At 49.1% G+C, this 71,228-nt stretch overlaps 1 protein-coding gene across 1 annotated transcript; it reads left to right on the top strand.

Annotated features, from left to right (window-relative positions):
• The first annotated feature begins 11,760 nt into the window (after positions 1-11,760).
• Positions 11,761-69,609, top strand: NECTIN1 (nectin cell adhesion molecule 1). Its single transcript, XM_029573443.1, has 6 exons — positions 11,761-12,526; positions 58,027-58,377; positions 60,849-61,151; positions 63,386-63,503; positions 65,043-65,194; positions 66,505-69,609. Exons 1-6 carry the CDS (start codon positions 12,424-12,426, stop codon positions 67,017-67,019), a joined length of 1,542 nt encoding a protein of 513 aa, XP_029429303.1. The 5' UTR covers positions 11,761-12,423; the 3' UTR covers positions 67,020-69,609.
• The last annotated feature ends 1,619 nt before the right edge of the window (positions 69,610-71,228 follow it).

Here is a 71,228-nt window from a genome sequence, read left to right as displayed (position 1 = left end):
GATAGGCAAATTCAGTCCTGGAGTGCCACAAAGAGATCTGGTGTTCAGGACATTCACTTGAGGTACACTTGCATGCATTGCCTCCATTGTATGTAAATACAGTAAATTCTTATGCATATTCATTGTGGATGTCCTAAAATTCAAACCTGTTTGTGGAACTCCAGGACAAGAATTACGCACCCCCTGTTGTAGGTGAAGCAGCTTATGTGCTGCAGAGCAGCTCTCCTTCCTGCACACCTTGAATATCATTTTGGCATGTCTTTTTAAACACAACAAATATTCCTTTTATGGCAGTTGCTATTCAACAATAACTAGAGAGATGGGCCCGCCAGAGCTCAAAATCAGGGATGGTAATATGAGGCCTCTTTGATTTTCTTTGACCTATCTTTCAGAAAGAAGATTTTCTGTATCATTTAAGCTTTAAAGGAGGCTCAGTTTATTCTAATTAAAAGTTATTACCAATTTAAGTTAGAGTACTGCCTAAATCATTGGAAATATGCAAATGACATATTTAACAAGTAATAGATGGCATACAGAAGGCCTGTGCTCTGGAGATTTCTTTGTAGTGCTTCTCCTTAAATGGAGACTGTCTTGCTCAGATTATGTCTTGAGCATCTGAGGGAATATTAATACATTTTATGATGCTAATGGTCCCTGAAGGCAGACAGATTGGGTCTGAAAATCAACTCTCCTAATCCTCTGAGTAAACAGAGCAACTTTGGAATTATAAGTGCAGCTGACCCATGGAAAATACTGTTGATAGAAAGTGTGAAGGGGAGGGAATCCCTAGGGTCTCAGGAGAATCAGGAAATATTCCTTATTCTGTTCTGGCTTTCTCTTCTGCAGCTGTGAATGACTGGGGTATATGCAATAGAATAAGAACATTTCCCTTTCTGTCAGAGCTGCATTTAAGAATGTGGTGCCCCTAGGCAGGGTCGGAGGGTGAGAACAGAGGGAACTCCCCCCTCCCTTTACCCTCCCTCCACCAGAGCTTGGAGAGCGGGGAATTCATCCCCAGAAACAGGAAAATGGGGAAGGGGCTGTTGGGCCAGAGTGCTATGGTGGTACCTCTTTGAAATGGCAACAGTGCATGACCCTAAAATGAGAAGGATCCTCTTTGGCCTGGGAATTTTGCACCCTAGGGTAATTGCCTGTGTTGCCTATGCCTGAATCCGGGCCTGCTTTCCATAACAGGCTGTCCTCAGATCCTCTTCCCCTCCTCTCCCCTGCCGCTTTACTTTTTGTTTTATGCTGTGTAAAACTTGTTGATTAAAGGAAATTGATAACAGTTTAAGAAAATTCTTAACAGCCCTGCAGCCATTCATCCCCCAGTAGACCAGGCAGAGTGTCCATCAATGCTCACCTAACTGCTGAGTTAACAAATAGTCACCTCTTTCCTGGTGCCTATTCCCTGGCAACCCTGTTGACAGCTCACTCTTTCATATTGCTGGTAGTTAGGAAACAATGCTCATGTAATGAAGCTCTTATGAGCTGTGTTATGTGTCTGCTACCAAGTGAAAGGATATAAAGAAGTCCATCATCTGCCACAGACCTTGAAGATTTCATGTAGACAGATATTTCAGGCTTTTCCACAGCCCAGCTGGCCAGGAGCCCCTTTAATATCCTACATTTCAAAGTCATTTGAAGAGTATCTATTATCTGTACATGCCTATGGTCCCTTGTACAGCTTCTTCTCATGCCTTTGCTCTATTTGCCTCCCTCAGTCTCACCCAATGTTAGTCTAAAAGGGGCTCCAGGGTGATCTGGGAAACTATAGACTGGTGAGTCTGATGACAGTGCCATGAAAAATCATGTGAACTATTCTAAAGAACAAAATCACAGACCATATAGTGTTAAGAGGGAAGGTTATGATGCCAGGATGGTGGGTGAAAGGGAAGGTAATGGGGGGGGGGGGGGAGAGGGAGAGAAGGATGGAGGGAGAGAGAAGATGATGTAAATGGGTGGTTAGGTGAGGTGAAGGGAGAGGTGGAGGGAGAGGAAAGGTGAGGATGATGCCAGGGGGTGAGGGAGAGGGAAGATGATGATGATGCTAGGGGGTGGAGAAAAAGAGAAGGAAAGAGATGGTGATGGTGCCAAGGAATGGGGAAAAGGGAAGGTGATGATGATGCCAGCAGGGTGGGAGGAGCGGAAAGAAGAGAAAGTGATGATGGGGAAGCTGGTGGTGTGCCACAGTGAAGTGAACCTTGTGCCAGATGTGCCACGAAACAAAACAGGTTGGGAATCACTGGTCTAGCGCTAGGGTACCAACAGTGGCCAGAAGGTGTCTGTCTTATGTAGTTATCAGACTGCAATACCAGTGGTTCCCACTAGATGGCAGTAGAATTATCATTTTTCGTCACTTTTACTCTCTGCCTGATTTCTGAACAGTGAGAGGCAGAGTGGCCAACTGTCCTGTACTGAGAGGAACAAGTCTTCATTGTGTTTTAAAAAAATAACACAAACTGCTTGTGTTCTTTCCTGCAAAAACATGCCCAATTCAAAGCATTTCAGTGAGTGGGTTAAGACATGTCCCTCCTCCTTCAGGTGTACTCCATCGGGGTTGAATGCTGGCCATCTCCATGACACGATATTCTCTTTCAGAAAATAAAATTTGCTTTTCAGCCATTGCTGCCTGTCCCCACCTCGCTCCCTCCCCCCACCCCCCTTTCTCCTTCCCCTTTCCCACTAGCTTCCCACTCCCTGTAAGGGTAGAGAGTAAGGTATGCCAGGCTGCTGTGTACAATGCTTGCAGACTGCTTCCTGCCAAAAACATTCTGAACATGAGCCACTACACTGTGCTCCCGGAGCATTTCCACTGTTCTTCCCCAGGTCTGGCCCCCTCCAGAGTGTTCCCTGACACTCCTGTGCTGAAAGGCGACTCGACCTAATATGATGTGACACCTTTCTCCGGTGTTGCACTATAAATATCTTGTGCCACAGTAAGTGCAGATGACAACACTGCTTCAAGGCGTTTGCTCTCACTTCCTGTACAGGAGACAGCAAAACTGGCTCAGACTTTGAGGGGGGAGGGACAAGCAATCACGAAAGAGAAGGTGAGGCAAGGGAGAGTCATCAGCCGCCTCAAGAAGCCCTGAATTCACCCTTTACATCTGAGGTTGAAGCCTTGACCTTCTGGACTATTGCTGGCATGTTTCCGACTGCTGCTAATTTAACCATTTTTCTCAGTTTCCCCTTCTATATCTTTAATTTTATTGTAACTAAACTGCAATAAAACTTCTGTGGGATATTACAGGAGGCAACAAATCCTTTTTAGTTTCCTTTTTTCCGTAATGTAGCGGAGGGACAAGATTTTAGAAATGCGGGGCATTTCTTAGAAAAAAAGATTACTTCTGTGCCAGGAGAGGTGGCTTCCTTTTTCTTTGGCCAGGAGAGAGGAGCCCAACCTCACAGTGCTGGCATGTATTATTATTATTAATTTATCTTCACTTGACTCATGCCCCTAGTGCAGGGGGCCCCAACCTATGGCCTTAGGGCTGGCTGCGGCCCTCGACTGAATTTTATTCAGCTTCCTGCAGCAATGGCAGAAGGAGCTTGATCCGACCCCCCAGCAGTGATGGCAGAAGGAGCTTGATCCGACCCCCCAGCAGTGATGGCAGAAGGAGCTTGATCCGACCCCCAGCAGTGATGGCAGAAGGAGCTTGATCTGGCCTGTAGTGGTGGCGGTGGGAGTGCATTCTGCTGCTGCCGCCAGCTCAGACGTTTAAGGTCAGAAGTGCAAGGCCATCCCTGATTGGCTGGTGTTAGTGCTGCTTGTGCAGGGGGAGCCACTCGGGTTGAAGACAGGGAGAGAGGCTGCAGCACAGCCATAAGGAGTTTTCAGCTGCTGTGAAGGGCAGTGTAGGCCATGGGGAGGAAGGCACTGATGGTACTGAGCTGTGAGTTCTGTGCGGCAGCCAGGGAAAGCCAGGTAAGGAGCGTGGTCCTTGGAGGTCCCACCTGCATTGCCATCTCTTTGGACCTGTGGGGAAGGGAGCATGGATATCATCCCCTAAGGATGTAGGCTTTGGAGGAGCAATCCTCATGATTATAACCCAGATTAAGCCCGAGTTTCTCTCCTGGATTAGGGTCTCCAGAACAGAAGGGCTTGTTTTCATTCATACCATGAGTCTGGCATATTGCAAGAGAGGGGAGTGAGAGAGGGAGAAAAGGGGAAGGGGGGGAGGGGAAGAAAGTAGAGGGGGAGCAAGAGTTCATGGGGGGTGTGAGTGAGAGAGTGCACCCCATCCCACCCCACCCCACCCCACCATTCATCCTCCCTGCCCCACTTCCCTACGTGGGCAGATATTGGGGAAGGATAGAGGCAGGGGGTGTGCAGGTTCACCAATTTTGGGAAAAATCTAGGGTTCATCTCTGGGAACCTTGCCCTCTGCCTCTCCCCTTCCCCAGCATCTGAAATCACCAAAAGGGCCAGATATGCACCCTCCCCCCCCCCAAAAAAAACCAAACCTTTCTCAGCAAACAACTCCAAGAGGCTCTCTCTTTCCCTCCTCCCCCTCCACCCAAACCCCCCAACCCACTCTGAAGAGGACCTCCTTCCCTACCTCTGGTTCTCTCAATAAAAGAAATGTCCTATGAGGCCCTTCTCGTGAAAAGTTTGGGGTCCTGCCCTCATGCTTTCTTTGCCCTTTACATTGAGACTCAAGTCCTGTAAGAACCTGGCCAGATTTATGTGTACCCTAGGGGGACCTACTAAAAGGTAAATACCATCGGCACAGGGAGAGGTTAGGCATGTTCCTTTCTTAAGTTCTCCCATGTGGGCTGCTGCATTTGAGTTCTGTTTTTATAAAAAAATAGAGACACCATCTTAGGGTGTGAATTTGTAGTTACACTTTTCAGGAGGCAGGAAAGTTTTGTTCCTGCTTTCTTTCCTTTCATTTATTTTTATTTTTTTTGGGGGGGGGGGGGAAAGAAGAACCCTTATCCTTATGGTTTAAGACGTGGGCTCAGAAAGGAAGACAAAGGTGTTCTTCTTCTCGAATATGATTTTCTTTTTGTAAAATTCCTTTGGGTGAAGTTTTTATCCGCATCTCCTCCTTTTGGATTGTTGGAGACTGGTCTTATTTTTGTTATCACCGAAATTCCCCCTTGCTAGAGGAATTTAGACCCCCATCAACTGCACGAGGTTCAATGAGTCTGGGACATCCAGCCATGTCCTTGAAGAGGAAGGGAAAGGGAAGGAGACCAGTGACAGCCATCTGGTGTTAACCACTTTAAATCTCATCAAGATATTCTGGAGAGGAGTTGAGAGATGTCACCCAGGTACCATCAAGGGAGTTGAGGAGGTAGGAGAAACAGTAAGAAATCGCCTCAAGACATCTTGATTAAGGTATGAGAAATGGGATATTGAATTGTGTCATCTAGCCCATCCCAAGTATCAAATCCACCATTTTGCGAGGAAGCTCCAAATCTGCCTCTGAAATTGAGAAGGGATATGGAAGGAAAAATCAGATATTATCAACTTTAGGGTCACAAATTTCTTGGGAATGTATTATGTAATCGACTGCATTGGACAAGGACTTGCAATTTGTCATTCACTTCACTTTATATCAACTTCAATAAAGTTATGTTGGAACTATCTCCTGAGTCCAGCATGCTTACGCCAGGTCACATCAGAGACTGATAGAGTAATCTCCCCCCGATTTACGGGAGGTGAAGGTATCTTAAGCCCCTGAAAATTAACATAGCCCTTGGACTTCACAGTGAGGACCGCAGACCGGGGGTTAGACACGTCTCCTCCTCCACACTGAGGAAAGCTTTCCCATGGCTCACCTTTCTCAGCCAAAATAGAGAAGAGAGGTACTGGGGACAAACAGGCAAGGGATATTGGGTAAGAAGTACAATTACTTCCTGCTTCCAGAGTTTTGTGTTTTGTTTTACCCTGCTTTCATGGGAGTTGATGTTTGGAGTAAGTGAATGTGACCTTAAAGTTTGGACTTTCAGACAAACACAGAAAAAGAGAAAAAAAAACTTGCAATGACGCTAGGGGTGGTGGAAGAGCATCAATATTACTTTTAGCTCTTTCAGGCAACTCCCTTATTCCCAGAATCAGACATCTTGTCTCTTTATCAGTCCATGCAAGCAAATAAAGCCAGAAGTGAACACTGCAACAATTTCTCCTAACTTGGGTCACAAACACAAGAGAGAGGTTGGATTATGGCATATTGAATAAAGCTCAGACTCATAACCCTTAAATGGTTGAAATTAACTAACCTCAGTGACCAACATGTCCTCCAGGCAATCTCAACCTCCTCCGGGACCCTTCAGATAACTTCAACCACTCTGGGAGCCAGCTTCTATCTTCAGTCACCTATTGTGTCCACCACATAACCAAAACACCTCAGGCGAACTCATGCAACCTTAAACACGCTTCAAATAACCTGTACCTAAGGTGCTTTGCTAGACAGCCTCAGCCACCTAATGTATCCTCCAGCTAATCTCAGCTATTTTAGGAGCTCTTCAGGAAATCTGAGTGACCTCAGGTGCCCTTTGGGGAAGAATGTTCCTTTGGATCTTTAGTGTCTAGGGTGCAGGCCACAAAACCTCAGTGACCTCCAAGTAACTTCAGCAATCTTAGGCATCTTTATTCGAATCAAGACTTTGGACAGCTCACCGGAGAAGTTTTGCTTCACCCCACATGCTTGAGGCCTGGCAATGTCATCCTGTTAAAAGGATTCATAATTTTGTGGAATTCTAAGTGCATTCAGCTCACCCCAAAGAATTCAAAATCCTGCTGAAATATTTAGCACTCCAGGAGTAAAACAGGCAGAAGCTGTATTCAGTAATAAAATCAATCCTGACTTTGAAATAAACACACCTTTGCTACTGAAGAAAGGTTAATAATCTGCAATGATGTAAAGGACTCTCTTTCTATTAATGTACAGAGAAGGAGTTTATGGGAACAGGAGAAAATGATAAATCAGATTGCTTTGGAAGAAGACAGGCTGCTGGGCAACCCAGGAGCTTTAATTGCGGAGCTTAATCTATTTCCTTCATCCTGGCTGCTTCCTCAGGACCAGTCACTCGTGAAAGAAGGGATGTGTGTTCTCCAAAACTCCTATTACAAAATATATCTGCATATCGCAACTTCCAGGGTACACTATCTGACTTTCTCCTGTCCTATGCCTACTTTTTAAAAAAAACAACTTCATTGAATAAGACACTATAGGGCCGATGATTGGACGCGCGTCTATAACCACCCATGCAAAACATGGGTGCTTAGCGCGTCCTGTGGAGTGTAGGTAATAGCGCTCATCAAACGCAAATGAATGTTGATGAAGCTATTATCGATTCTCCCTCTCAAAAATTAACGCCAATGCTGGAGCTGGCGTTTAAGTCTTGAGGAGGCCTAAAAGTGTACAGAAAAACAGAAAATTTTTTAATGTGTACTGGCGGTCAGGTTAGGGAAAAGGACGCTCAATTAAGGAGCGTCCATTTTCCTAAGTGGCTGATATACCCACCTCTCCTGGGCGCCTGCTGCCAAGGAGGCACTAGGGGCGCTCAATTGCCCCTTGCACCTCCTTTTTACTGCTGCAGCCCATTTGCATGTAGCATTGGGCACCTCGGAGAGGTGAATCGGCAAGCGTTACGGGAACGGGCGCTCAATCATGAGCGCCCCTTTAATGTGCGCCTATATTACATCGGCCTTTAAGACAGGTTTCAGTTTTCTCCAAGTCTGATATGGAAGAAGCTGTGGCCTGATGATTAGAGCAATGGGCTGAGCACCAGAGATGGCACCTACAGGCAGAGGGCCAGGGTCAGGGGGCTTTGACCCTGGAAATCAGAGCAGCAGGAGAAATGAAAAGTTTTAGGCACCTGAGGAATTTGGCGCCCTAGGCGTGTGCTTATGTTGCCTATGCTCAGTTCATTCATTTATTGAAACTTAATATCCAGCTTGATAAAATGTTATCCAACTGGTGATACAATAGAATAATAAAAACACAATCATAGTTTAAGTTTTGTAATCAAAATTACAAACAATATAAAAACATAATAATACAAAAGATTTCACATAACTTAAAAATAATAAAACAATTACTTATCACAATTCCTTCCTTAATCAGGGTCTTATTTATATAACTTTAAAAGTTTTCAATTGGTGGTGGAACATCAGGTACTGGCTAATGTTTCTCGGGGAAGGTGGGAAGGAACTGCAGAAGGTTCTGGCTCTTTTCTTCTGGCAGATAGTCTTGAGAGGCAGTGTAGTTAGATGTTTTATTTTTGTGGGGTGAGCGTAGGTTTTCGGTGGGAGTGATCTTCTCTATCCTCTCACCTTCTCCATGAAGAAGAAAGAGCTGATGCCTTCCTTTTGCTTTGAGTGTCCGTGATAGGATTTTGAATCCGATGTGTTGAGAAATTGGGCGCCAGTGAAGTGTGAACAGAAGGGGAGAGGCAGTTCCCATTTTCTTCTACTTCTGACGGATCTGGCAGTGGTGTCTCGTATTGCCTGGAGCATAGTAATGGTCTTTTGCGGTCAGGCAAGGAAGATAGCATTGCGGTAGTCTACCACTGCTTGCATGATGGTTTGACATCAGTTAATTGTAAGGAGCAGCACACTTGCTTGTGTCTGAATACCAGCAATGCTGTGAGCAGCCTTGAGTGTAATTTGGAAAAAAAATCCAAATTCAGAGCTGCCGGAACTGCACTTTGTGAAAAATAAGCAAGAAAAAACAGGCAGGAAAAGAAAACTTAAAAGAAAATTGTAAAACTCATTAAGGCTAAACTGGTTATAAAAAATTGAAAAGTGTAATATTTTAGCATGATCATAAGGAGAAGTATAATTGTACACATTAAACTTCAAATTAAAAGAGAATCATACTTTAAAAATAATTCAAAGTTTAAATCTGATTTCATAGGCCAGTCTTACCTACAACCAAAGGGATAGGTGAGGGGGCAAAAGAGCCCTCACCCACACATACCCACATAGGCACAAAACAAGCAAAGGCACACTAATTACATATGTAATTAATGCAGGGAGAATTTGAAATATGCAGAAAGATTAAGCATAGAAGGCGCTGTCCTCGGCAAGAATACAGGCAGCTAGGGCCTGGTACTCTAAACTTCTAGCGCCCTCCCTAAACCTTCCCTAAATTAGGCCCTTAGTAATGCAATCTGTTGTCTTTGCTGCTCCAGAGTGTTTTCAAGGCTCTTAGGAGCACGTGGTGTTCATTTGTCCTAATCGCATATGTAAGTGTGCTCATTCTCCTGTAAGCATCCAAGACGGGGCATATTTTTCAGGAACAAGGACATATTTTTTGTGGGCGCAATATGATTTTATTTACTATAAATATTAACTGGGCACGAAGAGAGATCACGTGAAGAAAAGCACTTGGGCAGACACCAGCATTTAGAACATTCTCCAGACGGCTTAGAGAATTGTTTATTGCGCAAAACACGTGCGCGCCCCTACCCCCCTTCCCTTCTTTAAAGCTCGCTTTCTGGAACGTTCAGCAGGTCAGAAGGTTGGCTGGCCCTCTCGTGACAACGTAGCAGCCTCGTGCTGCCGCCGCCGCCTGTGGCGCAAGCACCGTCCCGGCAGTGGGTGCTACAGGGCTCGGGCGCAGCGCTCCTGCTAGGCGCTAGATGGCGCTAAGTAAATGTGCCACTGTGGTGTTTACCAGCTCGCCCTCGCCGTGCACAAGGCTGCCAGCGCGGCTGGAGCCTGCCAACAGGTTTCGCTGTTGATTTCTGCACTGCCCGAGCACCCGGGGCCTCTGCTTTGAAATAAGGAGCGGACTCCATCTAAAGGGGGTGGGCCCAAAAAAAAGAGAGAGAGAAGGGATGAGGCAGTTTGGGGAGGGAAGCGAGAAATATAGTAATAGCGAAATGCGACCGTGCTCTTCGCTTTTCCAAATGCAAAGCGACGTGAACCCTGAAGCTTTTCCTCCTGGCAGTGATAAACGTCTCCTCTCATCCAGCCCTCCCTCCTCCCTTTCTCGTCACGGGTATCTTTCTGCAGCGCAACAGTTAGATTAAATCCTCATGTTCCAGATGTGCTTTCCTCCTCCTCCTTGGCTTGACCTTGGTTTGTGGCTCGGATGACCGGGTTGGCTCTTTAATTCTCGTTGCTGCCCGCCGTCGCGGCCCACAAGTTATAGACAATTTCGGGAGATCCCCTTACTGTCAGCTTTCTTTGCTCAGCGCCTAATCAAATTAAAAATTGCAATCACTCCATATTGTTTCGTCACAGGCATTTAATTTCCTCAGTCAGTAGGATAAATGAGGAGGAAAAGTATTTAAAAACCTGCATTTATCAAAGAAAGGAGGATCGAATCGACTTGTCTGAAGCTGCCACAAGGATAGGGGAAGGTTAAAAACAAAACGGTTGCTTTGCTTTACAAATGAGAATTTACATACCGAAATAAGGAGGCTTTCATTAAAAGACCTGTTGAATGGAGAGCGCTGCAGCTGCCCCTGGGCAACTTCTCAGAGATCCTGTAGCCTCTGAACCTCAAGACCTCTGTGCATCACTTTGGAGGGATTGACCTTTAATCTTTCCCCAGAAGTCAGACATAGGAGGAAGAGAAGGAGGCAAAGGGCTAGAGCTAGGGGTAGGATGAGGGGAGGTCCCTGGTGAGCTGGGTGGTATCATACAGTGCCCAGGTTGGAGCAGGGTGTGGGGGTAACTCAGGTGGCCTTACTGCAGGAGAAAGCCACTTCAGGTCCTTTACAATATACTCAGCAATACGGGAAGGCAGTGCCCACCCACTGCCCATCCAGACTCACAGGTGGGCTGAGTGACACAGAAAGTATTTCATCACTGACCCAGCCAGCACCCAGCCTGCCTCTGGTAAAGGCCAGGGCAGTGGAGGAGAAGGCAAGTATAGAAAATGCAATCGATCCTGCAGGAGTCCAGCAGCCGGTTGGAGGGTTTCTGGCCTTCAGAGACCTGCTGGACTTACCCCCTGAGGGCTGGATCAAGGATGAGACCTTCTAAATAGAGAAGTGGGGCACAGATGGGAAAGCCCATCCCTTTCTCAGCTCACTGGGGGGAGGAGAAGGTAGGTAAGCGGGGGGGGGGGGGGGGGGTCGGTGGTGGGGTGGACGTCCAGCAGAGTGCAGGGCTGGCAGGATTTGGGTGCAGTAGGGTGAGGTGCCAGCCTTTATCACAGAGCTCTGGGCTGGCATGATCTGGGTACAGCAGCGTGCGGTGCCAGCCTTTCTCCCAGAGTGCTGGACTGGCAGGACCTGGGTACTACTGGGTGAGATACCAGCCTTTCTTACAGAATCTGGGCTGGTAGCATTTGGATACAGCAAGGTGAGGTTGCCAGCCTTTCTCACAGGACTCTTGGCCGACAGGATCTGGGTACAGCAAGGTAAGGTGCCAACTTTTCTTACTGAGCTGGCAACAACTGGGCACATCAAGGTGAGATACCAGGCTTGCTGGCAGGACCTGGGCACAGCAGGGTGAGGTGCCAGCTTTTCTCACTCAGAGCCATGGTACTGCAATACTTTGTGCTTCCTGGGTGCAGGAGGGGGGGGGGGGGGTAGAGCTTAAGGCTGCAGTGGCAGTGTGGTCCGTTGCTGTTCCCTTCCGTGCTGGTTAATGCCTTTAATCTTTTCCAGTAAAGTGCTGGCACTGCAGTGCACGCCGCCCCGCCAGTTCCTGCTGCTCAGCTCCAACTTGTAATGGAGAACAAATGCAGAGCCTTCAGGTTTCCTTTCTAGCAGCAGCGTTCCCGCTTCCAGGCTCCTGTGCAATCATCATGTGACGAGGAGCCGTGGAAAGAAAGGGGTGAGCTCATGCAACCGCAGCTGGGAGCCCGGCCAGAGTCAACCTGCCTGAGAGAGCAGCCGGTGTGTGCGCGCGGCGCTGGGGCGGGGGAGAGAAAGGGTTAAGGCTGAGAGCCCTCCCCCTCCCTCCGCTGACCTCACAGCGCGGCGGCTGAGAGCTGAGCTCCTCCGGCAGAGCCAGCGCAGGAGAAGAGGGGCCGCGAGTCGCCCGCAGGAGCCCGGCCTCTGAGCAGCATCCGGCGCCGGCCGCTGGGCGTCTCCGTTCCCCTCACCCCCAGCCCCGGGGCTGCGTACGGAGCCCGCATCCCGCGCCTGCAGCACCGCCCTCCCTGAGCCGGACCCAGCCGGGCTGCAGGGCCGGATCACTTTAAGGAGATCTAATTCCCCCCACCCCATGGAGAGGACTTGAGATTCTCCCCGGGGGAGAGGAGCTGCGAGCGCCAGGATCCCCGGGGAGAGGAGCCGGGCTTTCTCGGAAGACTTCCCTGGAGGAGAGGAGCGGGATCCCCCCCGTGCCCTGGATCGCTGGGTTTGGCCGCTCACCCTGCCGGATCTTGCTCCCGCTTTGGCTTTTGCCGGGCTAGCGCTGCGGGCTTTGGGAGTTGTTTCTTGTCTGTTTTGGGAGCCCCCCCCCCCCCCCCCTGGGCGGATAATCCGGTGCCCCCTGGATCGATGGCTCCGGGACTGAGGGCGCCCTGTCCGGGAGGGGCCGGCGTGAGCAGCGGCCGCACGTGGTGGACTCTGGCCCTCTGCCTTATGGCGGCTTCTTTACCTGGTGAGTACTGAGGGGGCTCTGGGGGGTGGTGTTGCCGCCGCAGAGGAGCTGAGCCGGAGGCAGCTCTGCAGTGCATCTCCGTGATGCGGCTGCACCAGATGTGCAGATTTCAAAATCCATGCATGCTTTTCTGCTGTCAGAGCGCACCTCTGCATGCTTGCAACACCCTCCTGTACCTGCTGCGCACCCCACCTACAGTGTGTGACTTGGGAAATGGGAAGAGCCCGCCGCTTTTAGTTCGCTTAAGTCGGTCCCCGACTCGTATCTGGAGCCTTGGAGCTGGGGCCGGTCACAATTCATGCAAAATGTACGGGGACGCTCTAACGCGGGCAGATTGCCTTTCAGCCCTGTCGATTCATCGAATCGCATGTGGTTTCTTCCTGGATCCCTTCTTGTGAGTCTGTTACAGTGAGCCCGAGTGTAAGATTATCATATAATGAGACTTGGTTAGCTGGAAACTTGGCACAATGCCCACATATCAAAGAGGAGCTTATGGGAAAGTGAGTGACAGTAGCTGTGTGTACAAACATTGAAATCTTACATTTCTAACACGACTTTTTACTTGTCTAATTGATCCGAGTACAGTGAAGTCTTGTGGTGGGCAGAAAACAGGAAGGCGGTCAGATTCCTTCCTAGGGGTCCAAGGTACACTATTCATTTTCTAGCTCTACCTCCGAGAGGAGATGAACCCATAGATGGGACGAGTTACCTCCCCCACAGATCGCATCTGAAGATGGTCCTGAGTGATCCTGATGGTCCTTGCCCTACAGCATCTTTTCTTGCCGACCCAATCGCAAACTGTAAAAGCCCCAGGAGAGACGGGGGCGGGGGAAGGATTTTATATTTACCTTGAGGTTCTAGTTTTACACTTTGGGATTTGATTACCTCGTCTCTTCTGCCTAGCAGCCATGAAAGGACCGGGTTTCTTGCAGCTCCTCCCCGGCGCACGGAGGGTTAATGCAGATCCGGGTGCTGTCAATTTAACATTGGAATAGGGGAGAGAGAGAGAGAGAGTGCAGTCATTGTGGTGGTGCTGCTGAATGAACTGACCGGGAGGGACGCCTGGGCACTGGGCTTAACTCTCTGTGACCTGACCTCTTCTCTCCCCTAGCCTCCGTCTGAGATAGCCCCCTGCAGACCTGTTGCAGGTGGAAGAGCCTCTCTTCCCAGGGGAATAAGGCCAGAGACGGAGGAACATTTATTTTCGTTGAAGGGTATTGGTTAAGGAGACGAGGGGCTGAACATAATGGGACCAAGCCAGTAAAGTTTTTGTGCATTGATCTCGGACATCCAGGCATATATGGAGAGGAAGACACAGGAGTGAGGTGCAGGGGAGTGGGCTAGAAGAGGTGACCATGGCTGGATCTGCTGTTTCCACCTCAGGGGCTCATTTGCAGGGTGGAGGAAACCAGGTAAACTCCTCTCCAAGTCACTGGACCAGCTGAAGCTGCAGAGAGTGGGAACCACAAACTGGCTCCTTTTACCCAGTGTTGGACTGTGAGCTACAGAAGCGTAAAATCAAGGCATAAGGAACCAGTCCCATCGCACGGAACAAGCCCCAGGCAGAAGGCACTAAATCCATTTCCATTCTCCTAGCCTAAGCTGCCTGCTGTAATCCAGGGAGCCCAAGCTGTGGAAGTAGCCCGTGGGCAAGGGGTGCCTGTGGATGGGGCAGCAGGGGGATCTCTCTTATCTGAGGTGTTGAGCTGAGGGCCAAGGTCACATGACTATATTTTCCCCTTACACTCTTTTTTCATCCTGATCTCCCTATGCCAAGGGGATTAAAGAAATCCGTTCTCTGCTAGAGATTCCCAGCAGCAAACAGGTTCTCCCCCCCATACCCTTTCCTTAAAAAAGTGTTTCCCCATTCCCACCCCCTCCATCCAGCTTCCTGCAACAGCTGTCAATTGTCAACACAGACCAGGGACAAGTGATTCATTCCTCATTCTCTGCTCTGCCTAAGTAAACCTGTGCTTAACTGGCTGGAGCCTTGGCCTGGTGGCCTCCTTTGTGACTGGGACCACTCCTCCTCTTGTCTGATGCCAGCTGCTGGTCCTGGGCTGGCAGCACTGTTTCTGTGTGTATGTATCACTGCTTGGAAACAGGATCTAATGGCGTTAATATGTCTATTCTTTGTGTCTCTCAGTGCCAGCTTTAGGCTAGGGCGAGCAGGGCAGTCGCCCAGGGCGCCGTGCAACAAGGGGTGCTGCCAGCTGGAGGCCTCCACCCCCTACTGAGCTGCCTATAGGCAGCCAGATCCCCCTCCCAGCTTTCCATGTGGCGTGCCACAGCCAGGGCAGTCACCACTCAGCCCATGCACCAGAAGGTGGGTCTGGACACTGAGAGCAAGAGAGAGCCCCAGAGAAAGCTGATCCCTACAGCCCCCACCCCCAAGTAGGATCCCACTTGCCGGTGATCCTCCCTGGAGAGGATATGAGGTGTGCCAGAGTGTAGATGATCGCTACCCCCCCCTTCAGAGGAGCTGTGCAGACAGGCCTGGCAGCTCTGAGCTGAGTCTTGTTCCACTGGCCCTCCATCAGGAAGGGAGCGGTGGAGGAGAGATGAGCGGAAGGAAAGGGGCAGGGAGAGAGAGTTCACGCCCCGTGCCCTTTGCCAGTCAAGTGGGAGAGAGGTACCATACACGGAGGGGGAGGTGCTCTCAGATTCTCCCTCCAGAGCAGGCTCTGGTGCCTGTTGTATCTCTGTGTTTATATGTGTTTATCTACTTGTTTGCATGTTGGTCTGCTTGTCCCTCCCTCTTTCTCTCTCAGCTTCACAGTATTTATCAGAGAAATTTTGATTTCATTAGGACAAATGGAGAGCCGACAGTTGTTTTGATAAAGAGTTAAGGAAGAGCCTGTGGCTGAAGTTTGACAGGGGGTATCGATCATGGTTTGGGTCTACATGGCCACAAGACATTCCTAGGGGAACAGAGCATGCAGAAGTCGTTGCTGTGCTATTGATCCTGGTGGGAATAGTGCGACCACAGGACCGACACCAAACAGAAGTCCATGTCTCCTGAGGCTAAATCAGGCGCCCTTTTCAACTTGGGGGTCCAATCTTAGGAGGTTTCATTATCCCAGGGGGGGGGGGGGGTCAGGAGGTCGCTGATTCCCAGACCAGAGTCATTCGAAACCCACGGCACTCCCAAGGCTTGCCTGCAGCTGCAGGCCAACCAGGACCGGCCTTGCAGACGCAACCCGGAACTGAATCTGTAAAATGGGACAAGAGCCTGCACCGCAGTGAACGGGCAGGGCAGCTTCTCATTTAAACCAGCCAAAGGTGGCACGGAGGAGGGGTTCTTAGAGGTTTCCCCCCACAGGCAGAGGCTGGAGGGGTGGGCTCTGGAATAACCTCGGGAAGTATTTCTTTACAGAAGGGGGGGGGACTGGTTGCATGGAGCAGCCTGGGACAAGCACAGCAGCATCCCCAGTGGTGGGGAAATGAGAACAAGAGCTGGGGATCAGGTAGGGTCTGGGCAGATGGGAAGGACTTTGTGGTCATTGTCTGATATCATAATCTAGGTTTTTGTGTTGCAAGAGAAAACATTTGATGAATCAGGCTCTAGGATCTGTCGCAGCCTGGTGTGTTCCCCAGACTTCAACTTCTTTCATTTTTAGTTAGTGCAGAGATGATCTGAATGGACTGCGGGACCTCTGCTGCTAATTTATTTGGGTAATGCAAATACGCTCCCAGGAGCTTTAGGACAAAGGGTGCCGGGAGGAGCCAAAGCTGTGGCTGCTGAGTATGTTGCCAGGTTTGTCGCTGTGACCCCTCCTCGCTAGCACCAGGCCAAGGGAGGGTTGAGCTCCTGCTGGTTCCGGGCTGGAATCTCCTGGTTTCGACTTCTTCTCGCAAAAGCCTTACAACCAGGCATTGGCCAAGATTAGAAATGGGCTGTTGTATAAGCGAGGAGGATGCCACAGGAAGTGGCTGGAGCAGGTGGACTTTGACTGAGAACTGTTAGAACAGTTGGGACACACCTGACAGATGGTGCTCTCGTGTGTGACGCACTGACCACATGACTGTCACGGGTCTAAATGTAAACATACACTCTGCATCCACAGGAATCCCCCCTAGCATAACTAGGACATTTCCCCGTGCAGCTCACCATACGAAAAAGATATCCTGATTCTGGTGTCATCTCGGTAACAGCAACACAAACTTCCTCTCGAACCAGGCACTTTGTAAAATGATACAAAACCTAAAAAAAAAAAAAAAAGGTATATATGTGTAGCAAACGTGCCATAGCATAACAGCCAGCATTAAACACCAATAACCCTACCTATGAAAAGGCAGCAGGGCACCACCAATGCATGTCCTATTGAGAACATACAACAAATAAGACTGATGCAATGCCTACAAGCTAGTGCAATGCCCCACCTTGATCCCGCACACACACAACACAGACAAACCGAATAAAAGAGCACACGTTACAAATGTGGAGACTGGGAACTGGAATGGAAACCCCCTGCCTCTGCGTGCACCTCTCTTCCTCGTGCTCCTGCTCTCTTATCACTTTCGGACCCCGCGGGGTGAAGGGAGCATGAGCAGCATCGCTGCCAGGCTTGGCGGAGGGCGGGCCCAGAAGCCCAGGAGTTTGGCCCTGTCTCCTTCTTCTGATCTGGGTAAAGGAGGCAGGAACAGCGCGCCCCCCCCCCCCCCCCCCTCCAGCGGGCCAGGAAGAGAAGGAAGTGAGAGAAGCCGGGCCAGCTCCTGCCCGGGCTGATGAGGGGAGAGCAGCCTCCAGCGACCGCTTGAAACGGCTGATAGCTCGTGATCTTCAGTTTTGGGGGGTTATCTGAGGCACACGGAGCTTCTCGGACTGGGAGACCCGGCTCCTCATGCGGGCTCCTGTTGGAGATGCATAGAACAAGGGTCTCCTCCCAGGGCTTTGGTGGAATGGAAGAGCCCAAAATATGTAATTGCACCTCGGGGTTAGCACAGCTGCAGTGGCAGGGCTTGTGCAAGGCGAGCCTTCGGCCCTGCAACCCCCTCCCCCAGCTTACCTCCAGCACGGCCCTCTGGCTCCAGCACCGGCGGTATCGGCTCTGGCCCAGCAGCCCTCTGGGCCTCACACTGGTGGGATTTTGTCCCGCCCCCCCCCCCCCCCCCAGCATTTGGCGCTCTAGGCCCCAACCCAGTTTGCGTAATAGAAGCACCAGCCCTGAGAATGGGTTGCTGAACCCTGCAGGGATGTATTTCTGGTTTCTTGCAGAGGGCAGTACCTGTTATTGCCCCAGCAGAAGAAAGTGTCCACAGAGGATGAGGTGCACAAGCCTCGGATGCTGCACAGGTCCCCGCTTCAGACGATGCGGTCGTGTCCGGGGATCGCAGCCGGCAGGGCCCGCCTGGATCCCGGAGGTTTTTGGTGCAGTTTCTGTCGGGATTTCTCCGGCATTTGTGTTTCAGGTGTCTGGCAGCTGTTTCCTCACAGCTCTGAGGGGGGGGGGGGGGGCTCTCGGGGGTCCCGTAGACAGATCACAAAGCAAAATATGATCGCAGGAGAAAAAAAAAAAGCTCAAATGGAAAACCATGAAAAAGAGAAGTGCAGGAACTGAAACTTAATTTTATGGGGGCGGGAAGGAGATGATAGGCACAAGGGTCTAGACACTGACGGAGGGCATTTTGGGGGGAGAGAAACAGCACAAATGTTTGTGTGGCATGGGCGTGGCCTAATCCAGAAGTGAATGCTGATTGGCTGACATCATCCATCTTACCTGTCAGTTTGGGAAGAAGAGTTTTACTGGGGGGGAGACTGAGGGCTCTTTATTTTAGGGTAGCAGCACACTGAATGGAGGATAGGAAAGGGGGGGGGGCGGATAACCAGTGTGGGTAATAATGTAGGGATGGGGGACTGGGCCTAGGGTACTGGGGGGGTCCTGGCCCTAGAGTAGAAAGGGAGAAAATCAACCCAGGATAAGCCTGGAATAATGGGGAAGCTAGACCAGTATAATGGGGGCTCCCGAACCAGGATAATAACGGGGGGGGGGGGGGGGGAGGACAGCCTGAAAGAATGAGGGACAAGGACAATGATGGGGAAAATATTGTAGGATAATAAGGGGGGGGCAGCCTGGGATAACAGAGGACCAGGCTCGATATAATGGGGGGGATTCCAAAGCAGGATAATGATGGGGGGAAACGTGACCGAGGAAAATAATGGGGGGAAAATAAGAGGAGGGAGAACCTGGCTCAGGATAACGAGGGAAGGAAAAGCACTGAATAATGAGAGAGTGACCTGTCTAGACAGAAAGGGGGGCGGATGGGAATAATAAAGCTAAAAGGTGACCCAATCCAGGATGACAAGGCAGGGGAGATGTAATCAACTGGGATGTAATCAAAAGGGGAGGATCCAACCTAGGATAATAAGGGAGAGTGACCTGGATTAATAGAGGACCCGTCCTGGCTGACCTGAGGCAAAAGGTAGCATTACCCCTGAATCCAGCTGTGATAGGACTCTTAGCTGCATTATGGGTCCACTATCCAGGACTGTGGTTCCTGTGATCTCGGTGATGTCTGCACTGTGACAGGAAAGTGCCTGCGGTTCCTGTGATCTCGGTGATTGCTGCGCTGTGACAGGAAAGTGCCTGCGGTTCCTGTGATCTCGGTGATTGCTGCGCTGTGACAGGAAAGGGCCTGCGGTTCCTGTGATCTGGGTGACGGCTGCGCTGTGACCGGAAATTGCCTGCGGTTCCTGTGATCTGGGTGACGGCTGCGCTGTGACAGGAAAGGGCCTGCGGTTCCTGTGATCTGGGTGACGGCTGCGCGGTGACAGGAAATTGCCTGCGGTTCCTGTGATCTGGGTGACGGCTGCACTGTGACAGGAAAGGGCCTGAGGTTCCTGTGTTTTTGGTGACAGCTGCGCTATGACAGGAAAGGGCCTGTGGTTCCTGTGATCTGGGTGACGGCTGCACTGTGACAGGAAATTGCCTGCGGTTCCTGTGATTTTGGTGACAGCTGCGCTGTGACAGGAAAGGGCCTGCGGTTCCTGTGATTTTGGTGACTGCTGCGCTGTGACAGGAAAGGGCCTGAGGTTCCTGTGATCTGGGTGATGGCTGCGCTGTGACAGGAAAGGGCCTGAGGTTCCTGTGATCTGGGTGACGGCTGCGCTGTAGCAGGAAAGGGCCTGAGGTTCCTGTGATCTGGGTGATGGCTGCGCTGTAGCAGGAAAGGGCCTGCGGTTCCTGTGGCCCATATTGCTGTTGCTGCTCTTCGCCTTGTCCTACCCCTGCCTCCCAGCTTTCACTTTTGCTTCCCAGCCTCGTGGCTCCTGGTCCCTGTTTCTCTTTAAGTGGATTTTGGCTGGTTGCAGCCCATCTGTTTCACTTTGTGCTGTTGCCATGGTGAGGAAATGGCTTGAGACTGAGGTTCAGCGGGAAGGGACTCGGGGATGATGGAGAGAGAGAGGTCCTCCCCTGAAAACAAAGCAGGTTCATCTTCCTGGGGGGAGAGAGAAAAGGATTGTTCCACCCCTCCCCCTGTCTGTCTGTCTGTCTCCCCTTCGCCCCTTGTGTCTCCAGAAACCTCCCATCTTCTTCTTCTCCTCTCCTTTCTTCCTCCCCGCTCTGTCTGTTTTTCTCTCTCCCCTCTTTCTTTTCTTGCATGAGAAATTTTGTCTCTTCTGTGACACTCGGACATTAATCCCTGCTGTGAATCTTTAAGCACCGTGCAAAGCCTGCCTTTTGTTTGCTGTGCTCTTTTGCAATTAGGTTAATAAACCTTGTGAAGGTCTCTCTCTCTCTTTTCCCTGGTGATAGCGTCTGAATGCATTTCTGAGGGAGAGGTGCGTACCTGTGCGCGGCGCTCTCTCACGGCTGCAGGGCACAGGACAAGCTTCTGTGCGGTTAATACCAGCATCCTTAGTCCTGGGAGAAGTTTTATTCAGTCAAGGCTCGTTTTACACTGTAACCACTCCCTTATTTATTCTAACAGCGCACTGACACTTGTGATTAGATGCTTTCTGTCAGAAGGCGCTTTGTAAAACTTTTTATTTACAAGAACATTAAACAGACATAGGAGCTATACTCACAGGCGGCTCAAGGCAATCTGCTGCCTGAGGTGAAGGATGAGATGGCGCACCCCAGCCCCTCCCCCCCCCCCTCTGGCACACACATGAAAGCACCTTCATGCATGCTCTCTCCCCCCCTCCCCAGCACCCTCACACATGCTCTCTCTCACACACACACACACACACACACACACTCCCCCAAGCACACATGCTCGCTCACATTCTCTCTCTCACTCACACACATACACGCACATAAGGTGCTGCCTCACACATGCACACACATACCCAACCTGTCTCTCAAACTCACATACACACACACAGGCTGCCTCTCAAACTCACACACACACACACAAGCAAACTGCCTCATACAAGCACACATACACACAGGCTGCCTCTCAAACTCACACACACACAAGCAAACTGCCTCATACAAGCACACATACACACAAGCTGCCTCTCAAATTCACACACACACACAAGCTGTTTCTCACTCAAGCATGTGCGCGTGCACAAACACAAGCAAGCTGCCTCACACAAGCGCACACTCACAAGCAAGCTGCCTCTCTCTCAAGTGGGGCCTCTCTCTCTCTGTTCTTCAGCCGCCGCCGGCCTGAGCTGAGGCAGCCGCAGCAGGGGCAAGCAGGGTGAGGTGGATGCCAGGGGCATTCTGCTGCCTGAAGCGGCCGCCTCACCCTGCCTCCTTATAGAACCGCCCCTGTTTATACTGAAAGATCTTAAGTCAGACCCACAGATGCAGAGACCTACATAAACTGGTCATAATGTCACATTTAGCGTACAATGTTTAATCTGCATCATGGGGCAATTCTGTAACATCAGGCAGGAGGGCCCACCAAACATGCGCACGATTTGCACCAATTCACTTAAGTGCAGACCTTTTTCCCGAAAATTAACTTTTGTGTACTTTTGGAACTCTTAAAGAAAGTGCGGAAGTCCAACCCCCATGTCCCTCGCCCACTCAGCCTGGGCAATCTTACATGATGTACGCGCTTAAGTTTACCCACATATCAGCCAGGCGATTCTGCACATTGAACACTGAAGGTGTTCAGAAGCTCCTTAATTCAAACATTTTTAGGAGGCGGGGACTTTTGCTCTTTATTTTTTTTGTCTACTTCTGGGTTTGTCTCGTGACTGGATTTTTATTTTTTTTTTCTTCCCCCAACCTCTCCTGCCTCCTAGCTTTTCGCCCTCTCTCCTTCCTGAAATCTTTTGGTCCCCGGTGGTGGATCTCTTTCCCTCCATCCCAGGCCCTGCCAGCTGCCACAACGCACTCGCCTGGCTGCCGCAGCTCCCTCTCGCTGGTCTGGGTCCCCACCAGCATCTCTTCTGTCAGGTGCCAGGCCCCAAATTGTAGGTGCCTGGGTGAACTGACACTCGGCATTTTTCCAGCCCTGGCCTTACGAGCTAGGCACTTGCTATAAAGGGACACTTCTCCCTATATATAGAAGCTGGAAGCCCTTTTAGACATTTATAATTGTGTAGGCGGGCGATGCGTACAATAAGAATTTCTGAAATCAACTGGATCTGTTTTGGTTTAAAAGACTGGTGCTGAAGAGATAAGTGCAGGGCTGCCGTGGGACCAGGAGCCTGCCACCCTAGAGACAGCTGCATGTTTAGGCAGAGTCTCTTCAATACAAAGGACTCTTTGAAGGTATGATGACAATTAATTACAGTATTCCACATTCTGCAAGACACAGCATTGCTTATTTTTAAATTACAAGTTCTCCTGAACTCGGGCACTGGATGCCCCTTCCTTGGCTGCATATTCCCACAGCACCTTTCAGCTAGGACAGCCAGGTGCACTCCAGTTTGTGTGCGGCAATAGATTCTAGCCTTACACACGAGCCTGGATTTGTTGAGGGGCACACTAGGCATGTGCCTAGGGCGGCAAAAATGTGGGGGCGGCAGGCTGGCTGAAGAACCAATTCAGCAGGGAACGGCTCTCTGCTGCCTTATCCATCCGCAGGGGACAGGAGGGGAGGAGGGGAGCAGACAGCAAAGGGGGTTAGCCTGAGGAGAGGGGCAGGGGGAAGGGGGCAATGTTTGTATGTGTGAGAGAAGGGACTGGTGTCACACGTATGTGTTTGCATACCAGATTGGGTGGTAGGTTGGAGAGGGGGAACAGGATCTTCCCCTCCTTTCCTTCCTACCTCACCCTTCTTGTGGATCCTGGAATCCTCTACCTCCAACCCCAATCCCAAATCTTTCGTCGTCTGATCCCACTCCTGCCGCTTTCACCCTCCTTCTGCTCTGTTCCCAGTCCTCTCTCTCCCATCCCTCCTCACTTTCCTCTCCCCAATTCCCAGCCCTCTCTCTCTCTCTCTCTTCCCCATCGCTTGTCCTCTCACCATCTCCTCTTCCTATCTCTGAGATCTCCTCCCTGTGCTAATACTTGAAATCCTGTTTCCTCATGCAAGAAAAGCAAATTCTAAAGACCTAAGCCGTGTTGGGAAAATCTTTTAATATGAAAGATGGAAATATTTGCCAATGTACTTAAGAGTTTTCTAATTTCTGCCTCAGGAAACTGGGGGGGCAGAGCCATAGATCTTATACTCCCTGGGAGGTGTGGGGGGTGAGAGTGACAGCTCCAATGGTGCCTGGGGGGGAGGAGACAAAAACCTAAATCCAGCACTGCTTGAACCCCCCTGATGGAGCACGTCTAGCGCCCGGATTTTCTGAGCGCTGTCTCTTATCTCTCCACAGTTTCCTTCTGTTTAGGATCCTCTCAGTTGCCATGGCCCCAGCACTTTGCTGTGACCTGCTCTTCGGCGCATCTAGGTACACACGGAGACAATGATGAGCCCAGGGGCTGAGCTGGCCAGCCACCCAATTTGAATTGGCTTTAAATTTCCATTTTCTGCCTCTTTGATCCAAGATTCAGAAATTCTGCCGCCTGAAATCTGGTGCTCTTGAGATATGATGCTGTCATTTATTTCAGCGTGTGTCAGTGAAATAAGGACCTAATTAGTGCTATGCTGGGTCAGACCAGTAAGTCCATTGAGCCCAGCAGCCTATCTCCGATAATGGCAGATCCACTATCGGAGAAATGTTCCCTGTTACTCACTCCTAGAAGGAAGAGGAGGCAATCCCCAGGTCTCTCTAAATCAGGAAAGAACCCCTGAAAAGACAGGAGCACTGAAGGACTGGGGCGAGGAGTCCTGTCCCGTGTGTGAGCCCCACTGTAGACCTGCTAGCATGGAAAGGGAAAGGCGTGAGGATAGGTGAGCCAGGTTGTGAGGGAGAATGGATGTGAGCAGCTGCCCTCCAGGCTTAACCCTCTTAGCTGCCGCTGCTGCTCGAAGAGATCCCATCCTCAGGCTAAGCAGAAGATGCAAACCAAGAGACTGTAAAACTAAGGGGGAAAAATGGCCCCTTTAAATCTTGTTCTACAAATGGTTGTTGCCGTCTGTTTAAGAGGATGCCCTGTGGTATGAATTCCTTCTCACATAAGAAAGTAAGTTGGACAAAGATACCTGCTTGTTACTATTCACAAATATAGAGATAGAGTTGTTGGCGAGTCCTTTTTCATTGGACTAACTCAAGTTTGTCTACGACCAGCTTTTGAGAGCTGTGATCCCCCAACGGGGCACTTGCACCAGGTTTAAATAGTACAGATATGAAGTGGGCTTAATTTGTGGGGGACCGGCCTGGAACGCAATTCTGGCACCTCTTCTGGGGCTTAAGAGGCAGAGGTGTCCTGCTCCTGCTCCTCCCTTCCAGGCGGCCTGCAGGGCAGAGGGGAGAGGAGAGGAGGGGGTGTGAGCGCTGGTTAACCCGTGGATGGATGCACGCCCAGAACACCCCCCCCCCCAAGCTATAAGGGGATTAGCACATCCAAAACGCGCGTCCAGCCCCTGCCCCCCTGTGAAGCTAATGGCGCTTATCACGTGCAAATGCATGCTGATGGGGCTATTAACTATTCTCCCCCAATGGTAAAAAAAAAAAAAGTGTGACCGATGCGCACATTTACATCCTCAGAAATGAACGCCTGCCCGGAGCAGGCGTTCATTTCTGAGCAGCCCAAAAAGTGTACAGGAAAGCTGAAAAGACTGCTTTTCTGTACTTCCTCCAACTTAATATCGTGGCGATATTAAGTTGGAGGAACAAAAAGGAGGAGAAATTTAAAAAAAAAAAAAAAGGGATTCCTGACCAGGTCAGAAAAACTGACCCTCGTAAAATTGAGCGTCCGTTTTCCTAACCCGCTGACAGCCACCTCTCCCGCTGCCGAGGAGGCGCTAGGGGCGCGCAATTTCTCTTAGTGCCTCCTTTTTTTACCGCGGCAGCCGATTTAAATATTAAATCGGGCGCCCCGGCGAGGTCGATCGGCGCGCCTTAGGAGAGCGGGTGTTCAGTCATGAGCGCCCATTTTCCCCGCGCCGACATTGCACCGGCCTGACGGAGAAGAGAACGGCCACTCTGCTCCCTAATCCCGCCCCTCCCCCGCATTGCAGGGAACAGAAGGGGGGAGGGGGGGTACTGAAGCAGACACAGCAGAGCGAGGAACAGACTCCAACATTAGCACAAGTTTGAAACCAGTGAGCCTTAGTGCCCATTGTCAAGGCTTCAACCCTGGCCTTGATGAATGGCGCTTGTGCTCATTTAACCCCTTTTTGTATCCATTACCGAGGGCTTAATTTCTGGCAGAACAACCCAGAACTGCATTCTGCCACTTTTTTCAGTGACCCAAGAAAGTGGAGCAGAGCCAGCAGTGTGCACCAGTTCTGGCTCCCCTGAGGAGATAGAACAGAGCCCGTAGTTGCATGGATTATTTATAGCCCCCTAGCCCTTGGAGGAAGCAGAGAAGAACAGAGAGTGTTGGAGCTGCTTCCCGTGTCTGTGTGTGTGTGTGTGTGTGTGTCTGTGTGTGTGTGTGTGAGAGAGCGAGCGTTCACACTAGGCCTTGCTCCTGCCCATCTCACTCCACTTCCACAGTTCCACTTCCTTTATTGTCTACAAATTAAGCTCTGGATATAAACCTTTTTATGTTGGGGCATAAAAGATGTGTAGTGCTTGTATCCCATGGCAAGAGGGGAGCTCAGCACACTCGTAAAGACACACCAACACGCTCTCAACCACATTCTCATGTGCATTCACGTAGGTATTCAAATGCACATGCACACACACTTTCTAGCATCCAGAAGGCAAATAACATTCTTAAATGAACAGATACCTCTGCTCTCCTGCGTTTGTGAAGCTGTGACTTTAGGGGAGAAAAGTGCTTTCCTCAGGCCTGATGTGATAACCCTGGCCTGATCTTTGGTTACGAGATGAATAAACCTCCCTTGCCTAGGGAGGTTTTAGTTTTAGTTATGAAAACAGACATTTTTTTTTCCTGCTCTGCAAATAGTTCATCCAGTTCAAAGTATTTCATCAAGGCGTGATGGTGGGACCCACACATCTCACATATAGGCCGATACAGTATCCGCGATTGGATGCGCGTTTTCGACGCGCTAGCGTTATTCAGTAAGGGGTCGAAAACGCGCATCCAACCCCCCTCCCCAAACCTAATGGCTCCCGCAACATGCAAATGCATGTTGATGGCCCTATTACGTATTCCCGCGCGATTCAGAAAGGAAAATGTGTAGCCAAGCCGCACATTTTACTTTCAGAAATTAGCGCCTACCCAAAGGTAGGCGCTAATTTCTCCGGGCACCGGGAAAGTGCACAGAAAAGCAGTAAAAACTGCTTTTCTGTGCACCCTCCAATTTAATATCATGGCGATATTAAGTCGGAGGTCCCGAAAGTTACAAAAAGTAAAAATAGTAAAAACAAAAAAAAATTTGAAGTCGGCCCGCGGCTCGTGGGTTGAAAACCGGACGCTCAATTTTGCCGGCGTCCAGTTTCCGAACCCGTGGCTGTCAGCGGGTTTGAGAACCGACGCCAGCAAAATTGAGCATCGGCTGTCAAACCCGCTGACAGCCGCCGCTCCTGTCCAAAAAGAGGCACTAGGGACGCGCTAGTGTCCCTAATGCCTCTTTTTACCGCTGACCCTAATTTGAATACTGAATCGCGCGCACGGGAGAGTGGGCAAACGCCCGCTCTCCCGCGGACTTTACTGTATTGGCCCGAAAGTTTTTGAAGTTTGCTCAGGCTAGCTTTGTCTTTTTACTGGGATCCAGGCTGAGGACTTCAGTAAGCAAATGAGTAGCAAGGACTTTTTTGTGGGCCTAGATCTTCCAGGAGTATAATCCTCACCAAGCCTGGGGCAATGTGTGTGTTCTGCATCTGTATAGGTACCACCCATGTGCCAGCCCCACTGCCCACCCTCTCCCAGGAAAAAGGAGGAAGAAAAATAGAATGAGACAGAAAAGCAGACAACCGAATGTCCCCTCAGAACAGAACTGGAGAGCCACATCAAGGCCTTAACTGCCGGCATGTTTCAAAGGGCAGCTAACTGCCCACATATCTCCAGCTCTGTCTGTAGCTGGGTGGAGTGGTGTCTTTATATGGAGGAAGATGTCAGAAGGAGAAGGGGGTTGGGAGGCCTTTTATATGGGGATGCACGAGCCAGAATAGAGCAATGGCAGTAGATGTCCTGGGTTTTGAATAAATTTGCTGCCGCTGGTGAGACAATGAACTGAATCAAGTTATTTACCACTCCCCAAAGGTGATGATCCTCACAAGTGGTTCCAAATCTGAAGAGAGAGTCAGGTGCCAGGGCTTCTGCCTTTCCCCTCCTTGGCCATTAAACTGGAAAAACGTACTCTCATTTCAGGGCCTGCAGGCAGGCTTGAGGGAGCTCAGGACTGCATTATCTGCAGATGACATCCCGCTGTTTATCAGTAATCCCCAGGAAGATTGTTGCGCGCATAGGACTGTCTGATAAGTTTTCAGGGCTGGAAATCAATTTTGAGAAATCTGAAGCATGACCTGTTTGCCAAAACCTTCGGGCAGATTGGGTTGGACCTTTTCTATTGAAGTGGGCTGCAGGTCATGTCAAATATTTGGGGTTAGTCCTACAAGATCTGATGAGCTTTAAGTGACAGGAGTTATACCAGCAGCTGAGTAACATCTGGGGAGGTAGGGGGTACTCACCTTGTTGCTGTATGTTGGGGTGCATGGTTCAAAACTGTTTTACCGCTTGCTTTAAGAATTGTAAAGAAAATGTCTTCTTTCTTAAATAGCTAGCAATAAGATTTGTCTTGGGTTTGGTAGGCTAACTTTGGCTAGAGAGAAAGGGGCATGGTCTTCCCAGGTCTTCATTGCATGCCAGATGAGATGTGGTGGCTCTAATTGGCCTCCTTGGGCTAGTGACGGCCTTCTCCCTCAAAAGTATTGTGTATTCCTTTTGGCAGAAAGAATAAGACATGTAAAGAGTAATAAGCCAGTTAGGCCTGGAAAAGGATACAAAGGTGGTTGGGGCTGAATCTTCCTCCGGCCCCTAATGGAGACTGTACAGTTGGGTTAGAGAGGTCCCGGAACGGGGGAGGGGAATGTGTGACATTAATTCAATTGCAGACGGCCTTGATCAGTGACGTGCAGCTGTTCTGTCTTTCACACAGCCTTAACGTAAAAATCATTTGCCCCTGAAGCCAGGGTTTCTCACAACAAATTGGTAGCCTCCGAGGGCAGCCAACAGCTCCAGCTGTTGACCACATCCACAATTTTTCCTTCCCTCCCCCCCCCCCTCCCACTCCAGCTGTTCCCCTGCTCTTTCTCTGGGTCTCTTCCTCCTCTTCCATATCTTCTCCCCAATGTGGGTTCTCCCTCTAATTCTTCCCTTCCCTCAATCCTATGCCCCTTCTCCCTCACTCCATTTGCCCTTCCCCTTCTCTCTTTCCTTTTGCCTTTCCCTTCCCTCCCTCCTGTACCTTGTACTGAAGTCTCCTGCTAGCCTGCAGTGTGGGAGCAGTCCTGCTACCTGCACTGGCGGCAGATTTCTAGCGAGCTCTTTATGTGGACAAGTCCTTGTTGCCCATCTAAAAGTTACAAAAATTACCCTTCCCAAGGCCAAAGCTTTCAAAGCTGTGTATGCAGGTAAGCTGGTCTGTCTGAAAAGGGCCTTCCTCTTTCTGGCAGAAAGCAGTCAGGGGCTTCCAGCGCCTGCACACAAAAGACAATTCTGGAGGCGTCGCGCAGAAGAAATTTTCAGGTGTGCACGCGCTCTTTTGCCATCCCCTCCCCCGTGCAAAGTGCAGGTGGAAAGGATTGCGGGTACAGGAGGGGATGTGCTTTCTGGCAGAAGGGGCATTTGCCTTTGAAAAGTGGATGCAGTGCACTCGGGCTAAAAGCGCTCGGGATACATCGCAAACAACGCAGTCCATTCAAAACTGCCCCTTTGAAATGTGCACAAAAAAAAAAAAAGGCTTGAATTAGCACAAGTTTGAAACTTACAAGCAGTAGCCCCAGTCATCAGAAATGGCTGTGAATTCTTAAGGCGTTTCCTTGGGAAATTTAAATATCAATAGGGGAACAGGTTTGTGGAGTTTGCAGAATGCTCAGCCATGCATTCTGCAATGTAAGATAGGAAAAAAGTTTAATATTTAAAAGTCTGATGTCCAATTATGTGTGTCTACAGGATCATTCTGGGATGGGTGGAAGTGGGGTTGACACGACTGTTGTGTTTAATTATCAGAATATCAGGGGGGGCACCTAAGGTCCTGAAAGTTAATGATGTGGGGATGGGGATACAAGGCTGAAAATACATCTAGGGCAGCTAATACCCAGGGCCAATGCAAGGGTATTAGGTGCCCTAGGCAAACCTTTCAGCTGAGCGCCGCCTTATGCTCTCACGCACCCAGTGCTCACACTCGTGTTCTGCTCTCTCCTCCCCGCCCCCCCAGACTTCCAACACACAAGTAAAACATATGTATTTATAGTCAGTTTTACATGAAAAAGGACCTTCTGAGGTAAAAATGATCACTTAAAATATGAATATAATATTTACATGCACTACCGTGTGGCTAACTAGAAAACCCCGCAAAAAAGATGCTTGGAACCCCTATGGTATTAGGCCTACTGTATGGGCTTGGCCCTCAGAAAGATCTGAGTAAACTGAATTACAATTACAATATTATAAACCTCCATTACCAAAACAGCACCAACTGCAAGCACTCAAACAGTAATACACCTCCTATTAGGAAAGCAGAACAAGCCAGGCTGGTATAGATCTCTACACAGAAATATATGCTAGTAAAATATCTCACCTTTGTCACACATGCAGAACACAGATAGACCCTCAAGTACAAAATAAAAAGACCATAAAAGTATAAATAGAACCGCGCGGACAAAAACTGAACTGGAAACCACAACAAGCCAGACTCTGTATTCATTGAAATAATGGAAAAACAGAATCGGCATCATTCCTCACAAAACATTAGATAACATCAAGAAACGTAAAACAATCATAACAGTAAGAAAGCTAACAAATAGAAAAAGAGGGGAAGGCAGGACAAATAAAATATTCCGAAACAGAGCAACACCTATAATTAAGATTAATAAGGATTAAAAAAATCCCCCACTCTGTGTACCTGAGAACGTTTGATTTCCACTCGCTCATTAGTGAGGGACGGGGAACGTGAGACTAAACTTTTCCCTCTCTCACACACATGCACACTCATACTCGTGCTCTTATGCACACACACGCTCACGCTGCCTACCACTCATTTATGCTCTCACTCGCACACACAGACCTCGCACTCTTGCTCTCTCACCACACACAGACTTTGCTCGCATGCTAACGCTCTGTCACACACTCATGCTCCCAACACAGGTGCGCACGTTCTCATGCTCTATTCTCTCTCTCTCTCCCCTCCCCGCCCCCCCACAATGTGTAAGCCACAGCCATAACAGCCACGTCATTGGGCAGGCCCCACAGTCCCGATACCTCCTCTCGCTTTCTCCTGTTTGCAGCTTCGCAGGCTCAGCTGAGGCTGCTACAGCTCAGTGCTCCTCTCTTTCTGATGCGGCAAGGCCCAGCCCACGCTGCTCCTACTTCTGCTCAGCGCTTCTTTTGTGCCAGTGCTGTCCCTAGCGCACTTAACACGGGCGCACTTGTCCCCGGCTCACTTGTCCCGGGTGCTTCTCTTCCACCCATGCTTTCTTCGGCCGTGCAGGCCCGGCTGATGCTGCTCCGTCTCCAGAGTCCTTTCTTCAAGCCCATGGGGCCAATGCTATTCCTGCTCTTTAGGGCTGCTATGATTGAGCCTTTTTCTTTCTCCTGCCCCCGAGGCCCGAGCAACGTGACTTCCTCTTCTGGGGGCAGGAAGAAGGAGGCCGAATCGCCACACTCCTGCCGCCAGCCAAGGGTCCCTAGGGGACACATGAGAAGGGCTGGTAGAAGCACTAGATGGCCACCCCCAAACCTGTGGCCACTTTGTTGCCCTGCTAATACCATTGCAGCAGCCCTGGAACTTGTGCTAGTTCACCGTCTTTTATGTCTTTGTTATTAAGTTTCCAATATATGCGCATGTATTTTTCCCCTAAATGTGGTAAGGATCCTGGCTCTCGGCTGCGCATTTTCCTAGAGTGTCTTACATTTCAGGGAATGGGGGGAGAGGGGTTGTACAGACTTATTTTCCTAGTTGTACATGATGCTCGATATGGACATTTCTCGGAATAACCCTTTGTTATTACTGGAGGAAAGCTGGGGAACCCTTACTATATTATATGTTCTAGCTTTTATATTTTGCAAGAAAATGCGTTAGGATTCCCCAACCCCATGGTCTTTTGGAGATGGACAAATGGCCCACAGGACTGGTGCAAGGGTATTACGCACCCTATGTGAACCTTCAGTCTTGCACCCCTTACACACCTCTCCACAGTGCCCAGCAGCCCCTGACCAGCAGTTCTCCTCTCCTCTTCTCCCTAGAGCCAGGTAGCCAAGTGAAAAACTACACCACACATGACACCACAAGACGGGAGACTGTTACATGTTTGTACAGCAATGCTCATGGCCGGTGCAAGGGTATTTGGCACCCTAGGAAAACCTTACAGCCTTGCACCCCCCACCCCATCACACACAATTAAAAATTGTCCATTTATAATAACAGATTTTACATGAAAAAGGACATTCGAAGCACAATCTCCTAAGGTAAAAATATCTCTTACAATATGTATATTATATTTACGTGCACTGCTGAGGTGTCAACCAGAAAACCCTGCAAAAAACCAAGAGATACTTGGAACCTGTATGGTATTAGGCCTACTGTAAGGGGTCTTGGACATGGCATGACCTTCAGAGACCCACGAGAAAACAGAATTACAATGCAATAAACTTTCTATATCAAAACAACACTAACTACTAGCACTCAAACAGCAACAACTCTACCTATCGGGCCGATACAGTAAAAATCGCGGGAGAGCGGGCGAGCACCCGCTCTCCCAGCACGCGCACAGGACACTCTCCTGTGCGCGTGATACAGTCATTTAATTTATTTAAATTAGGGCCGGCGGTAAAAAGAGGCGCTAGGGACACTAGCGCGTCCCTAGCGCCTCTTTTCGGACAGGAGCGGCGGCTGTCAGCGAGTTTGACAGCTGACGCTCAATTTTGTCTGCATCGGTTCTCGAGCCCTCTGACGGCCACGGGTTCGGAAACCGGATGCCGGCAAAATTGAGCGTCCGGTTTTCGAGCCGCGAACCTATTTCAATTTTTTTTTTTTACTTTTTTTAACTTTCGGGACCTCTGACTTATCACTTCCCCGGCGCCGGCAGAAATTAACGCCTACCTTTGGGTAGGCGCTAATTTCTTAAAGTAAAATGAGCGGCTTGGCTGCACATTTTACTTACTGAATCGCACAGGAATATCTAATAGGGCCATCAACATACATTTGCATGTTGCGGGTACTATTAGGTTCGGGGGGGGTTGGATGCGCGTTTTCGACTCGCTATTACCCCTTACCGAATAAGGGGTAAAGCTAGCGCGTCAAAAGCACGTCCGATCGCGGGTTAACAGTGCACTCCGCCGGAGCGCACTGTACTGTATCGGCCTGTAAGAAAGTTAACACTGCAAATATTACACCAGGCCTACAACCGTAATATACCCCTATTAGGAAAACAGAACAAGCCAAGCTGCTATGATCTCTACAAAGAAACTACACCCTATTGGAATACCTCACTTCAGTCACACATGCAAAACACAGATAGACCCTCAAATATAGAATAAAAAGACCATAAAGTATACATAGAAATGTACAGACACAAACTGAACTGGAAACTGCAACAAGTCAAATTCTTTATGCATCGCAACAATGGAAAAACAAAAGCATTACAGCTCCTCATAAAATAAAATTAGTAAAACCATACCAATCAAAAGAATAATTCAAAACTGAGAAGAATAACATTAAATCATTAAAACTCATCTAAAATTTTTCCAAACACCAATAAAATATTTCAAAACAGACACATCAAATAATTCCCAACAATGAAAACTAATAAAGATTTTTTAAAATCCCTCCCTTATTCATACCTGGGAACTTTTGATTTCCAGATGACCTGAAATTGTCAAGGATTAGCAGGCAGAGAGGAAGTGGGGTTATTGTAAACACACATGCTCGCTCTGTCACACAAACACATGCTCTTTCTCACTCTCACATATACATATGCATTCTCTCCCACACATATACACACATTCTCTCCCACACACATACCCACATGCTCTCTTCCCCCCCCCCAACACATGCTGTATCTCACATACACATATGTGCTCGCTCACACTCACATGCTTTCTCTTGTTTTCTCTCTCCCACACATCCACATTCTCTCTCTCTCCCTCACACACAAAAAACATGTTCTTTCTCATTCTCACATACAATACACAAATGCCTTCTCTCCCTCTCACATACACACATGCCCTCTCTTTCACTTTCCCACACCCAAACACACATTCTCTCTCTCTCCCACACCTACATACATGCTCTTTCTATCTCACTCTCTCTCCCGCACACATGCGCGCTCTCTCTCATACCTGTCTCCTCCTTCAGCTCCCGCAGCCGAGGGAGTAACTTCCGGCCACGGGGGCTGACCCAGCTCTGGCCTTGGACTCCTTCTGGCAGGGCACTTCTCCTCCAAAGCATTGCAGCCCTGCCAAAATTGACAGGGTGGTTGGCGAGACCATAATAAATGGAAAAACAATGCGGCCCCTCCAGAATCGGCAGTGTGCTTGGCGGGGCCTTAGTAAGTGGAAAAGCAGCACTTACTTGCCAAAATCAGCAGTGTAACCAACGGGTCCGTGCTGCTTTTCCACTTACTAAGGCCCCAGCGACTATGCTGTGGATTTTGTTGGGGCTGTGCTGCTTTTTTTTTTTTTCTTACTAAGGCCCTGCCGTCCGCATTGCTCTTGCTGGCACACGGTGGCACTATTTATTTATTTATTTAACATTTTTTATATACCGACAGCCGTTTGCACATCGTATCGGTGTACATTTAACTCACTATGACGCTCGTCAGCAGCAGGGCCTGTAGCCTTGGCCATAGGCGTGCGATGGTTCTGCTCCTTTCTCTCCATCACTCCCTACTCAGCCACATCAGCATCACCCTAATCTTTGTCCCCTTTCTTTCTCTCTCCACTCTCACCTACCCAGTCCCTCCTCTCTGCACCCTGTCTGACTCCACACCCCCATAGCTTCCCAGCATCTCTTACCCTTTCTCTTATGTCCTTGTGCCTTAAAAGCGCGCAGGTGGCACTTGGAGGTTTTTGCCTCCCCACTCCCTAACCTTTTGGCATGCTAGGTAATCACCTAGCTCTGGCAGCCCCCCTGGGAGGGAAAGATGAAGAGGTAAATAGTTTTATAACATGGGGGGGAATTCATTGAACAGTTATGTACAGAGGGGGTTTTATGGGCTCCACTTGCCGTGACATTGGGTGACTCATAGGAAGTGGAGGCGAGGGCTGGTCCATGCCGTGGGCTGTCACTTTTCATAGGTTTGTTATTTGATTGCAAAGTACAAGGCAATAGCCACTATGCTTGGAAGTGGGTGCTTGTCATTAACTGCTCTGTAGTAAGTTGTTTTCTCCTTTCTTTGCCAATAGAAAAGAAAAAAAATCAATATCTAATGGTTCTCAAATAGTACAAGAAATGGATTAAAAATGTAACGAGAGTAACATAGTACCAAGGACCAGTTGGCCCATTCACTCTGCCCGGCACTTTCCTCTCTGGTTCTCTAGTAGATGAGCAGATAAATTCCCCATAAACCAGCACCAGCTCCCCTCCTATGTATTTTACCCCACCCCTCAACCCTTCTTTCACCACTGCTCTCTGTATCTGGCCTAAGCAGCCTCCGCCATCTTGCAGGCAGGACCACTGCGGGCATCCGCTGTCCTCCCTACCCTACCAAAAAAAATACTTCCTCACTCCCCCCCGAGCCTGTCATATAGCAGATGAAGATGATGACAGATCAGGACCAACTGGCCCGTCCAGTGGGCCTGGCTGTCCTAGTCCCACCGTACTGAGAACATATCACAACTGTCGGGGACAGCCTTAGAAATCTGACTCTCTGCAGAATATCGCCCTCTATGCAAATCGGTTTTTGCTGTCATCCTCTTTTTTTTTTTTTGCTCTTACAAGCCTAGTCCCCTTCTCATCTGCCTGCACCGATGATCGGGTTGATACGGGGCTCTTCAATCTGATACAACCCAGAGCAGCTCCTAAATTCATTCAGATCAGGGTGGTGGCGGTGAACGCTCTTCAAGGCCCTTAGGATTGGGACAGGGTAGCAGTCTCAAATCACCACTCTTACATAGTGAATGGTATTTCAACAAAGAGAGAAATTTTACTGAAAACAAACTTCTTCAGTAGAGATAATTGGACTCATTGCGCCCTTTGTGGGCGATAGAACTGTTTGAGTAGATGAATCCCATTTTTCTGGTGACGCTGTAGCAGTCACCTTAAACACTCGTAAAGTCCCTTCCAGGATTAAGATGGAATGACTTCTCAGAGTAAATGGTCCTCGGAATCCTCTGCTCTCTGGGAGAGTCCCTGGTACCTGTACTCCAAAGCTGATGATCTGCTTTCTCCTTGTTCTGCCTCCCTTGGTGTGCCGCCTTCTTCGTTAAGGGCATCTATTTAATCATCTTGACTTGAGTACCTGAAGGGTGCCATCTCTTCCAATCTCCTAAAGTTGAATTCAGACACCTGGATGTGCGATAAGAAGGGTAAGAAAGGAACTAAGACAGAACAGAACCTCAAAAATAAGGTATCGAGGAATAAATGGTGATCAGAGGTGTTGAAAGCAGTACACAAGATCAAGAAGGCTAAGGATGAGGGAAAGGCCCTTGGCCTTGGCCATAGAGAAGTTACGGGAAACTTTGTGAAAGGCCATCTCTGTGGCGCGTAGATTAAAGTGGATCGAGAGTAGATTGCAATGCGAAGAAAGCAATGCAACGGTGGGAAACTGCACGTTCGGGTATTTTGGATGTGAAGAGGAGGAAGGTGATGAGATGATGATTAGCATGGCAACCAGGGTCCAGTGAAGGGTTTTTCTCTATTTCTTCTACTTGAGAAAGAGGTAAGAATGGGGGTGTTGATAAATAAATCAATAGGACCCTAGCTCCATCTCCATCAAAGAGCATAAAAAAAGAGCGAGGAAAAGCATCTAACCAAAAAAAGGCTCCTTAGAAGATGATCCTGGTCTGTAGAAACCCGAAGGAGGAACTTTATTGAGGTCCATATTCAAAAGCATTTAGCCTGCTAACTCAGAAGTTAGCAGACTAAATTAATATTTGGGCAAATTGTAGCCAGCTAATAAGATAGCTGACTGACTTAGGGGCATTCCAGGGGCATAATTGGGAGGAGTTGAATTAGCCTGCTATGTTAACCGGCTAGCTCCGATATTCAGCGTTAGCTGGTTAACATAACCGGCTAAGTCTGGTGGATCCAAAGAGCTGTCCTAAGGTTAGGTGGTTAAATATTAGCCAGGTATATCCATAGTGCGGCTGCACTTTGGAGTTTGCCTCTAAACTTTGCTATCCAGACTGTGGCTGAGTATGGGCCTCATGGTGTCCTAGAGCTGGCAGGCAGGGAATGTCCTGATCTGGGGATCCTGGAGAAGGAGGAACCTCATCAGTGACCCAGTGGGTGTTTACCGGCAGGGAACGTCCTGGTCTGAGGCTCATTTAGAAGGAAGTTGGGCTTCTGGTCTGAGCTTTTGCTGGTGTGAGTTTCTCCCTCTCATGCTCGAATCATCTGACACGATTAATGTAGCACACCGGAGTTTATTTTTCCATAAGCAGCTTGCCGAGAAGGGTGTTTAAACTGACAGCCCAGCCTCGCCGAGAGTTTTGCCAGCATAGTCGCTGCTTTAATCCCAGGCAGAGAAACCTGTAATTGGGACGTCTCCTGACAGCCGTGCGTCTCATGAAGCCGTGGGGGGAGGGGAGCTCGCCGGCTGTCCATCCCCCCCCCCCCCCCCAACAGGCAGGTCTCTAGGAGGGGGGGGTGCCGTCTTCATTAATTTGTTTTGATTAGCTTCTCGCGGCGGCCTTCCGCAGTGACCCCTTTACAGAGAGATTGATGGCAGGCTCACACGAGAGGAAAGGCGCTAGGCTCGAAGCATCTGTCTTGTGGCCCGTAATAAGTGACTTGCTGTTCCAGTCCTGGTCCTGGAGGACCGGAGAACGCATGGCAGTTATTATTACTTGGAGCAGCTTCAATAGAGATGCCAAGGCTTGACAGGCTGCAGAGACGGATCGGCCCTCGCTCGCCGTAGAGATCGTCCCTCCAGAGGAGGCCCCGAGGCACCTGAAAAGGGTGTGTGTGGGAAACTTGCACCACTGCTGCCCGTGGTGTGTGTGTGTGAAGCTTGCACGGCTGCCTGTACTGTACCTGTTCTATGCTGGGTTAATGCGTCTGTGTGTGTGTCTGTCTGTCTGTGTAGCTTGCACTGCTGCCTGTACTGTACCTGTTCTGTGCTGGGTTAATGTGTGTGTGTGTCTGACTGTGTAGCTTGCACTGCTGCCTGTACTGTACCTGTTCTATGCTGGGTTAATGCGTCTGTGTGTCTGTCTGTGTAGCTTGCACTGCTGCCTGTACTGTACCTGTTCTATGCTGGGTTAATGCGTCTGTGTGTGTGTCTGTCTGTGTAGCTTGCACTGCTGCCTGTACTGTACCTGTTCTGTGCTGGGTTAATGTGTGTGTGTGTCTGTCTGTCTGTGTAGCTTGCACTGCTGCCTGTACTGTACCTGTTCTATGCTGGGTTAATGCGTCTGTGTGTCTGTCTGTGTAGCTTGCACTGCTGCCTGTACTGTACCTGTTCTATGCTGGGTTAATGCGTCTGTGTGTGTGTCTGTCTGTGTAGCTTGCACTGCTGCCTGTACTGTACCTGTTCTGTGCTGGGTTAATGTGTGTGTGTGTCTGTCTGTCTGTGTAGCTTGCACTGCTGCCTGTACTGTACCTGTTCTATGCTGGGTTAATGCGTCTGTGTGTGTGTCTGTCTGTCTGTGTAGCTTGCACTGCTGCCTGTACTGTACCTGTTCTGTGCTGGGTTAATGTGTGTGTGTGTCTGTCTGTCTGTGTAGCTTGCACTGCTGCCTGTACTGTACCTGTTCTATGCTGGGTTAATGCGTCTGTGTGTGTGTCTGTCTGTCTGTGTAGCTTGCACTGCCTCCTGTACTGTACCTGTTCTATGCTGGGTTAATGCGTCTGTGTGTGTGTCTGTCTGTGTAGCTTGCACTGCTGCCTGTACTGTACCTGTTCTGTGCTGGGTTAATGTGTGTGTCTGTCTGTCTGTGTAGCTTGCACTGCTGCCTGTACTGTACCTGTTCTATGCTGGGTTAATGCGTCTGTGTGTGTGTCTGTCTGTCTGTGTAGCTTGCACTGCTGCCTGTACTGTACCTGTTCTGTGCTGGGTTAATGTGTGTGTGTGTCTGTCTGTCTGTGTAGCTTGCACTGCTGCCTGTACTGTACCTGTTCTATGCTGGGTTAATGCGTCTGTGTGTGTGTCTGTCTGTCTGTGTAGCTTGCACTGCCTCCTGTACTGTACCTGTTCTGTGCTGGGTTAATGCGTGTGTGTGTGTGTGTGTGTGAGAGAGAGTGAGGCTTTCGACACAGTTCCGCCTAAGAGACCTAAGTAAATTGAGCACCCTTGCTATGGATCCTAGAGTGACTGACTGGCTGAATGGGAGGTGACTAAGGGTAGTGTTAAATGGCATTTTCTCAGAGGAGGGGGTGTTACTAGCAGTGTGCCTCAGGGATCAGTCCTTGGACCGGTTCTTTTCGACATTTTCGTGAGCTATATAGAAGGATTGTTGGGAAAGGTTTGCCTTTCTGCCGACAATACCAAAATCTGCAACAGGGTGCCAGCCAGGCAGATGTGAATAATATGAGCAGGATCTAGAAAAGCTCATGGAATTGTCTAGGATCTGGCAGCTAAGAGTAATGCATTTTTAAGCCGTAAAAACCCAAGGGAGAGATACAGTATGGGAGGTGAAATTCTTCTAAGCACGAAAAAAGAGCAGGATCTGGGGGTAATTGTTTCTGATGATCTTAAGGTGGCCAGACAGGTGCATAAAGCGATGGTGAAAGCCAGAAAGACACTTGGCTGCATAGGGAGAGGAATGGTCAGCAGAAAAAGGGAGGTGATACTGCCCCTGTATAGGTCCCTTCTGAGACCTCACGTGGAATCCTGGAGTCCTCACCTTCAGAAGGATATAAACAGGATGGAGTCGGTCCAGAGGGGGCTACTAAAATGGTCAGCGGTCTTTGTTCTATAGCATATGGGGATAGACTTAAAGATCTAAACATGTGCACCCTAGAGGAAAGGGGAGATAGGTGGGCCATGGTGTGTGTGGGTCGCTTTCACCGCTGCTGCCTGTGCTGTCCCTGTTCTTCCATTTCCCCTTTTCATCATCCCTTTCCAGCCTTCTCTCACACCCTCTTCCCTCCCTGTCTCTCCCCCCCACACACACACACACCTTTCCCTTGCCATCCCCATGGCTTTCCAGTCCTCCAGATCTCCTCTGTCTGGCTCCTCCCAGCAGACTCTGGGGATGGTGACTGAGTCCACTCTCTGTCCCCAGCAACCTCCTCCCTTCTAGTAGCAGTGCCTTTCCAGGGTTAGAGCTGAGGGGGGGGGGGGGGGCCGTTTAAGTGCCACAGAGGAAGCACAAGGTGGAAGCAGAGCAGCAGCAGAAATCTCTGACCCCTCTTGTTCTCCTCAAGGGAAGGGGCGGTCAAGGGGGGCACGGAGCAGAACTTGCTCCTCTCAGCTTCTGCCCCTGTACCGCAGCCTTCGTTCTGAAGCCAGGAGACCTGGCAAAGGATCCAGGAGGCAAGAGGGAAAGCCTGAGAGCCTTTCTGGAGGCTCAGGCTGCTTGGGAGAGAGAATGCCTCCTTCACAGCGCATGTACAAATTGTCCTGCCAAAAAAGTTTCTTGAATCTGAGCGAGACGTTCCCATACAAATAACGAGGGAGATCCGTAACCCATACCAAGCGAGGCAGAGACAGGACTAGCCTGGAGAAAGTGAAATGTCCGGCAGTCTCCTGCCCGAAGCCAGGGGCTGGGATCTGATTGGCCTGTCCGGCACGTGTGACGTCACAGCCAATAAGGGCCAATCACCCAGTGAGGTATTTTGTAATTTATGCTGTTGTGGGACTGGGGCAGATGTTTAAAAGTCTCTAGAATAATAACAATAAAATATTTAATTACTGCAGGCTGTGTGTTACTGCATTTCGATTACTAATGGATACTGCACAGCCCACAAAGGGCTCAGCTTTCTTGTCACAAACACACGAAGCCTACACTGCATCTCGGAGTCAAAAGGAACACAAACAGCGGCAGCGAGAGAAATTGGTTCCAGGGCCCACAATCTGACAAACCCAAATGCCTGTAGGACTCCTGAGAATCTGTGGCTGAGTTTGAAGTCTGTGAAAGACCCTGGCAGGGTTGGAAGTCTGTGGTGTTTTGGGGTTTGTGGAACTCCTGGGATGTCTGTGGTAGCGTTGGGGATGTGGAGTACTCCTGGTAGGGCTGGAGGTGTGTGGTATTCCAGGGCTGATGGAGAAATTACAGCGTTATGCTTTCCAAGTATCATTACTGCCGAGGTAAAGTGAGCAGCTGCTACAGACTGAGGGAATGGTGTCTTGCTACGCTTTGTAAATGTGTAATCTTTTCCAGCTTGTTCAGGAATTGGAAAGGGGAGGAGGGGAACTGGGAGGGGGGGGGGGGGAGGGAGCATGGGGAAGGGCTGTTCTGTCCTAGCTGGAAGCAGTTCCTGAACCCCTCTCTCTAGTCTTGTTGCTGTGGGTGAGACTGCATTCCTTAACAAGCTGGAACAGGGCTCATGGTTTTACCATCCTCTGCATGTCCTTTGTAACCTTACGCCCACCTCCGCACAGGCGCAAACATTCACACGCACACAGTGCACACACTCACATGGATACAAGCACTGATGCACACATACACACATGGATTTATGCAGACCCACAGACTAATACATACCCACATACGTGTGCACACAGAAACACATGTATGCATGCAGACTCACACCCACAGCCTGATACAAACACACACACAAGCACAAGTATGCATAAAGACATACACTCACAGGCTTATGAACTGTCGCATGCACACACATGGAAGTACGTGTATGCAGACACGTGCAGGCTTATATATGCTATCACATGCATATATGCATACACATGTTTGCAAGCAGACATATTTATCTGCTCTGTAACACAGATACGGACACTCCTCTGCTCCTTCCATCATAAATGGCTACAGGCAGATTTGCAAGGGCGAGTTAATGCAAGAATAAGCTTTTACCGGTTGGGCAACCTGTGTTTGTGCTTCTAGAGAAGTATAGGAGGCTGGGCCCAGAGGGGAGGCTGCCGCTCCCTCGATGGGACCAGGAAGGAGAGCAGGATGCAGCCACAGGTCTAAACCTGTCTGTGAGACAGGAAGAGAGAGAAGGGGAAGGAGAGTAGAGCTGGTAAGTCATGCTCCGCCTCTGGCCATATTTAAATCCCACCTGTTTGAGGCTGCTTTAAAATCTTAAACCCTAGCTCTCCCTGTTGACTCTACCTATGTTTTCAATAATAAATAAATTCCCTAGAGTCTTATTTGTCTTGTCTGTGCATCTGGATTAGATTGTAAGCTCCATGGAGCAGGGGCAGTCTTCTGTGTAGTACTGTATGAGGACAAGTTTCAGAGCCACTTCCATGGCTAAAAAAAACAGTTTTAGCTGTGAAAATGGGCTTTTTGAAAGCTACCCACCCCCCAGGCAGCTAAAATTACGTGCATTGTTCACCAGTGCATGTAATTTTACCCACATTGTTTGGAGGTGTTCCTGTGAGCAGGGTTAGGTCGGGGGAGGCAACAACACCTGTAGCTTTGGCTTGGAAAGAAAGTACCCACAGAAAAAGCAGACAAAAATCTGTGTGGACACTTATTTTTTTTCCCTGGGGCACTACCTGCGTAGTTTTGCTTTGATTATTCGTCCAAATCCTGCAGGTAAAATCTATCTGGAATTTGCAGCTTTGCGAGCAGTTTGATTATTGCCCCCTAGTAGAAATAAGGAGTAATAGGGAAAGAGAGAGAGAGCAATGGACAGAGATGGGCAGTGTTCATAATCTGCCTCCTTTCGCAGCCCTGGCACTCTCCCCCTCACCTCCTGTTTTTTCCAGTCTCCTCCCCTCCCCCTCTTCCTTTGCTGCAGACGTTCTGTCCTCTGGCTATAAAAAGCTTCTGAAACATCTCAACTTTTAATAGATTGCCATTAATTGCCTCAGTAATTATGCATATGAGGAGAAAGCCACTTTCATAGTCTTGCTGAGGGTGACGGTGGCCGTGTTTCTAAGCCGTGCGGCCCCAGTAGGGGCCCCCTAAGAGCATCCAGTTCTCAAAGCTGACTCTCACGCAAATAAGTCCATGTTGAAAATTACTCTGGCAGAACTACACGCGCAAAGTGACACCTGCTTTTTGGTGCGCATGGTTTACCCGAGAGAACGAACACGCGTGCTTTTTAAAATTCAAGACGCAACCCGCTCCGTCTCCACTCGCGGAACGCCCCTCCCCCTACACGCACAAAGGATGCGCAGGGATGGTGACTTTCAAACCGGCGTGCATGCGCACATACATCCGCCCTTGCCCGGTTCATGGCCGCGCGCACGTGTGCAGCAAATTTTGAGTGGACACATGCATGTGCCCACTTAAAAGGGCCACGTGCTGACGCCGTTCCCCTGCTATTAATCAATAGGGAATAGCCACTCCTTGTTGCCGGCATTAGTAGCTTGGGATCTATTTAATGTTTGGGTACTTGCCAAGTTCTTGTGACTTGGTTTGGCTACTGTTGAGAGAGGTTACTGGGCTCGATGGACCCTTAGTCTGACCCAGTATGGCAACTTCTTATGTTAAATTTTAACTTACACGGTATCCATTGTATAAGTACTGTTTACGCGGCAGGGAGCCTCGGCGCGGCATCGGATCATGTCGGCATTTACACGCACATCTTAGCTTCACGCCCTGAAACACCCATGCTCTGCCCCTTTTTTTAAAACCTTACAAGATGTGCGCAGTGCGGGAGATTCGTGAGTATCCCGGCGGCTTTTAAAATCCACTCGGGGCGTGCAAGCCCAACTTCTTCGTGCACTCCCCCAATTAATGCGCGCGTCTGGCTTTTAAAATTCACCTCGCAGCGTGTATACGTGTGATTTTTTATGTATCACTCGTGCAAGTTTCTCAAGGGCCGCAGAAATCCCTTTGAAAATTACCCTGTGTGAATTTCTTTGTCATTTGTTCTCCCTCTGTTGTGGTTTACCTGGACCTTGACTATTGTCAATGATTTTATGTTTGCTGTACCTGCTTCTACCTAATTGTGCTACATAAGGCTCACTGCCTTGGTGAACCCCTGGGCAAACCTTTGGGCCATGTGTCACCCCCCAATTGCCTCTTGTAGGCAGCTCCAGCACAGCCCTCCCTCCTACTGGCGGTGGTGGCTGCAGCCAGCACTCCCTTCCCTTATTGGCTCTGGCAAAGCAGCCTTCTGAGCCTCATGTGGGTGGGTTTTACTGCCCCTAAAGTTTGGCACTCTAAGCAACCCCCTAGTTCGCCTAATGGAAGCACTGGTCCTGGCGCACCCTGTTTTGGTTTACTGTACAGTGCCTTGCATGAACCCCTTCGAAAAAGAGGTTAATACATCATAATAAATACAATAAAAAACATTTGTATATGATACAAAAATATTCAAAGCAGATTGTGAGGAATTGCAGAAGATCCTTGCCCAATTAGGGATCTGGGCATCTAAATGGCAGATAACATTTAATGTGGACAAGGGCAACGTGAAGCATATAGGGGAAAAAAAAAATCAATCAGTTATATTTACACAATTGTGCTACACTGAAGTCCTTAGCTTGGTGTGTGGTGGCAGCCACGCAAAGCAAATGGAATGTTAGGAATAGAGAATAAAACTGAGAATATCATAATGATTCTCTATAAAAATCCCAGGTGCAACCACACCTTGAGTACTGGGTGCGCTCGTGCTCACCCCATCTCAAGAAAGATACCGCAGAACTAGAGAAGGGCAACAGAAATGATAAAGGGGATGGTACGGCTTTATATAGGAATTGAGGCCAGGGCTCTTCTGCGGGATCATTGAGAGGGATATGGGTGGGTGGAACAGGTAAATAGTGAACAATTATCTACCCTTTCAGAGAAGTAAGACTTTGGAACGTTCCATGAAACTAACAGGTAGCAAATTCGAAACAAAGTGGAAAAAGTGTTGTTTCATTCAACGCACAATTAAGCCGGGGAATTTGTTGCTGGAAGTTGTGGTTGACGCATCTGGCATAGCTGGGTTTAAGTAGGGTTTGGACAAGTTCCTGTAGGAAAAGTCCATAAACTGTTATCTAGGTAGACTTGGGGAAAGCCACTAGTTATCCCTGGAAGTGATCTAATCTTTGGGATCTCCCAAGTACTTCCTAGTGACTTGGACTGGCCACTGGTAGACACAAGATGCTGGACTTGATGGATCTTTGGTCTGGCCCAGTATGGCAAATGTGCATATTTGCTGGCTAACTGAGGTGCAATATTATAAAATTACTCCCATATAACACAAATATAGGCAAAAGAACAGACACGCATGTATGTAGACAATTGCCTTGCTACTGATGGGGAAGTAGAGTCTGAAATACGTAGATAAATATATCCGATATGTAGAAATGACTTTGATCCCTGTGGGCATAGTGGAGCAAAGAGTTGGCTCTGGATTCTGAAGCTGGGGAGGGAGGGTATGGATAGTTTCATCTGTTGTGTCCTCCCTTAGATGGCTTGGCTGGAAAGTCGAGCTTTTACCAGCTTTCTGAAATGGACATGGCTCTGAATTAGGCATAAGTCTTCCAGAAGACAGGGACGGTTGCTGTGAAGGGTGTAAGATCCCTTGAGTTCTTTGAGAGATGCCATGAGGAGGGAGGCTCCTGTGAAGATCTTGAGAGTAATTAGGGAGTTAGGCTTGGGTCCTTTCCTCTCAGGGCCAGGGAAGTTTATGAAGGGTGGGGTGTAACATGATGCTGATATAGGCAGTCCTCTAACACCTCACTTGTTGCTTCCTTTCCCAGATCATTTATGCAAATGTTAAACAGTGCCAGTCCCAGTAGAGATCCTTGGGGCACACTACTATTCACCCCTCTCCGTTGGGAAAACTGACCATTTAGTCCAACTCTCTGTTTCCTATCTTTTAATCAATTACCAATCTACAGTAGGACATCGCGTTCTTTTTAATTTCCAGAGTAGTGTCTCAAGAGGGATTTTGTCAAATGCCTACTGAACATCCAGATACACAATAGGGACTCAGCGTGCCAGAGGCAGGGGTTGAATCCCTTAGGTCTCTTCCTGGGCACAGGCCTTGAAATGCTGTCTGATGAAATGTCTTTCTGCCCGTGGCCCTCTGGTAACCCGGGCACCTTGCAGTACCCTGCCACTGCAGACCATTACAGGGAGGCAGAGGGCAGTTTTAGCTGCTTTCCCAGAGGATGCATTGCTGCAGATGCGACGGGTACTAAGCCACAGCTGGACTCCTGAACATGGGGATTAACATCCAATCCGATTGCTGATCCTTTTTCCTCATCTCTCCGAAGCTAAAACGCTTGTAAGGTCTGATTTATTTTTGTAAATTCTGTCTCATTCCCCTAAAGATGGCAACATTTCAAGGCTTTGCCCAAAAGGAACAGAGTAGAACCCTAGGCTCTCCTTTTCCTGAGAATAGTTGCAATATGAGCTTTGCACAGCACATCTTCCAGTGTAGCCACCTCCGGGTAGCAATTCATTGCATTCTGCCTGATTGAGGAGGGAGAAAGCAAATTGTCATTGTTGCTAAAGGAGGAGTGGGGAGAAGACTGACCGCTACACCACAGCAGTGCTTTTCTCCCATCTTCAGTGTCCAATGGCTAAAATTATTTGGACACCTTATCCTCTCTGTTTGCCTTTCCACTTAGTGTGGACATAAAGTGCTATAGAACAATGTAGACCATTTTAATTAGGCAAGTGATTAACGGAGGCAGATGGACAGGAGGGGTTGCTGGGTGTCTTCACTAGCAGAGACCTTGCTCTCTTAGGAAGTCTTCACTGAGTCAATTAATTAAGAACAAATCAGAGTACTTAATTAAAATGCTTCTGAAACAGAGAGTAGGCTAGGGGTGGGGGGAGGGGCATGTGCTTATCTTAGAGCTCTTCCTGAGGCCCTAGAAATGAAAGAGAGAATAGTTATCTAATTTGCATATGTAAATGAGTACTGATTGGCATGTAGGATTAGAGACCCTTCTTGGAGCACTTCAGGAACTTCTAAAGCTTTCAGCACAGGATGGATTTGGTTGTGTTGTGTTTCAGGAGTCAGGACAGATGTGGTGTTGTGTCTGGGGGGGGGGGCAGGACAGATGTGGTCCTTTGAAGAGCAGTGGTTCTGGGTTGTGTCTATGGAAGAGAACACAGGATCAACCCTGTCATTCCACCCAGTCCCAATCCAGCACAGGACCACATTATTATTTAGCTCAAGGGCCTTATTTACTAAGCCTTGTTAAGCCATTTAATGCTCATTATCCTGCCTTTGTACTGCACGTATGCTAATGAGCTGGTTAACATGCAAATCTATGCAAATTAACTAATTACTAGCCTAATACATGCAAATCAAAATCTTGGTTTGCCTTAGAAATTTGCAATTGGTGTTATTTGATTCCAAGTTAGCTACAACTCAAGAGTTGTTCCTGATACTCCAGGGGCACGCCTTACCGGGGCTGCTCCTGGAGGCAGCTCAAGTTGCAAAATAAGTTATTTCAATTGTTGAACCCCTGCCCCTCACCCCCACTTTTCCCTAGGGGCCAGCCCTCCCCGCTCTCCTGATCCCTCTGCCACAGACTTACCAACTTGGTAACTCAGATTTATCCACACATTAAAGGACTGAATGGCACAGGAGGAAGACAGGGCAGGCTGGAACCTGTCCAGCCAGCTGCCTGGTCCCACCTGAAAGTGTGCAGGTCTGGGCCAGAGCAGGCAGGGTGCGGCAGTACGGTGAAGGAGCAGTGGCCATCCCTCAGGGAAGCTGTGAATGACAGTGGAGGATCAGAAGTAGGAAAACAATGAGATAAGGACATGGGTACAGAGATGAGAGAGAGCAGAGAAGGGGGAGAGAGACTGAATTATCGCATCCCAGGGCCTGATTCCTCAAGGTCTTTTCCCATGGGCACAACACAGAATGGAAGAGAAACTTTAGCAAATCTGGCCCTTTGGCAACATCTGTACAAAGTGCTGTGCCAAGAAAAGTTCTTGAAGCAAGAGAATGAGGCAGAGAGAGAGAGGTTACAAAGAGCAAAGGCAGAGCCAGAAGGGAGGAGAAGGCAAAAGACTGTGACTTCACGAGAGGGAAGCTCCAGATCCTCCTCCTGGCTCCTGCACGGTGGCTCGTTACAGGACCCGTGTTATCAGAGGCCTCTCCCTCTCTCAGGCTCTGGACAAAAAGCCTTCGCTGATTGGGGCCAGGTTGTTCCTGCCATTGCCTGAGGAAATGGTGTAGCATGGCTGGCATGGACCGTGGTGACAAAAGTCAACTGGGGCTGCCAAGGAAGCCTCCTCCGTGCCCCAGGCGCTGCCGATGCCATGGGCTCAGGCTGAAGAAATGCAGCCTCGGGGACCGTGTCCTCAGTGCATGCCGCTGTTCTGCCCATTGGCACCATAGAGTGCCATCGTTTGCAGGGCTGTCCCGCAGCAGAGGATGTAAGGCCCAGGGCAAATCAGTTGAAGCAGGCTCCAGGAGTGATAACTGTGCGTAGCTGCGCCCATGCATTCACAGGAAATCATAATGCCAGGGGCGAGGCTGCCATGGCAGCAGGGGCTCCTGATTTCTGCCCCCCCCCCCCCCCCAACTAAGAGTGGCCCTCTTAGGTGTGTGTGTGTGTGTGTCTGGGGACCATGATAGCTGCCACTGCTTGGAGGCCTTCTCCTAACTCTGGCCGTTTCCATTGGCAGCAGTAAATGAATCAGAGTGGAATGAAAAATGATTTTATTGCCCTTGAATGGTAACTGCAATTGAAAGTGATCATAAGGAGACTGGGGCTGTCAAGAGGTAGCAGACAAATTGTAGGAGCTTCAGCTAACTTTTTATCTCTGCATCCACAGCACACGCCCAACACTCCCATTATTCCATCGAGGGTAACCCAGGACACTCATAACCCTTAGTGAAGCCGGCCCTTGGTCTGACTTTTGTCAGACTTGTTCATCCCTCTGACCTTCCAGACCTTGGCCAGTTTGCTTCCACGTCCTCGGAGGGCAATTTCCAGTAGCCCGGGCTAGTTTAGTCTGTGCACCAGTTCACTAAGGGGCGTCTTTGCTCCTAAAGAGGTGCCTCTCTCTCTACTGCTCTCCAGGCTCAGAAGCAGCTGCTGCCCCCAGGCTAAAGAAGAGAGCACAAGTTGGGGAGATATAAGATTGGGACTTGGAGAACAGGGGGTGATGGAGAGTTGTAAATCTAGCTGTGAGTTTATAGTGAAGCAGAGAGAGAGAGAGAGAGAGAGAGAGAAATGGAGAAAAAGTAAATGATGGGGAAGATCAATGTCAGAGAGATGAAGGAGAAGAACTGAAGAATAGGAGAGAGAAGAAACAGAAAATGGACAAGAAACCCTGAAAAAGAATCCAGAAAAAAGAGAGGAGGACCAAAGTGATTAGGAAAAGTCTAGACGACAAAGGTAGTAAAAAAAACAAAAAACATTTTATTTTTAATCTAGTGAATGGAGCATGCCCACTTTGGGAATGTGTGTCTCATATCTTTGTATTTTACACAAGATTCGCATTTCTGTTTTCTTTTTCTCCAGTGTTGCACCTCATGCAGAGTCTGACATCTTGGCATTTCCAGTACAACTTTTGTCTGCATGTTTTTGTATCTAATTAGTGGTAACTTATTCTGAATTGGTTGAGGATCTGTCTGTGGATGACATCATCATGGCTTAGAGGCACAGGCTCCCTTTTAATCCCTACTGTTTAACAAGATACAGATTCCTCATCAGTGGGGAATAGAGGTGGTCATTTCTTGTAGAGGTTAAGGACACTTGTGTCTACTTATAGATTATAAATAATGATAATGTTATGTTTTAAATAAATAAAAAAATACAAATTTCACAGCGTCTCCCAGCTCATGGTGTCGTGTGTTGTACACGGGGTGAATGCACCCTTTTTCCTTGGCCATAGGTTCCAAATTACCTAACTATAGCTCTGTTGGCACCACTTGCACAAGAGTTGCTAATAGTGCCAAAAAATCCAGCGCAATGCAAGTAAAATATTCATGAGCTGCTTTGCATGCAAATGTTTGCCATGGATCACACTAAACATCGAGGTGCGGTTAACTTTACTCAAGATCATCAGCAGGGTAACGCACCTGCCGATCCTCTTCACCCCACCCCCAGGAGGGAGTGCTCCTGCCTTATGAAAAAAAAGAAAAATATGTAAGAGGGTTAGGGCATTGGAAAATTAGAGGGGAGGCCCGGAAGGGTTTGTGGTGTGTGTGTGTGTGATGTGTGGTTTGTGGTGTGTGTGTGTGTGTGTTGTCGGATGCAAAATTTTTAAACAAAACAAAAGTTAATAAAATTTGGTTTATTTATGTTTCATGTTGAAAACAAATTGAAACATCCGAGGGTAGCAAAGGATGTCCTGGCAGCTCCGCCGGCTGACCCTTTCAATACTTCTTTAGAGTCTGGAGTAGTTCTGGAGGACTGGAAAAGGGAGGATGTGGATCCCGTTCATAAAAGTGGAAGTAAGGAGGAGGCTGGGAACTGCAGCCCACTCAGTCTGACCTCTGGTGCACATTCTGGAATCCCATGGATTGCAGGATTCGAGGCAGCATGGTTTTTACCAGAGGGAAATCTTGTCAAACGAATCTGATCAATTTCTTTGATTGGGTGACCAGAGAGTTGGATCGAGGGACAACACTAGATGTAGTGCACTTGGATTTCAGAAAGGCCTTTGTCGTGGTTCTGCACAGAAGACTTATAAATAAATTGTGCACCCTTGGTATGGATCCTAGAATTTATTATTATTATTTATTATTATTTTTTATATACCGACATTCGATCTGAGATATCACATCACTGAGTGGGAGGCGACAAAGGGTAGTGGTAAATGGGGTTTTGTCTGAGGAGGGGGAGGAGGAGTTACTAGTGACCTGCCTCAGGAATCAGTCCTTGGACCGGTTCTTTTCAACATATTTGTGAGGGTTGTTGGGAAAGGTTTGTCGTTTTGCAGATGATACCAAAATCTGTAACAGGGTGGACAGCCAGGAAGGAGTGGAAAACATGAGGGGGGATCTAGCAAAGCTTGAGGGATGGTCAAAGTCTGGCAGCTAAGATTTAATGCTAAAAAATGCAAAGTAATGCATTTAGGATGTAAAAACCTAAGGGAAAGGTACAGTATTGGAGGTGAAATTCTTTAAGCACAAAGGATGATTGTATCTGATGATCTTTAGGTGGCCAAATAGGTGGATAAAGTGATGGTAAAAGCCAGAAAGATGCTGGACTGCATACAGAGACGATTGGTGAGTAGAAAAATGGAGAGGGTGGTGAATGCATGAAACAGCCTTCCAGTGGAAGTGGTGGAGAAAAACAGTCTCTGAATTCAAGAAATCATGGGGTAAATACAGGGGATCTCTGAGGGAGTGATGAGAATTATAATGCTAAATTAATTGAATGGATGGGCAGACTGGATGGGCCATACGGTCTTTTTCTGCTTTCATGTTTCTTTGTAAAACAAGAAACTTCATTAAAATTTCCCATTTTAACATGGCAGAGACCGTGTGGGCTATCTAGGTTTGCCCATTTCATTTCAAACAAACGCACGTCTCTGGTTTGTACCTGCGGCAAGTTTCAAAGCGGAAGCCACATTGGCACTTTCAGTGTGAAAATTGATGCAAGCCTGTGAGTAAAACTTTGCACCAGTGCGGATAGTTTGAAAATTGGTTCTTAAAGTGTTGGGGCCAGGTCTTGCCTCTGGTGATGGGGGTGCTGTGTTGATCCCCTCTTCCCTCCTGGGATTGTACCAAAGGGTCTACAATCTGATACTGCAGGGCCCAGGCACAATGTTGGGTGCTCCACCCATCCCCTCTTTGTGCACTCTGAACCTCTGGGCTATTGGGCCTCCTTTAATTTATATTTCGTGACGCTTCGAAGTGAATTACATGCAGGCACTGTAATTATTTCCCTGTCCCCAATCTGCACCTGAGGTAACAGAGGGAGACGTGACTTGTCCAAAGTCACAAGGAATGGTAGTGGGATTTGAACCCTGCTGCTCCTCCACTCTGTGGCTTAGGGCAGCCCGGCTGTGCGTCAGCTTCCCACCCCCAGGCTTATGCCGGCTGGAAGCAAAGCAAAGCGTTACTTGCAAACAGGTCCCTTCACAGTGACCTCAGAAGCAGTGCCAGGACCTGGTGTCAGACTAACCTCCTGCTCCATCTCCTGGCAAATTGCCTTGACTGAACTCCATCTGCTGGCATCTCAAGGCAAGACACCTGTAAGGCAGAAGCAGAGAAGGGTGGGGGAGAGTGACCACCTGACTCCAGGTCCTAAGGGACACCTGGACAGATGAGGCAGAGCCTGTCAGAGGCTTTCTCAATGTGAACTGCTCTCACTTTTTCTTAGGACCTGGCCCTTAGTTCTTCCTCCTGGAGAGGAAGTGGGGATGGATCGTGTGTAAACTGCATATCTGTGCATGCATGCCTAGGGTGTGTGGCTGCTTTTCTTCTTTGAGTGGATAGTGCTGAAGGTTCCCCAAATCTCCGACCATAGCAGCACCTGCCAGCAAAGCTCGCGGTTTCTGGGAGAAAGAGCCTGGTGTGCGCCTGCCTGCTCAGGACCCAGGTTGAAGTGCAGGTCACTGAGCTGGGGGCCAGGGCCTGCTTTGCCCTGCTAGTAATGTTTGCTTTGTGAGGGGACGGGTGACTCAGCCCACAGTGCTGCCTGGCATGGCTCATTTCTGCAAGGGATCAGTCTCAGGTGCTTCCTCAACCAAGCAGCCCCGCCTTTGTCTGTTTCATCCCCCAAAGGAAATGGAGAGAGAGGCGGCTGCAAGCCTGAAGGTTTAGAAAATCCACCCCCCTCCCCCCACGTCTCTTTGGGAGGGGCTCATTCTGGGGTGAGTGAGACGTGCCAGGGTCCTTGGAGCCTTTTCTGTAGTTCCCACACTGACCTTTGCCCATTTCCAGAATCAGTCTGGATCCCCAAGTTTGGGCAATAAACTGAATCTGTCTCCCCCGTCCCCCGAATCCTCTGGGACAAGATCTCACCAGTTCTGGAGCTTCAGGCCATGCAATCCCTCAGGAATCCCAATGTGACCCTGCAGGACACCTCTGCCCCTGCTGACAAGACCCACTGGGAATGGGGAAATGGACACTGAGTGGGGGGAGGGGGATGTTACTGCTGCTGGGGAGAGGAGGGAAAGGTTTGAGTAAGGGTCTCTCTGCTCTGCTGTCTGTGGTGAGCTCAGCTGCTTATGCCCCCCCCCCCCCCTTTCCAGGCTCCAGGACCTTCAATAGCCACTGCCTCACTGCTTTCTCAGGGAAAGGGGGGGGGAGGAGGGGGACAGCCGTGCAGGTGCTGATCTTACCTGGCCGGTTTGCTGGGAACCTGCAGAGTTTGCAGAAGGATTTGCTGCTGGGTGGAAGTTGCCTGGGGAGCTGGATTGAGGAGGCTTTTGTGCTTTCTGGCTGAGGTTTGGCTTCTGCGGTTTATGGCAAATGTTTTTGTTTTTTAGGGGAGGGGAGGGTGCTGATGGGAGTGAAATAGTTCATGGAGGAGTTAATGCAGCATCTAGAGCCAGCTGAGGTTTCTGTACCCAGAAGATGCCACATGTACAGCGCAGTAGCCTAGTCTGCCACTGGCATTGCTACGTGTCACGCGTGCATTGTTGAGGCACAGACATATTGCTGGCATGGGGTCTGCCTGTCATTGCTGTGGTGCATGTGCTGGCCTGTTGGGCTCCCTGTGAGCTCCCTGCTGGCGCTCCTGCCTGTCTCCAGCCTGGCTCCTGGCATAACCACTTTTATCCACCTTCTGCTGAGATTGTCTCACTGTAGCCTATCTGTCACTGATGTAGAGTGGCCTCTCCAGTGACTTACGTTTGCTGCATCTTTCAACAAAGTACTGAAGCATCCGTGGCACTAGAGAAGAAGCAGGACATCTGCCTCATAATGTAATAAGAGAGGGTCCTTTCATGACCACACTCCTCACAGTCCTGGCCCTGAAACAGACCAGAAAGTGGCAGAAACACAGCAGATTTTGAGATTTCTCTTTTGAAGCTTTAACTAGACCTAACCGGAGCAATTTTCAAAGAGGTCCTAGAATTGCAAAGAGCATGGCTACTTTTGTCATGAGCACTTTTGAGGTGCATGATTCAGCTGCTATCCGGCTGAACAAGTTAGCCAGATTAACATATCTGCTTTGAAGTGCCAAGAGCAGAATATAAATAAAAATAAAATATCCGGCTAACCTGTCCAGGATATATGCCACTGAATACATCTGGCTATGTAAATTAGCTGGATAAGTTTATCCAGCTAACTTTAGATCTGCTCAGTAGCAGATCTAACTTATCCTGCTAACTTAACCAGAAACGGCTGAATATTGGCACTTATCCAGATAAGTTAACCAGATCCACTACAGAACGCCCTGTCAAGGTGAAAGTGCATGCGTAATTTTACTTTGAAAAATTAGTGTGATGTCTTTGCACTAGTGTGAGCAGTTTCACAATTGCTCCCTGTAGGTACACAATGCTGGGTTTTGTATTGTCCAGGAAAAGGATCTTGGTGTCTGTCATTGTAGACAGGAGGTGGAACTCCTCAGTTCAGAATGTGGCAGCAGTCAAAAAAGCAAACAGAATGCTAGGAAAAAGGAATGGAGAATAAAACAGAGAATATCAGAATGCCTCTGAATGAATCCATGGTGCAGCTGCACCTTGCATCTTGTGTTCAATTCTGGTAACTCCATCTCATAAAAGAATTAGAAATGGTGCAGAGAAGGGTGACAAAAAATGAGAAAGGGGATGGAACGGCTTCCTTGTGAAGGATCGGGCTCATTAGCTTGGAGAGGAGCTGATGCTGGGGCTATAATAGAGATTTATAAAATCACGAGTGGGGTGAACCAGGTAAACAGAGAGCAGTTATTTACCCCTTCAAAAAAAATACTAGGAGTAGAGGACACTCCATGAAACTAAATGGTAGCAGACTAAAAACAAATTTGAGAGAGTATTTTTTCAGTCAATGCACAGTTAAGTTGTGAAATTTGTTTCTGGAGGATGTGGTCAAAGTTCATAATATGGCTGGGTTTAAAAAAAGGTTTGGAGAAGTTTCTGGAAGACAGGACTATTAATACTTATTAACCAGGCACCTCCAACATCTGGGAGTGAGCAACAGGGAATGAATGGATCTTCCTGTTACGACTTGCCGAGTACTTCCAAGAGACCCAGGCTGGCCACAGTCAGAGACAGGATGCTGGGCTCGATAGACCATTGGTCTGACCCGGCATGGGACGTCTTTCGTTAGGCTCAGATCCAGCTAACTAGGCTGAGTCAGGCACTCGGCTGCAAGCTAAAAATCAGCCCCGAGTGCACGTGATTCACGTCTCCTGCTTCACAGGAGCAGGACCTGGAATCAGAATTACAGTACTTTTTTGCTTTAGGGATCTAATGAAAGCATTTTTTCTTTTCTTTGTAGCTGACCCTTGCATCGTGGGATCCTCTTATCCTATTTATTTTGGCACCTGTCTCCTCCCCATCTCTGCAAGCCTTGCAGTTCTACAGCAGGCTGAGTCAGTACAAACAGAAGGATGGGAACGGTTTCAGTCTAGCCAAATACCATTCTTATGTATTTATTTATTTTACCTATACTTATAAGTCGCCATATTTAAAACCCGCTCTAGGCAGCGTACAAGAAATTTACACAATAAATATAACAATTGCAAAATGCAAATAAAAAAAAAACCAAAATCATCAAAACATCAACCATAACAAATTGTATAAATTTAGCATAGATATACATGCAGTAACCCCATCATGCTGTTAGGGTCTCTGTGCTGCTGCCCTTTACAATGAGGACACTCTAGGCCCTTTATTTAGTGCCATGTGGCTGGATGAGTTTGGACTCAGCCAGTCAAATGGTAGGATTTTAAAATCCCGCTATGGTCAGCGGCTGCTCCGTAGCCGGCTAACATTTTATCCAGCTAAAAAGTAGCCAGCTTACAGGCCGATACAGACACCTGGATGCGCGTTTTCAACGCACTAGCTTTACCCCTTATTCAGTAAGGGGTAATAGCGCGTGGAAAACGCCCGTCCAACCCCCCCCCCCGAAACTAATAGCGCCCGCAACATGCAAATGCATGTTGCGGGCGCTATTAGTTATTCCCGTGCGATTCACTAAGTAAAATGTGCAGCCAAGCCGCACGTTTTACTTTCAGAAATTAGAGCCTACCCAAAGGTAGGCGTTCATTTCTGCCGGCACCAGGAAAGTGCGATATTAAGCCGGAGGTCTCAAAAGTTAAAAATAATTAAAAAAAAAAAAATTTAAAATCGGCCCGCGGCTCGCAGGTTAGAAGACGGACGCTCAATTTTGCCGGCGTACGGTTTCCGAATCCGTGGCTGTCAGCGGGTTTGAGAACTGATGCTGGCAAAATTGAGCGTCGGCTGTCAAACTCGCTGACAGCCACCGTTCCTGTCAAAAAAGAGGCGCTAGGGACGCGCTAGTGTCCCTAGCGCCTCTTTTTACCGCGGGCCCTAATTTAAATATTTTGTTTTAGTGAATTGCGCGCCGGGAGAGCGGGCGCTTGCCTGCTCTCCCGTGAACTTTACTGTATCGGCCTGTTAGGGAGTGGCGAGGCGGGGGTGTTCTAGGGGGGAGCCACTACCAGAAAAATGCTGATATTCAGTATGATCCAGCTTAGTTCACTAGCGAAGTCTAGGACCGTTATTTGACTGTTCTAAAATTAGCCAGATAAACTTATCCAGCTAAATATATGAATGCTGAATATATTCAGCAGCACAGCCATGTCATTGATAATCTCAGCCAAGTTAAATAAATGTATCCCAGGCAGCTGGATAGTGGCTGAATATCAGGCCCACTCTGTCTCCCAGCACCCCAGCATGTTTTTATTGACTGAGCTATTGGCCTTTCTAATAAGGACACACTCTGCCTCCCAGTGCCCCAGCATGTTTTTATTGACTGAGCTATTGGCCTTTCTAATAAGGACACACTCTGCCTCCCAGTGCCCCAGCATGTTTTTATTGACTCTGAGCTATTGGCCTTTCTAATAAGGACACACTCTGCCTCCCAGTGCCCCAGCATGTTTTTATTGACTCTGAGCTATTGGCCTTTCTAATAAGGACACACTCTGCCTCCCAGTGCCCCAGCATGTTTTTATTGACTCTGAGCTATTGGCCTTTCTAATAAGGACACACTCTGCCTCCCAGTGCCCCAGCATGTTTTTATTGACTGAGCTATTGGCCTTTCTAATGAGAACTCACGCTGTCTCCCAGCATGTTTTTATTGACTGAGCTATTGGCCTTTCTAATGAGGACACACTCTGCCTCCCAGTGCCCCAGCTCCTGGTGAGCTGACTCCTGTTTTGTCTTACTTTGCAGGCTGTATTTAGAGTGTGGCACGGTGCAGAGGGGCCGTGGTTATATCTGCCCATTACTGAAAGCATTCAGAGTCCTATAACTGTAATTCAGCTGAGCAATAATGATTAAAATGGCTTTTCCCTGGCTATAGACAGTGACTGCGGTTGGACAGGATGGTTATAGTTAAGGAGTTCTCTAGAGCCGAGAAAGCAATGGCACCAGGAGAGGCTGGCTGCACCCTCTCTTAGGCAGGTAATCCCTGCTCTGTCTCGCTTTTCCATTCCTTTTCCTCGCTGCTCCTATGTTTCTCCAGCTCTTCTCATGTCTCCTACCTCTGGGATTCTTTTTTCCCATCTGTCATCTTTCTTCTCTTCTGGGTTTGCTCTCTCCTCGTCTCCTGCATCTCTTCACTCTCTCGCTCTCCCCCCCCCCCCCCTCCCAGTTTCTGTCTGTGCAAGGAGTGAAGCCATACAGAACTGGCTTTTCCAGTCTTTGTTATATGTATATATGACATAGAGAAAAAAGTATATAATTATAAATGTATTATCTCCAAACACATGTGCTGGGACGGAGAGGAGCCGATGGGAAACTGCTTGTTTACAGGCCTGCTCGCTCCCTGGGGCCTGGCGCAGAGGATCCATGGGAGTCTCACCCAGCTGCCTCGCTGGTTCTCCTGTCCAATCACATTGCAGCTTTAAAACTCTTGTGCACTAGAGATCCTGGCTGAGGATAAAACTTCAACTTTACACAACACATGACCAAAAAAATAGTAGATACAGAATATAGCTGCTGTGTTCCCATAATATTAGCTCAATGGATATTAACTGCTATGTGTTTATGGGGGGGCGAAATAGAGGAATTCTATGCAAGGGAGTTTATAAGGCTGGAAGTCTATGTATGTGTGTACTGCGATAGAAGAGAGTATGTGTCTGTTGAGGGATAACGTGTGTGTGTGATACAGGTATATGAGATTTTTCTATGTATTGGATTGTATAAGTCCATGGGTGTTTATTGAAGGTATATAAGAATGTGTATATTAAGGTATGTTGTCTGTGTTTGAGAGTATGAATTTATTGAAGTATATTCAGGTAAGTGAGGGTGTGTATATTCAGGTATGTATAGGGGGTGAGGGGGTGTACATTCAGGTAGGTGAGGCAGTGTGTAATTGGGAAAATGAGAGGGTGTATATTTGGGTGTATTCAGGTAAGTGAAGGGGTGTATATTCAGGTATGTAAGGGTAGGTGAGGGGTGTGCATTCAGGTAAGTGAGAGTGTGGGAGGATGAGAGGGTTTATGGGTGGGTATGAGGGAGGTCTGTATATGATGATTGGTGTGAAAGGGTGTGTGCATCTATGGAAGAATGGGGTAGGGAAATGAATTCAGAACCTTGATTTGTAGCAATGAATTCCCCTTCTTCACTTCTTTTCTCACCCTCTTTCCATAGATTAACCTCTCGCTCCTCTCTCTTTTCTAGGTCCGCAGGCTCAGGTGGTCCAGGTGAACGACACGGTTTCGGGTTTCATCCACACAAATGTGGTTCTACACTGCAGCTTTGCAAACTCCTCCCCCAATGTCAAAATCACCCAGGTCACATGGCAAAAGGCCACCAACGGCTCAAAGCAAAATGTGGCCATCTACAACCCTGCCATGGGGGTCTCCATCCTGGCCCCCTATAAAGGCCGCGTGGAGTTCCGAAACCCCTCCTTCAACGATGGCACCATCCAGCTGTCGGAGATCCAGCTGCAGGACGAGGGCGTGTACATCTGTGAATTCGCCACCTTCCCCACGGGTAACCGGGAGAGTCAGCTCAATCTGACGGTGCTGGGTGAGTGCAATGCCTGCTAATCGGGTTGTGCTTTCTGGCAGCGAAATGCAGTTATAGCCGCAGGAATTTTGCTGTTGGATGATTGCTCGCCCTCTACGGAGGTAAAAATAAGCATATATGTAATTTTACCTGTGGAGTTTTGTTAGAGACGCGCAGCCCAAAAATGTTTTGGTTTGCTTTTTGCTTTATTTTAATGTTTTGTTTTGTTTTTGGTTCATTCCTCAAACCAAAAAAAAACAAAAACCCAAAACATTAAACGCCAAAGCAAAACAAAAAAAAACAAACTGGACTTCCCAAGGTCCCTCCACCAGCCCTCCTGCCTTGTTAAATCTCACGAGGTTCAGGCCTACCCAGCTGGGATGAACCGGGACCTAACTGGTGCTTCTCTGTGCCCCTCCTCACCCCCCTTAAAATAAAAATGTGCTGGGGCCGAGGTCCTCCTTCCCTGGCCCCCACGTTCCCCCTTACGGCTGGTCCAGATAAAAAGAATGATAAGGGTCGGAGCTAAGCCCGCTTGGTCCTGCTCTAGAGCCTGGATATTAAAACTTTAATGGCACCAGCCACACCAGATACGGGCACCAAAGTGACCTCGCTATGGTGCTGTCCTCCAGATGGCCAGCGTCATGTTTAAATATCCAGGCACCAGGGCAACGAGCGAGTGGGCTTCCTCTCCTGCGCTTATCATTCTTTTTAAGTGGGGCCATCCATAAAGGGGGAAAATGGGGACCAGAGAGGAAGGACCTTGGCTCTGGCGCGTGTTGATAGTGGGGTGGGAGCCCGACTGCATAGACCTGGGCTCCAGGCTAGATTGAACGGGGCAGAGCGGGTTATAGGAACCCGTGGAGATCCTGGCCGGGCCTGGCTTAGCCTGACTGGGTAGGCCCAGGTCCCGTGTTTGATTTAATAGGGCGGGAGGGAGCTTGGAGGGCCTCGGGAAGGCACTTTTTTTTTTTTTAATTTTGGCGCAAAAATGAAAATACGCAAAAATTCAGAACAAACCGAAAATAGCCTCATTCAACAAATTTGTTTTGAACAAATGCACATCCCTGATTTCCCAGGTCTTCCCAGAGCATGGCTAGGACAGGGAAGGCCATGTGGTCCTGCTTTAAAAAGTAACCGCACAAAAAGGAAGCACAAGTTTGCGTGGGTACTTTTCTTTGGGGGGGGGGGGGGAAGGGGCAATAAACAAAGCCAAACTACCTATCTGGTTTTGCTTTGATTATTGCGTCAAAACCTGTGGGTAAAACCTTTCCACAGGGCTTGCCAGGTCGCATCTAACTCCCAACGTACGTTTCATCCTGAGCAGGCTGAGTGATGTTACCCCCACGCCGGGAGACGTAATGTGCAGGTCACTGGTAGGAAACACAGACACGGGAGATCGGTAGAGAAATGTACTTTACAAATCAGTAGCGTAACACGAAATGGTTATGGTAAAAATATAATAAAGAAACACTATTGCTAGCAGCAGACTTATGCACAGAACAGCAGGGAGAGATGACATAAAAGGTAAAGAAAGAACGGGTAGTTACAAGTTAATCCCGCATCTGCACACGTCCCTGAATAGACCCCACAGGTATCCAGCAGCGGCGGTCCGGTTATGCCTCCTGGGAGCGCGACGTCAGAGCCCGATGTATCGCTGAGCATTTGCTTCCCTCTGTTCTGAGGAATTTAAGGCAGGGGACAAGAATATACAGTGTGCAGGACACAGGCACGCGCAGTACAGATTTCTTTGCTCAAGTAGTCCTATACTACAGACGGGTGCAGCTCAAACCTCTTTGCGCCAAGCAGCGTGAAGCTGAGCTCGGTATTTCACTTTCCCGTGGAGCTATCCCTATGCGTGCATCGAAGTATCTTCCTAGCCGCTGTCCCTACGGACAACACAGGTGATCTGCCACTGTGCCGGATGAGTGTATCCCGTGCCGGATGAGATGCATCCCATGCAGGATGATATACCCTCAGACTGTCCCTACGGACAACATAGGTGATCTGCCACCGTGCCGGATGAGTGTATCCCTCTGTAGGATGAAGCATCCCATGCAGGATGATACACCCTCAGTATCTTCCTAGCCACTGTCCCTATGGACAACACAGGTGATCTGCCACCGTGCCGGATGAGTGTATCCCTCTGTAGGATGATGCATCCCATGCAGGATGATACACCCTCAGTATCTTCCTAGCCACTGTCCCTATGGACAACACGGGTGATCTGCCACCGTGCCGGATGAGTGTATCCCTCTGTAGGATGATGCATCCCATGCAGGATGATACACCCTCAGACTGGATGAGTGTATTCCCATGCCAAGTGATGTACCCCCCGGGCTGTCATGCTGGTTTATCCTTCTACCTAGGCATTTTTTTTTTTTTTGTCTTAGGGTGCAGGCTCATTGGACTTCGGGAGGACCCACAAATTAACTCCATTATTTCATTTAGTGTGGCTTTCATCACTCACTCTTTCTTCTCTCCTTTTACAGCCAGGCCCATCAATACAATGGTGAGGACATCAAAGACCCTCATAGCTACCTCTGGAAAGACGGAGAAAATAATTGTGGCCACCTGCACGTCAGCCAATGGAAAACCCACGAGCACTGTTTCCTGGGAGACCAAACTGAAAGGGGAGGCAGAGTTTGAAGAGATCAGGAGTAATAATGGGACGGTGACAGTAATCAGCCGATACCGCCTGATCCCGAGCCGGGAGGCCCACGGGCAGGAGCTCACCTGCGTAGTCAACTATCAACTCGATCGCTTCACCAACACCACCGTCCTGAACGTGCAGTGTAAGTACGCGGGGAAAGAGGCACGTTTTGTCCTCAAGTGCTGTGTCGGCGAGACGGGGAATGGATTCTCAGTGTGCAAAGGGCAGAAATAGCCGGGAGAGCCTCAGAAGGAGGGGGGCAGGGCTGACCCTGCGGCTGGGCTGCACACTGTCAGGGGGCGGGACCTCGGGTCATTCACCCCCTAGGTCGGCTGGCCCGGGGGTTGCCGCAGGGACCCCCCTGGAGGTGAGGGAGCCATAGTCATTGTGAAGTGGCGACACCTGGTGGCCAGATTTAAAGCCTCACCCCCCCCCCCCCCCCCCCAGCAACTGGGTTAAAGCACATTGGGAGCGGATATAAAACAGGAGGAAACCCCACAGGTAGTTGTACGTGAAGGGACGAGGCGCCCGATCCCATCCCTGATTCAGCTGGAAGGCCAAAGGAGGAAACGGAAGGGTCCAAACCTAAAAAAAAAAAAAAAGAGAAGAAGCAGCAGAATTTGGGATTGAAAAAGCAAAGGCAGGTTAAAAGGCCAAGGCTGGTTTTAGGATAAGCCCCTTCCTTTGCACCTTGGATCCCTCCAGGACATTTTATTCCTTGTCCTTCACTTCATTCAGTCTTGAGCTGGAAACAGATGGGAGGAAGGCAGATTAAGGGAACAAACGAGAACGGAGGGAGGAGGGGGGAGAGGGAGTGGTAAGATAAACTGAGGGCGGGATGGCCATGGTGTTGTGTAAATAGTCCCGGGTGCACCGGACGGGAGCTTGTCCCCTCACCCTCCTCCGGGCACCCCGACCCACCACGTGCTGCCAAGTGTTATCAGCGCGACCCTGGTCAGAGCTGGGAGATACTGCATTACCTGTCTGTATTCAGCCAGGGATGAGGTCAGTCAGGGGGAGGGCGCGCGCGTTTCTGACTCCCAATTCTACCTGTGCAATTTTCCCTTGCACACTTGGAAGTAGCAGATGCAGGGTCCCTGAGCAGTTGCACCTGTGCCCCTTGTAATTTAATATTTAAATGGAAAAACCTGGGTGGTTTCCCTTTGACAGCTGGGGCAGGAGTACAGAAGCTTCCGCGGACCTTGCCACCTCCACAGGCGGGCAAAAATGACTCCCGATATTTATAATTCCCCAGCCCTGTATGGGATAAATCGGGTTATGGTAAAACTCCGCGCCCCCCCCCCCCCCCCCATGAGAATGGAGACGATTTATCTCTGAGCTGCATGAATGCTCTTAACGTGCAACACAGCGCGTGTGTACAAAGGGCGCGTGTGCCGTGCACCTGCTGCTTGTGCAGGCAGAGAAGCCAGGGTTAAAGTGCATTTGGAAACTGAATGAGTGCGCACTGTGTTCCCACCCCTTCCTCCTCCTAATTTAAACACACACCACCCCCCCCCCCTTCCAAGACTGCCTGTTTTCTAACCCGGCTAAAACTACGCACGCTATGGAAACTCATGTGTGCTTTCAGCTGGGTGAGGGGGTTTGAAGGCGCCATTGTCCCGGACCTCGGCGCCTCAGGAGAACTCACAAACCAGGGCATGGAGAGGGGAGAATTTTCAAAAGCATTTAGCCCTGGGTAAAATGGTTTCAGGGAAGACCGTCCACTTCAAACTTGGCCCGAGAGCATGCATGGGTTCCACGCTTCACGCGCTTTTAGCGACATTAAAAAAAAAAAAAGAGAGGCACACCCCCCCCTCCCCCCGGGCGCGTGGAGGTCGGGGAGGAGCGTAGCGCATTTACAAATGTCCGCGTGCTTATCTGGCCCCCCCTTCCCATGCCGGCACTTTCCGCGTGCGTCCTTTACTTTTTCTTAAAGCGAGACAATATGCGTCAGCTCCTCTTGGAAAGTCCGAACGTGAAAACCACTCCTGCAGTTCGCAGCGGTCTGCCTGCTTGACCATTGTCCCCTGGGAAGGCTCGACGTAGGTTAAGTGACTCGCTGAAGGTCAGACAGGTAGAGCTATAGATTGATCGGCCTGCCGCTTGAATCCATTTCTTTGTTGTGTGCTTGGAAGGCTGTGCCAGGTAAGGGTAGTGGCTGACCTCCGAGCGGTCACTCCCAGACCTAGGGTGAGGACGAGAGGCTCTGGGAGGCAGAACCAGCACGGACACTCTCAGCAGAGAGCAACCTGCCCCTGAACGCTCATCGACGCTCTGAGGCTCTTTCCCCCCTCTTCGTCAATATTTTTTTCCCTGCTTTCCTGCCATAATTATCCCTTTCTCCTGCTTTCCTCCATTTTCCTCTCTCCTCCTCAGATGAGCCTGAAGTTGCGATTGAAGGCTTTGATGGGAACTGGTATTTGAATCGAGCAGATGTGAAACTGATGTGCAACTCTGATGCCAACCCCCCTGCCACCTCCTATCGCTGGCGAATGTAAGTCCTTCCATGCCCCCAACCCTATCTCTCCAGAGAATGTATGTATTTATTTGTTTTTATCAACACAAGATATCACATCGGTTTGCAGGGAAAAATTTGAAGCTTTTTACAATGTAAGAAGGTAGTAGTTAAGTGGGAGAACATAGTGAGGGGAAAATAACACAACTCTGAGCGATTAACTTTAAGAGTAGGCTTGCATATTAAGATGTACATTTCTGTATAAAAATAAATTAGCATTTTGTATTAAATACGGTTTCAGTATAAGATAACTTAACATGAGTAGTAGGAATTTTAGGTTTATAAACAATACTGTGTGATATTTATTTAGCATATACATTGGTAGAATGTGTGCCCTCCCCCCTCTCTCAAATGTAAGTCACACCCCTTGACCCTTTCTCTCTCTGGCAGCTGTAAGTTATTCCATCACTCTCTTACGCCTCTCTCTTTCTCTGTTTCCGGAGAATGTGAGTACTTCCCACATCCCCTGATCCTCCCTCTCTCTCTCTCTCTCTGGAGAATGTGAGTATTTCCCACATCCCTTGACACACACACTCTCTCTCTCTCTCTCTCTCTCTCTCTCTGGAGAATGTGAGTACTTCCCACATCCCCTGATTCTCTCTTTCTGGAGAATGTGGGTGCTTCCCACTTCCCCTGATCCCCTCTCTCTCTCTCTCTCTGAGACTCTGGTACTTCCTCCATCCCCTCTCCTCTCTCTCTCTCTCTCTGAAGAATGTGAGTACTTCCCACATCCCCTGATCCTCTCTCTCTCTCTAGAATGTGAGTACTTCCCACATCCCCTGATCCTCTCTCTCTCTCTGAGATTGCAACTTCCCACATCCCCTGATCCCTCTCTCTCTCTGCTCTCTACTCCCCTCCTCTGATCTCTCTCTCTCTCTGGAGAATGTGAGTACTTCCCACATCCCCTGATCCTCTCTCTCTCTCTCTCTCTCTCTAGAGAATGTGAGTACTTCCCACATCCCCTGATCCCCTCTCTCTCTCTCTCTCTGAAGAATGTTGGTACTTCCCACTATCCTCTTCCCTCTCCCAAATCCCCACATCCCTTCTCTCTCTCTCTCTCTCTCTGAAGAATGTGAGTACTTCCCACATCCCCTGATCCCCTCTCTCTCTCTTTCTCTCTGAAGAATGTGAGTACTTCCCACATCCCCTGATCCTCTCTCTCTCTCTCTCTCTCTCTGAAGAATGTGAGTACTTCCCACATCCCCTAATCCTCTCTCTCTCTCTCTCTGAAGAATGTGAGTACTTCCCACATCCCCTGATCCTCTCTTTCAGGAGAATGTGGTTGCCTCCTACTTCCCCTGACCCTCTCTCTCTGTCTCTCTCTCTCTCTCTCTGGAGAATGAGAGTACTTTCCACACTCACTGCTTTTCCTGTAGTGGGGCAGGGTGGGACTCTGGCCTGTGCAGGTGGGATGTGTCATTAGCCTTTCTGAAGCATTTACCGTAACAGATAGAATCCCTCTGCCTGCGACATACTCAGAGGTCACAGAAGCCTTTACATTTCCTTCACTTCATTCAGGCTGAATGGGACCTTGCCTGAGACCGTGGAGGAACAGAACAACACCCTCTTTTTCAGAGGGCTCGTGACGTACAACCTGGCCGGAACTTACATCTGTGAGGCCACGAACACCATTGGTACGAAGTCCGGCCTGGTGGAAGTGAATGTCACAGGTAAGACCGGCTCGGGTGGCTGAAGCTGCATGCCCTGCCCGTGTCATCCTCCTCCTCCTCCATCGTTCTGAGCGTTTGGGATGAGCTGGGGTGGGGACAGAAGCGAGGAGTTCCCCCGCACGCCCTCCATGGTGTTTCTGTGGGCTCCTCTCCTCTGAGGAGCAGCGAACACTTGGCCTGTGCCCGGAGAGAGGAGAGCACCTTGTTTTCTAAGCCTCTACCCAGGCCCAATAAAACCAGTGGTACGGGTGTGAGCTGCTGGCACCTTCTTGTACTGTGGCTGTGTGTGCAGCTCGAGATGGGATTGGTACAAACCCCCCCCCCTCCCCCAAACCAGTGCAATTACATTGGAGAACAGAACAAAATGAACCACCAAACCATAGGGAATGCAGTAATACAGAACAGTTTTCTACAGTGTTGCCTGCAGCCACAACACAAGATGTAGGTGAATTTGGATTTGGATTGAATTACTCACCTTTTCCAAATTCCAGCTCAAGGCGAGTTACGATTCAGGTACCGATAGCTATTTTGCCGTAAGTGGTAGCAAAGCTCAGTCCACGAGTCGGCCCCTATGGAGAGAGCCCTCTCCTTCCCCCCACTCCCTCAGTCCCCTTAGCTGATCCTCCCGGCCCTGCATGTTGGTTATTCTGACGCCAGGGATCCCCCTCCAGTGTGATTGAGCTGGGTCCCTGCTTCCGGCCTTCTGCGAGTGGCCAGGAACAGGCGTGACAGGGAGGGGAGTGGCCCTTAGAGAAAGTAGAAACAATTGGGGATGGGGGAATAATAAAAGCCTTTAGTGACAGGCGGGGACAGTTGGTGATGAGGACAGACAGGTCACCGTGAGTGATGGGTGAAGGGGGGAAGGACAGGGTAATCCGGCCCTCCAAATGTATCTGGTGTTTCAGGATTAGTGGAAGGGCTTTTGGCTGGAGCGCCAGAAGGCGCCAAGAAATGGGTCTGGGCTGCAACCAGCAGCCCAGACCCTGGGTGGTTCTGCCTAGGCCTGTCTGCCGCAGATAACATGGGATCCTGGGCCCGGCGCCCACTTGTTCGTTTGTTGCGTTCTAGTGTCAGCCTGCTGAGGGGTTGAGTTCCACCATCTTAATGCTTGCTTGCACGCTAGTCTCTGCTTGCTGTTTGGTCAGGTTCTGGTATCTGCCTGAGGACCAGCTGATACTGCTTTAGGATGTTCTGAGTTAGAGATTCCCGCTGCTTCCCATCCTCTTCCCCGTTACCCCCTCCTTTTCCCCCTTCCCTCGGAGACGTGCTCTGGCTGACGCTCTTCCCTCCGTCTGCCTTTTCCTACCCAGAGTTCCCCTTCATCCCAACTTCTCCGGAGCAGCCGCAGCAGAATGAACAGCAGGGCCTGTCCCCCACAATCATCTGGATCCTGGTCGCCCTGGCCCTGGTGCTGGTGCTGGGGCTCGCCGTGGTTCTTTTCCTGCTGAGACGGCGGCATCACACCTTCAAGGGCGACTACAGCACCAAGAAGCACGTCTACGGCAATGGCTACAGCAAGGCGGGCGTGCCGCAGCCCCCGCCGCCCGCCCACAGCCTGCACTACCCCGATGACTCGGACGACGAGAAGAAACCTGGCCAGCTGGGCGGCAGCAGCTATGAGGAGGAAGAGGATGAACGCAAGCCGGGACCTCGATACGAGGAGGAGGCCAAGAGGCCCTACTTCACGGTGGAGGAGGACACGCAGGAGTACGGGGAGGACGGGACCCTGGGCTTCCAGTATGAGCCCGAGCCCCTGGACATAGCTGAGAATATGGTGTCCCAGAACGATGGCTCCTTCATCTCCAAAAAGGAGTGGTATGTTTAGAGCAGGCATCGGCCTGTGTGCAGGGGTGAGACGTGTGCACACGCATGTTCCACATACATACACACACATACAGGTACACTCACACACACACACACAAACATAACATCCCCATCCAGGTACGTGTCCACACCTACACACGCACAGCCTTCCACATTCATGTTTTCGTAAGCTCTAGTAGTGACCCCCTGGTTTTCTCTACCCATGTACATATACACACACACCTTTCCATATACACGTACATCCCTCCCCACATAGGCGTGTATGCACACACCGGCCCAGTCCAAGAAAGGGACTCCTATGGAGCAAGGGCTGGAAGCTATGGCTTGATGTTTTATTGAATTTTTTAAATACCTTTGCATCCCTTTGTGAAGTTCCATGGACCACAACCATTCTTCCTTGTGACACTGCTGCCACTCTCGCCGCTCCCCAGACACTGGAATTCATTGGTTTACTTGTATATTTTGTGATTTATTTTTGAGAGGCGGGAGGGGAAGGCTAAGGCACAACACACTGCTTGTGTTATTCAGGGCACAAATGTGACTTTCTGACCACAGTGCAGCTGCCAAAAATTGTTACATTTTTTAAAATGTATGAAAGGGGGAGAGTGATGTAGGATTTGCCCAGACACAGGTATCTGGGGACAAATCCTCTGTGGTGTTTATAATTTTGAATGAATATACTGACAGACTTGGAATGTTATTTATCATTTTTACTTTCAGGTTTTTTTTGTTTTTTTTTTTATTTTGTTGTTGTTATGTGGTTTGTTTGTTTTTTTTTTTTATTGAATAACAAAGGGTTAACCTAGTCCTGCTTTCTTCATCTAGGGTGTGACACTATATGCCAGGGTTTGCCTTTGCACAGCCAGTTTTGTGCCATAAGAGGTGATCGCTATTCCAGGCTTGGCTTTTTTCTTCTAACTCATTAGTGCTCTGTAAATGTGTGCATGCACACACACGCATGCACACGGACACCCCTGTAGATTGATACAGTGTTAAATTGTTTTTGTAGCAAGCGGGTTAACCCTGAGATCCATGAGTCCCAGTATCTGTTGCTTCACTGATGTAGGCTTCCTGTCCCCAGTTCGTGCTCTGCCTGAAGCGGGATCCTTAGCGTGAGACTGCAGTTACGTGGTTTTGGTAAGCCATTGTTGCACATAGCCTGGAGTGTGTTTCACCCAGACCCATGGCCTGGCAAGGTCTGTCACAAACAGAGGAAGGTTCCCAGGTTTGCATACTGTGGAGACAGTGCTGGGAGCTGCAGCTGAAGGAACCTCTACCACTCATTAGAATATTTAATTAGCATCACATTATAAAATGATTACTTCATGTGCAGGCTTTTAGATTATTATAATTGACACACCTGTATGGCTAATGATAACATTTCAGTTAGTGCATCTGTACAGCTCATTGCAATTAGCATGTGCCAGTCTCATATTATAATTAGTGCCCGTGTAGTTACTGACAAAATCTTACACCCTGTGCATCTCTTCGGAAGATGAATGAGAGGTAAAGAAAGGGCTGGCTGGGTATATTGCTGTTACCTGTGATGTGATTGGCAGGTATTCTGTAGCTCAGCTTGTTTTCACATGCATTGCATTCTTTATGGGAAGCAAACCTCATTTGATTTACTTCAGAATTCAGGAACAAAATGTGATACATTCAAATTGTGCAAACTAATGTATGCTTGGGGTGATATTGCAATGAATGCTTGGTTATGCTTTGTGGTGCCTCCATGTAGGAGAGCTAGGAACAATGGAGAGGGGGAGGAATCTGTAGGCAATGGTGGAGGAGCGCTGTCTATGGAGGGAGCTGTAAAGAATGGTGGAGGAGTACTAGCTGCAGGGAAGCTGTAGGGGATGGTGGGGGAGCAGTAGGGAATGGTATTAGGCTGGCGGTATCTGTAGAGCATGATGGAAGACTGCAGGCTGTGGGAAGCTATAGGGCATGCTGGAGGAGTGCTAGCTGGTGGGGAACTATAGGGCATGATGGAGGAATGCCAGCTGTGGGGAACTATAGGGCATGATGGAGCAGTGCCAGCTGTGGGGAACTATAGGGCATGATGGAGCAGTGCTAGCTGGCGGGGAACTATAGGGCATGATGGAGCAGTGCTAGCTGGCGGGGATCTATAGGGCATGATGGAGGAGTGCCAGCTGCGGGGAACTATAGGGCATGATGGAGGAGTGCTAGCTGGCGGGGAACTATAGGGCATGATGGAGCAGAGCTAGCTGGTGGGGAACTATAGGGCATGATGGAGGAGTGCTAGCTGGCGGGGATCTATAGGGCATGATGGAGGAGTGCCAGCTGGCGGGGAACTATAGGGCATGATGGAGGAGTGCTAGCTGGTGGGGATCTATAGGGCATGATGGAGGAGTGCTAGCTGGCGGGGAACTATAAGGCATGATGGAGGAGTGCTAGCTGCGGGGAACTATAAGGCATGATGGAGCAGTGCTAGCTGGCGGGGATCTATAGGGCATGATGGAGCAGTGCTAGCTGGGGGGGAACTATAAGGCATGATGGAGGAGTGCTAGCTGGGGGGAACTATAAGGCATGATGGAGGAGTGCTAGCTGGGGGGGAACTATTGGGCATGATGGAGGAGTGCTAGCTGGGGGGGAACTATAGGGCATGTTGGGGCAGTGCTAGCTGGCGGGGTCTGTAGGGATGGTGGAGGAGTGCTAGCTGGGGGGGAACTATAGAGCATAATGGAGGAGTGCTGGCTGGGGGGAGAGCTGTAGGGATGGTGGAGGAGTGCTGGCTGGGGGGAGAGCTGTAGGGATGGTGGAGGAGTGCTGGCTGGGGGGAGAGCTGTAGGGATGGTGGAGGAGTGCTGGCTGGGGGGAGAGCTGTAGGGATGGTGGAGGAGTGCTGGCTGGGGGGGAGAGCTGTAGGGATGGTGGAGGAGTGCTGGCTGGGGGGGGAATGGTATTGGGTAAGTTCTACAGCTGCAGTAGATGTGAACTGGGACCTATTCTTGCTCCAAGTCTCTATCAACCTTCTTATTACACTTTCTTTCTACCCCACTTGCACAAACACTGAATCACATTAGTTCATGTTAATTTGCATATTAATGAGTCGGCACAGACTCCTCTGCATCATGAGAAACTGCAACAAAATCCAAAAAACAAGTGTCTGCTGCACTCTATGTCCCACGTGTGCACTGGGGCTGGCGCTAGGACAAATGGTGCCCTGGGCAAAAATTGTCTATGGTTTCCCCCGCCCCTCTAAGCATTTTCCCCCTTCTCCTTCCAAACATTCTATCCTTTCTCTCCTTCTTTCCAGACATTCTCTTATCTCCCTCCCTTCACCCATTGCTGACTCCTCCCCACCAGGCATTCTCTTCTCCTGCCTTCTCCTAGACATTTTCTCTTCCTCTTCCCCCCCCCCCCCCTCCAGGCAATTCTCTCTCTCCATCCCTCCAGACGTGCTTTCCCCAACTCCCTTCCTTCCAGGCATTCTATCTTCCCTCCTACAGCCATTCTTTCCTCTTTCCATCCATTCATTCGGTGCCTCACCTCCCCGGCATTCTCTCCCCCATCTCATGTACATCTTCTAGGGATGTGCATTTGTCACATTCGTTTCAGTGGATATGTGTTGTGCATATCTTGCGGGAAACAGTGAGTATGCATGAGTTTTCAATAATGAGATACAGGCATGCTATTCATTTTCCTGCCTGTACTAGAAAGTTGGTGAGGTACGTGTGTACCCATCAAAACAGATGAAATGAATACACATCCCTAACATCTTCTCTTATCCCCACCTTACCACTGTCCCATCTATGACTTTATTATTTCTCACACTTTACATAACGAAAATAGACCAAATAAGATTTTTTCAAAACTTTTTTTATTGATATATAAAACATGTACCACAGCTAAAATACGCAATTATACCTTCATAGGTGAAATTCAATTTAAATTTACATTTTATATAAATTCTGGAGTTACCTCAGTAACAGCAACACAAATTCTTATCTTCAGGTACTTTGGAAATAACGCAAAAAGCACACTGTGAACCTATGTAGCAAGCCTGCCATTCCAGACTGCATTGGGCTACTGACATTCCTGCCATTCCAGACTGCATTGGGCTACTGACAATACTGACTGCATTGGGCTACTGACATTGGGCTACTGCCATTCCAAAACTGCACTAACTGCCAGGACTCAAACAGCAAAAATCCCACCGAGGAAAGGCAGCAGATCCCTACACAGAAAC

Source organism: Rhinatrema bivittatum, chromosome 12 (genome assembly GCF_901001135.1).
Source record: "Rhinatrema bivittatum chromosome 12, aRhiBiv1.1, whole genome shotgun sequence".
NCBI lineage: Eukaryota > Metazoa > Chordata > Amphibia > Gymnophiona > Rhinatrematidae > Rhinatrema > Rhinatrema bivittatum.
Note: the sequence above shows the minus strand (reverse complement) of the source record. Positions and strands in the feature narration are given on the sequence as shown.

Coding starts and splice junctions, on each gene's coding strand:
- NECTIN1 (XM_029573443.1), top strand. CDS start 12,424: ATGGCTCCGGGACTGAGGGCGCCCTGTCCGGGAGGGGCCGGCGTGAGC. Junction 63,504..65,042: donor ACCTCCTATCGCTGGCGAAT/GTAAGTCCTTCC, acceptor CACTTCATTCAG/GCTGAATGGGACCTTGCCTG. Junction 65,195..66,504: donor GGTGGAAGTGAATGTCACAG/GTAAGACCGGCT, acceptor TTTCCTACCCAG/AGTTCCCCTTCATCCCAACT.